Source organism: Lemur catta, chromosome 7 (assembly GCF_020740605.2).
Source record: "Lemur catta isolate mLemCat1 chromosome 7, mLemCat1.pri, whole genome shotgun sequence".
NCBI classification, from domain to species: domain Eukaryota; kingdom Metazoa; phylum Chordata; class Mammalia; order Primates; family Lemuridae; genus Lemur; species Lemur catta.
Window position 1 is genome coordinate 11,397,326 of NC_059134.1, and position 60,948 is coordinate 11,458,273.

Consider the following 60,948-nt stretch of genomic DNA (forward strand, 5'->3'; position numbering starts at 1 on the left):
CAAGTAAAATTTCTAGATGTAAAACTGTTTTACTATATTATTTACATATTCAGGAGGTTTTCTTATTAGTAACAAATTATTTGATGCAATTCAAAATTGACCATCTCCAGAATGGGCCACACAGCATTACTTAACCAAATTCCGAAAATTCTATCAATTAGTATGATTTTGGTTGCAAGTAACATATTCAAATAACTTATCTCACATAAACAAAAATCTGGAAGTCTATGACAGAAGAGTCAATGCACGTGAGCTCTCTATCCTTCTGCTCAGCCATCCTCGGCGGCTCCTTGGTGGTCACATGATGGCTCCATGCATCAGTCCTACCTCACAGTATCTCCAACGGGAAGACAGAGGGCAGGGGCAGTGAGGAATTTCTTCCCCAGAAACCCCTAGAAGGTTTTGCCAGGACAAGGTCACTAGCTCTCCTACCAACCCATAACTGCCAAAGGGTAATATGATTACTAAATTGGATTAGACCAATCAGTTCATCATTTGGAGCTGAGTACATTGCCACCCAACAAAATCATAGTTCTGTTAGCAAGGAAAAAGGGAAGAAATCATTGAAGGGGCAACAATTTTATTGTCATTATAGCCAATTCAATAACACAAGGAAAAGGAGAAGTAAGATAAAAATGTTGAAAAGTAGCATAGAAAGTGGCATAATTTGCAGACAGATTTAAAAGACAACTAACAAACTATTATAGTCCAAGCTATTTGAGGCCCCTAGAAGCAGTGGTTCTCAAACTCAGCTGCAAAATAGAATCACTTGAGGAACTTTAGAAAGTCTCTATGCCCATCAGAATAGCCAAAACAGTTTTGGAAAAGAAGAACAAAGTCAGAGGATTCACATTTCCAATTTCAAACTTCATTGTGAAGCTACAGTAACCAAGACAGTGTGGTGCTGGCCGAAAGACCTATATAAAAATGAATGGAACAGAACTGGGAATCTACAGATAAACACATACATTTATGGTTCATTAATTTTTCACAAGGGTACCAAGACAACACAAAGGCAAGAGAATAGTCATTTCAACAAACAGGGTTAAGATAAATGAGTATCTACTTTCAAAAGAATAAAGTTGGACCTAAAAAGTAACTCAAAATGTATCCTAGATCTATGTGTATAAAAATCTAAAAACTATGAAGCTGTTAGAAGAAGACATAGGAGTAAATTTTTTGTGATCTTAGATTAGGCAATAGCTTATTATATATGATACCAAACACAAGCAATAAAAGAAAAATAATAAACTGGAATTCATAAAAATTTAAAACTTTGGTGCTTCAGGTGGAACTATCAAGAAAGTGAAAAGAAACCCAACAGAATGGAAGGAAATATTTACAAATCACATACTTGATAAGGGACTTGTATCTAAAATATATAAACTCATAACTCAACAATAAAAAAGACAACCCAATTTTTTTTTTTTTTTTGAGACAGAGTCTCACTTTGTTGCCCAGGCTAGAGTACCGTGGCATCAGCCTAGCTCACAGCAACCTCAAATTCCTAGGCTCAAGCAATCCTACTGCCTCAGCCTCCTGAGTAGCTGGGACTACAGGCATGACAACTCAAGTTTTTAAATGAGCAAGTATTTGAAAAGCTATTTCTCCAAAGATTGCAAACAAATGGCCTATTGGCACAGGAAAGACGCTCAACAATATTAGTCATCAGGGAAGTACAAATCAAAACCACAATGAGATACCACTTCACTACCACTAAGTTGGTTAAAATCAAGATGACAGCTAACAGTGTTGGTGAGGCTATGGAGATACTGGATACCTCATATATTCCTGGTGGGATCATAAAATGGTACAGCTAATTTGGAAGGCAGCTTGGCATCTCCTTGATATGTTAAACATAGAGTTACCATATGATCCAGCAATTCTACTCCTAGGTATTTACCCAAGAGCAGTGAAAATATATATCCACACAAAAATTTGCACACAAGTGTTCATAGTAGCATTATTCATAATAGCCAGAAAGTGGAAACAACCCAAATGTCCATCAAGTAATGAAAGGATAAATAAAATGCACTATATCCATGCAATGGAATATTATTCAGCCAAAAACAATGAATGAAATACTGGTACATGCTACAACATGGATGAACCCTTAAAATGTGCCAAGTGAAAGAAACCAGTCATTAAAGACTCCATATTGTATGATTCTATGTATAAGAAAAGTCTGTTGTCTCTGGCGATACCACCCTGAAAGCGCCAGATCTCGTCTGATCTCGGAAGCTAAGCAGGGTGGGTCCTGGTTAGTACTTGGATGGGAGAAAAGTCTGTTAATGAACCTTTGGGGGAGGTTCTCTCTGTTGCTTGCCGCACAGAAAGCCAATTACTGAGACAATGAGGATTGTCAAAGAAGAAAGGATTTATTGTGGAGGTGGGAGGAATGGACAGCTTCAAATCCACCTTCCTGACCAATGGCATCAGAGGTTTTTCTGGAGGTAAACTGAATAATGCATTAAGTGAACATCATTACATCTTTGAGGCAGAGTGCAAGGAATACAAGCACAGTGAGAAATCATGCACGTACATACATCTCATGATCAAAAATGGTGGATAAGTTCCTCCCAGGGTAGGGATTTTAGTAGTATAATGAGCTAGGGGTTAATACTGGTCATTCTTTCAGCCTTGTGTGCAGGTAGGATATGGGGAGTAGGCTGCTCAGCGGGTCGTTGGGCACAATCTGTGCTAGAGTGTCAATTGTCTCATCTTCTCCAAACAGGTGTTGTAAGGCTCTGTAGTTATCTCATGGCTGCAAGGAGGTTCCACATTTCTGGGAAAGAAACTCAAAAAGGAATGCATCAGTGCAACAGAAAGTCACAAAGTTCTGGTCAGCAAATCTACTGGCCTGGAAACTTGAAACATACGAAAAACTATTTTAAACATAGTTTTTAAGAAACTATTTGTTTTGTTTTGTGTATTGTAAGAAAAACTATTTTAAAAAATATTTTCTTGCTTATGGAGCCAGTTACAAGTCCAGAACAGGCAAATCCACAGAGACAGAAAGTAGATTAGTGGTTGCCAGTGGCTGGGGGAGGGGGAAAGAGTGCTAATGTGTCGGAGTTTCTTTCTGGGGTGATGAAAATGGTCTAAGGTTAGGTGGTTGTGATGGTTGCATGACTTTGTGAATATACTAAAAGCCACTGAGTTTTATACCTTAAGAGGATTAATTTTATGTTACATGAATTTTATCTCAATAAGTTGTCATTTAAAAACAGAAAAAAACGAATGAAGTGAGCCTCTCACTTCAAGTATAACAACTGACTATACTTGTTGTCAATGACAAAACTCAAGCTTTCAATTAAAACTTAGTATTTTGGAAAATTTGTGCCCACTATCCAGTAGCTTGACAGCTTCTCAAATATTAAATTCTTTCTCAGTGAGATTGGTGGTGATATTGATGACTGAGTGTTTTCATATTGGATAAAGAAATTTTGAAGATCTGCATAATTCAGTGACCTAATGCATGATGTTACAAAATCATGCTTTAAGTAAAAGATCCATGCAAAATTAGACCAATGAATTTTAATATAACTGTTCAGCATTGTTCTAGGATGTGACTTGAGCAAAGATTGGAAGGACGTGAGAGAGTAAGCCAAGTAGGTAACCCAAGGGAGGAGTGTTTCCATTGTTTTGATTGACATATGTGATGATCTAGCCTCACACAAATATGTAACTGGAAAAAGAAGTATCTTAATAACCTTTCTAGATAATTATGATGGATATTCTTCTTTCATAGTACACTAATATTTTACAAGAAGTTTTTTAAAGGTTAGTTAAAATGTAGAATCTAAATACATATAGATGAGGCTGGGCATGGGGGCTGACACCTATAATCCCAGCGCTTGGGGAGGCTGAGGTGGGAGGATAACTTGAGGCCAGGAGTTTGAGACCAGCCTGGGCAACACAGAAAAATCACGTCTCTACAAAAATTTTTTTTAAAAGGTTGGGTGTAGTGGCATGCACCCGAAGTCCTAGCTACTTGGGAGGCTGAGGTGGGAGGATCACCTGAGCCTAGGAGTTTGAGGTTACAGTGAGCTATCATCGAGCCACTGTACTCCAGCCTGGGTGACAGAGTGAGACCTTGTCTCTAAAACTAAGTAAATAAATAATAAATTTATATAGATGAATGTTCATGCTCCAACTCAGGTAGAGAAACTGCAGCTTCTATACTGTGATCTGGCATTCCACCAAGGCATGAACCTCAGGTTATCAGGGAAAAACCACCACCACCTCCATTATATCCCCCTTAACACTCTCCCAGTGCTCAGATGAGCATACTTGATGGTCCCCCTGAGAGGTCATGAAGAGGAAAAGAGGGCCTGGCAGCAGACGAGCTGTCCCTTTTATAGACAGGACTGCAGCAGCCCCCTTCCCATGCTTGTTTGTTTATATGTATAAAGGAAGAAATATTTGTAAAAGTGCAATGTGATGATTTTCCCTTCAGCCTCCCATGTACATGAACTTTACCCCAATTTACCCAAGGAATCCATTTATCTGTGGGAATATCAGAATTTGTTTCAAAACTGGAACAAAGAGAAATAAAGAAATAGCAAGCTGCTTGTTATTCAGAACTAGGATTGTGCAGAAGAAAAATAGGGTCACAGATCGACTATTGTCTTGAGAGAGGATTTTCCAAATTCCTTCATCTTTGCCCTTTATTTATTAAGGGTTGACCCATGAGGCCCCAACTCCTAGTGCTTTCCTAGACAGTAGGAAAAGTACCATTTCTGACTGCGAGAATCAGGTGTGGTCCACGGAAGTGGTTCTCACCCTGCGGGATTCTGATCCTTAGAGGACACCTGTCAATGCTGGCAGACATTTTTGGTTGTCACAGTTGGGGGTGGGGTGCTGCCGGCCCCTAGAGAGTAGAGACCGAGGAATATTGCTAAACATCCTACAATGCACAGGTCAGCCCCCACCACAAAGAATTATCTGTCCCAAGGGCCAAGAGTGCTGAGGTTGAGATCCTGCTTTATGGAAAAAGTTCTCAAAGTGGGATCCCCACATCAGCAATAGGAGCATCACCTGGGACCTTGCCAAAAATGCAAATCCTCAGGCCCCAGACACACCGAATCAATAATTCCGGGGACAGGGCCCAGCAGTCCATGTTTGAACAAGCCCTCCAGGTGACTGTGCTGCACACTAAGGTTTATGGAAGCACAAGGCTATGATATGGGAATGCTTCTGGGCTCTGGGCAATGGGGGAAAGAGAAGGAAGAGATGGACAAATGGAGCTGAGCTGCTATCTGTACTGCTTCCTCCTCTGTGGGCTTCAGCTGAGGGACAGGGTTGGGGTGGCGCAGCGAAGGAGACACCCGAGCAGACAGCTCTTGCCCTATGACCTGCTTGGACTATGAAGGACCTTGTCCATGTGGGCACTACTGGCCCCTGACATTTACAGGTGCAGCTTGCAAGGGGTGTACTCATGACCTTAACTCTCTGGGCCAACCGGGGTCTGGCGGCCCCTGTGCAATGGCCTCACCCCAGCTCCCATGGGAGCTCACCGAGCCTCTGGGGTCTGGATGGATTCCTTTCGGTCTTGGCTTGGGCTCCCCTGTGCGGCCCCCAATGCAGTGCCAGCTGCCTCTATGATGACGCACTCCTCCAAGCCTCACAGAGAGCCTGTCAGCTAAGCCCGGGCCTGTGTATACCACACTGGAACCTGTAGTGGCTTGAAAGAGTAAAACTCCAGAGGTCTTCCCTCTATCTGCCCGTGCTGTGCCACCAAGTGGATCACCCCAGGGGCTCAAATGACTCTCTCTGCCCTCTGCAATGGTTCAGAAGGCTTGGGGCCTTCGGCAGGAGGATGGCAATAGGACAGGGGACCAACAGGGAGGTGAATCAGGTGCCAGTGATGATAAGGAAAGGCAGAGCCAGCTGTCATGAGTCTCAAAGAAGCAGGGCTTCCCTTGAGTAAGGAAACCCAATGGAATGGAAAGACCACTGAAAAGTAAAAAGAAAATACTTTTTCTAAACACTGAAAACACAAAGTATATATGAGCTTCCTGACATTTCCTGCATTAACTTTTATATTTTATTTGATTTCTTACAAAGATCACTTTTTTCCAGATTTACACTTGTGAAGTCAAATATTCTGAGCATCTTCTCATTTTTTTCAACATGTGATTTGGGGGTCAAACAGCTTTTACCATAGCAATATGACAAAGGTGTGCATTGGGTAGGTTTATCTTGTTGTGAACATCAGAGACGGGTTAGCCAACTGAAGCCACAAGAGGAAGGTATGGGCAGGTTAGGGGTGGATGGCAGATCCTGGCAGGGCTTGGCACAGACAGAGAAGCCAGGGCAGTTCCCATGACCTGGGTGTCAGGACTGATAGCTACTCACGGCACCACTGTTGAAATGACTCAGCTCACCCCATTTCCCATTTCCATGCCATGCGAGACTCAGTATCCTGGAGAAGAAAGTATGACTGGCTTATTATGGATTGCACACCCAACAAGGGAGGGTGGAGAAGTGGCAGCTTAGGCCCACAAAGATTCTACAGGAAGGAGGGAGGGATGGCCACTCTCCAAAAGGATGTCTGAATCCTGCTTGCAACAAAAGGAGCCAGGGCGGCAGGGGCTGCAGGCAACAGGCATCACTAGGAAGGCACAGGAGGTCTGTAGCACTTGGGCCCAGTGTAACTGGTCCATGCATTCTCTGGCTGTGGCCACCCAGGGAGGGTGCTGGGAAAAGTGCTTTGGAGTTATCCAACATGGCAGCAGGAGAAAGGGCAGTAGGAGGCTTGATGTGTTTCAGAAACTGCAAGAAGTGGAGGGTGCTGGAATCAGTATACAGTGAGATAGAGATCCCAAAAATACCGTGGAAATGTCTGGAAGGGAGGTCGAGGGAGTTGGATTTAGGCTGTTAGAGGAACAGGTTAGTCAGGTCAACTTAAAATGGGTGGCCTAAGAGAAAGCTTATCTATCATGCCAGGCAGGGTCCTCGGAGATGGTGCACACCCTGACTTCTTCGCCTCTATCTCAGCTAGAAAGACCCACAAGTATTGTCTGCAATGCTGCCAATGACCCTTCAGAATGCCATACCTAGAAAAGGCATTGTTGTGAACTGGATAGTTAGGCCACCTTTCAACTCCTCAAACACGATGATCTGTCAAGAAGAAGGTGGGGTGGCCGTGAGATTCAAGTTCTGCCTCTGAGGCCGGGCAGACCCATGGAAGTGGACGGGGAGGTGTGGGGTACCACGGGCAGGGTTTACCTCATTTGGCCCAGAATGAAGCCATGGTCCTGGAAGGTAAAGGGTCTTCTGGGGACCTAAATTCCAGTAGTGTCCTAGGTTTTGTCCATTGACGAAGACAACCCCTTTTGTCCAGCCCTAAAAAAAAGTGGAATGGAGGACTAAAGACCTGAGTTCTAGAAGTAAAGAGCCAAGGGGAGAAGACACAACACACATACACATAACCCTCACACACTAGACACACCAAATCACAGGTATGCCCAGACAGGACGGATGACCAACCAAGGCCTGCTGGGAGGCCCTGAGAGTTCTGTGCAGTAGCCGTTGGGCTGGCTCAGTGGGCAGTCAGCAGGGGAGGGCTCTGCTTTCCACCACACCTCCCATGTCTGTTCCCCATCGGCTGTTCATCAAAACCTGCTGGGCCCAAAACATCGCTAGCGTTGTAGAATTTCAGGAGTGGCAGCAGCTGTGTGTTCGCATCCTACCTATAACATCGCACCACAGGCTGGATGGTGGATGATGTCTGGGCACTACTGGGCAATTCTCCCCACAGTCCCCATGCAGTGGCTCCTCCAGCCGGCCCCTCACTCCTCCCACCCCACCCAGGGAGCACGGGATCGGGCAGCCGCCTGGATGGCTGTAGAGTTGCTGAGGGCCCTGGTATTCCCTTACGCAAGGCAGAGCCCACGCACCAAGGAGCCTTTTTTCTACAGGTCCCCTGGGGATGGCAGGTTGCGGGGACATAGACAGGAGAGAAATGGCACTAACCTCCAGTTTTATGAAGGTGTCTTTGGGCTCCCCAACTTTCAGGAAACCGAGGAAGAAGGCAGGGCCCTTAACTCGGTATGAGACTGGTTTCCAGATCCTGGGAATTGTCCGGAGAGAGTCAAAGACCAGGAGGATGGTCACACCTTTCTCTCTAATATGTCATCTGTGACCTCGGAGGTGAGCCTCTTCTGTGGAGCCTGGTACTCCCCCTCCCCTCAGTAACTGAGGGGTTCATCTGGATAGTCTCTGGGTCCCTTCCCTGGCTAAACATTTGCCATTTTTGATCCATCACCTGGAGTCAATGGTCAGGCACCCACCTTTGTATGAATCTCATGTTCATGTCCAGGCTGTAGATTATAAATTTTCTTAGTGGAGAACTGTCCAGATAGATGTCCCCAGTTAAACCTGCAGGAGAGGACAGAAAAGGTGAGTGAAGGGGCAGCAAGGGGCAGCAATGTACAGGGCTGTGGCCAGGGCTCTTCCTGAAGGAGGCAGCTTTTCTGGCCTCATCTGGCTGGAAAGGTTTCTGCAAAATCTTACACAGACGGACCTTTCTGTCTGAGTGCACACTTCTCAGAGAGGGGCCTGTATCCTCCACATTAACAGTGGAGAAGGCACTGCAGTCCCTGCCAGGTCTGGCCAGCACAGGGGCTCAGGCCAGCCTAAGTCTCAGGTGTGTCAAAGGACTTAGGGGAGGAGGAGGAAGGTGTGTGGGACTCTAGCCAGGAGCACTGGGGCTGGGAAGGACAGCACAGGCACTGGCTCCAGGGAAGGAAGGAGCAATGTCACTAGGGAGGGACCCTCACTGTTTTTATTCTCCACCGCCTTCTGAGGGAGCCATTCTCAAACCCCTCCCTGAAAAGGAAGGGCAGTGCACTGGCTCTGACTTGGTAATGAGAAAACATGCTTGGGGAACTGAGGAGAAAGGACACTGTCGTCCTTTCCCAGCAAGGCCAGATGTCATCATAGCCTCCACGTGGGTGTCTCGTGGCTGAGAGACCCTGCTCTGTTTCAGACCGTATGCCTGTCCCTCGCTGCCCTCAGCTTGCGGGAAGAGTGACAGGTCTGCATTCTGGAGCCCACCTTTCCTCTGCATGTTGATGTCCTTCCCATAGGTGAGCCGGCCTTGATTCTCCACCAGGATCTTCAGGGAGTGGTGGTCCTGGTAGCCCTGTCCAAGACAGACCAGCACTCTTCTGCAGACCATCTAGGTCTCCCCTGGAGCCAAGACTGACCTGCAGGCAGGACTCAGGGCCTTCGGACCCCCAGGTCTGGGCCAAGCAACCCCCCAGGCTGCCACTCCTCCTACTCATGCCCCACCCTCCTGGACCAGGCCTTTCAGGAAAAGAAAGAGTCACTTGCACATTTTAGCAGAGACTCTTTTGGGACCGGTGACCAACCCAGAGTTTTTTCAGCAGCAAATATCCAAGGTGGAAAAGCTGCGCTCGCCTAAAGCAGATGTATGTACCTGTACCTTGGCGACACACACAATTCTCTCTCGTCTCTGCTGGGCTCCTCTGCCAGGAGCAATCCCAAGGGCAGGGAGGAGAGAGGGGCTACCATGGGCCCAGCCACGGGCACACCCGAGTGCAGGGCCCAGCAGGTACGAGACTGTCTGTCCATTAACACTGGAGTATATACATTTCTCATAATAGTCAGATGATCAGTGGTGTGATCCAGGACTCCCACATGCTGCTCATTCAGAAACACCTGCCAGAGAAAGACGAGAGCAACATTAGGTCCTCATCAAGAAACGGAGGAGACAGACCTTGGAAAAGCCAGGACAAGGGCACGTTGAGGGGAACAAGGAACTCTTTGTCTCCCCAAATTCCACCAGCTGAGCACACGTTCACAAAAACAGACTGTATTTTAAGTAGCCAGGGATGCGCCACGTGAGCCGAAGTCCGCAGAAGGGTGTCCCGACATGAGACCTGGGCCCCAGCTCCACTGTAGGGCAAGGAGGGGGGAATTAAAAAGGCCTGCAGGGAATGAGGAAAATGGAAAAGTAGACAACGAGTGGGTACCGTGACACCAATGATGGCGGAGGGAAGGCCTGGGGGCGGAGGTACGGCAGCCACGCAGGTGTCTGCCTGCCTTGCCCCCACGGGTTCACCTCTGCAATAGATCCCGTTCTACTGGGGATCCCCAGATTGTCATTTGGAATAAGAATCTGCTGCTGCCACCACCCTGCCTGGTTTTAGGGATGATCTGAACATGAACCTGTTTCTCTTCCCTTGCCTACAGTGCTGCCTCAGCCCTAGGTTAAGCCACCCAGAAGACTCCACGCTAGCCATGCAAGACCAGATAACGATAAATAATTTGCTTCTTAGAGTGTTTAGCTTAGATCACAATTTTTCAAATAAAATACCTTAGAAACTATAACAAGAAAAATCCACAATTATGAAAAACATATAAATGTTATTATTACACAGAATACAGAATTCATAGTGTAAGCTTACCAGAGTGTAATCACAGGCTGATATATTCCATAATCATTTATTGAACACTTGCTGTATGGCTCAATATCTCACTGGGCAGGGGTCACCTGGGTTAAAACACAACCCTGACCACTGAGAAATGCAGATGGAGAGTTGTACAAAGCAACGATCAGAGCACAACACCTCTGCTACCATGGAGCTGGGGACAGCCCACCGGGAAGCACTGAGGAAGGAGTCATGAGTCCTATGCACTGCGGAAGCCAGGCCACCCCATGGACCGGCAGACAGGTGGCTAGGGACATCACTGGCAGGGGCTACAAGAGAAGTGGCATGATGAGGCTTTTACCTGGGGAAGAAACTTCAATGGCACTATGAGGGGGCCCTTCAGCAGGGAAGTGAAGGGGACAGAGGATGACAGTGCATAGTCTGAAACAAGATCAACTGTGAGGGTCTAATAATAGCAGAAGCGACATACCAGGATGAGACTGAAGTGACAACAGCGTGAGTTTTAAAAGAACAACTGAGTGATGCTGCACCACACAGGGACCAGGTAAGATTAGGAGTGAAGAAAGGGGCGGGGTGCACGGGAGCAGCATTTCTAGCTTGGGAGGCTGTGAGGCACCAACCACTCCCAGGTTTCCTTAGGAAGCTCAGGACAGCAGGAGCTGGAGGAGCTGTGGAACAAACACCACATAAAGAGGAATGTCCAGACACAGCAAAAAAATATGGGTCTGCAGCTGAGAGGAGGGAGGGCTGGAGTCATGAGAAAAGGAGTCCTTGAAGCCCTGGAGGAAGATGATATAGAGTATGAAGAGCAAGAAGATTCCACCAGCAGCTGGAGAAAACAGCTCTTGCCGTGGGTGGGATGGGGAAGCCGTTAGCTGGCTCTGCCACGCTCCAGCTGAACAGTATTTGAAAGTCATTTAACTCCTGTGAGGTTTCCTCATTTGTAAGACATATCTCAGGTGTTTTAAGAGTTAAATGAGGCCGAGCGCTGTGGCTCACACCTATGCTCTTAGCACTCTGGGAGGCTGAGGTGGGAGGATCGCTTGAGCTCAGGAGTTCCAGACCAGCCTGAGCAACAGTGATACCCCATCTCTACTAAAAATAGAAAAAATTAGCTAGGCGTCATGGTGCGCCCCTATGATCCCAGCTACTTGAGAGACTGAGGCAGGAGGATTGTTGAGCCCAGGAGTTTGAGGTCGGCTGTGAGCTAGGCTGACGCCACGGCACTCACCCAGGCAACAGAGACTCTACCTCAAAAAAAAAAAAAAAAATGAGAAGAGCCAACCGTAATACTCCATATAAATGTTAGGGACTGATATACAATAAGTATAGGGACTATTTCTGCTCTTCCAGGTCTCCTTATAAAGCACCCTCAGCTCCCCTAGAGTTTCACATACCTTAGGCAAAGTGTAACAGTAGCACATGTACAAAAGATTTCACCAAAGGGGCAGATATTAAGAGACAGTGATAATTTTTTGAAGGTCACAAGGTTTTGACTGTCATTTAGACAGTCCCCTCAACAGCACAGTTGGGCTATGACCACAGACAAATGCCACTGAGACATGCTCGTTGCCTCCTACCTGAGCGCGATCCTGAACGTGACCCCTTGAGGAGAGGATGCCTCCTTTGGAGATGTAGGTCTCATAAAGTGTGTACCCATAGGACTGACCATTCCCCTGGTTCACAGACAGCACCTCCATGGAGACTGGCTTGGCAGACTTGACTGGCTATGGCAGAGACAGGAGCAAAAACCAGGCTGAAGGTTGAGGCTGGACAGAAGAACCCCAGAAACCCCCACCCAAAGCCCACCTCTCAAAAGGAGTGGCCCCAACAGCCTTGCATACAGGCGTATAAAAAAGGAATACGCAATGATGATCATCCTTAAGCATGGTATGCAAATTGCCCTTTTTGTTTTCCAAACCAATCTCATATTTCTGTGTGTGTGCTAGTCAGTGAGGTATTTCTATTTTTCAGATGGAAAAGCTGAGGTCAAGAGAAGGGTGTGATTTGTGGGCCTGGCTCATCAATTCATAGTGGAGCCTGGACTGGACTCCCGAGCACAGGAATCCCAGCCCAAGGTGCCAGGTTCTGCCCATCCACGGTCTTTTCTTTTCCTTTGTTATAATACCTAAGAGAAATCACCCCAGCCTATGGTCTAACTGGCTGTGATTATTCATACATCTGCCTATCTAGCATGACCCTAAAGCACCCCATGTCTGTTTACCCTCATGTCTACTGGGCCTCACCCTCTGGAGGTCCACAGAGGTTTCCAATGCAGCATCACCCAAACCGCACTGACCACAACAATTCCCATCCCACTCTTTCCTTCAAGAAGAGCAACAGCATCCATCCAGGCAAAAAGGTAGAAAGCTCAGGCAATGTCCTCTCCCTCCTTTTCTCCCTCCCCCTCAATATCCTGCGCCAACCAGTCATCACTTCCTGTAGAGTCCAGCTCTAAATATGTGTTTCATGAATCCTCCTTCTTCATTCCTACTCCTAGTTCAAGTTCAGGAGACTGCTATTTGGTTTCAGTGCTCTAGCAAGTCCCCACTCAAATCTGTCCCCCACAGCACTACCCAAGAAATCCTTCTGAAACACACAGCTGCCCCTCTGACTCCTGGCCCTGCTTTAAAATGACTTCCCATAACTTTCAGGGAAGCATCAACACTTCTTAGCATAAAAACATGACCCTACAGAAGCCCTTGGAGAAACAGATGAATCCAGGTCTGTGAAGCCCCAGCCTGAAACATCCTGGAGGACCAAAAAGCCAAGAAGATGCCAAAGTCTGTGGGGGTCATGTCAAAAGGACACAGGAGCCATCTTGAAGGGGCTTCTGCTGGCCTCAGTGGGGACAATTTGAGCATCAAAACAAGATTGCAGTGGGGTAGAAACACTTTAATGTGCAAACCAAATTCATTATTCTGATGAAAGAAAATACTTGAATTTTTGTCCTGACTTTTCCATACAAACTATCCTTACTTGAGGGTAATAAGAAAATTGATGAAGGAAAGTTCTATACAGAAGAATTCAAGTGAATGAGCGCAGAAGGAATTATAGAATTAGAATGATACCATTTCCAGAGCCTTTAATGAAATACTGTGTATAGGTGATAATTGCCAATGGCTGCTGAAACCATGAGGTAAAAGGCTGAGGAGAAGGTTGAAAATGAATAGAACTCATAACCCACTGATCAATTATGAGAACAGAAACAACCAGCCATCACGTGCCTGGGATATGAGGCACAGAAAGTACACCACCAACACCTGTGAAGTACACTTGCACACAAATGAATAAAAACCTACCTTTAATCCCATCAAACATCTAGATCTAACTATTGATTTACAGAAAATACACAGAATATAGAGACATGTCACCTGACATATATGCAAAACCAAACCCACAATGCAGAGAATTCCAGAGTATAAATAATATAGGTTTGTCAACAAATAAATGGAATAGAAAGAAGGAAAAAAATCTTTAGGTTGAAAGAAACTTAAGAGACATATCAATTAAATGCAATGAGTGATGGATCTCATTTGGATCCTGATATTAACAAATCAATGATACCAAAAAAGGTATATGATAATTAAGAAACTTCAACACTGGCTATTTTATGATTTTAAGCAGGGATGCACTAGAGCCACCTTGCACCTAGTGCATGAGAACCAGCCATGGATACAGCTTCCCAACTCTGTGTGCAGTGTCATCACGTTAGCAGCTTGAAAGTACCCATGACAGGAGGATTTACACCACAGAAATTGGCAAACACTAGTAATCAGAGATTTTCCTTCCAGAGAGCCAGTTGCTAAACATTTCCTAGCAAATCTCTGATTTTAAGGAAATATTATTATATTACCATTATTATTAAGGATGATAACGATTTTACAGTGATGTGCTTTTTAAAAATCCCTTATCTTTTGAGAGCATATTGAACTATTTACCAGTAAAATTATATGATGTCTGAGGTCTGCTTAAAAATAATCGTGTAAAAGGTAGGGAGGGCAGAGTAGGCTAGAGATGGAACAGGGTTAGCCTTGTATTGATAAAGCTGAAGCGGGGTGTGGAGCCCCTAGGGGCTGACTACTATTCTCTCCACTTTTTAAAATTCTCTAGGAAAAAGTTAAAGACACAACCACAAAGGCCCTCCAGTGGGTGACTGGCTTCCTCCCCACCACTCTCCCAGGAAGACCTTCCACTGTGATCCTAGCTGCAGCGCCCCAGACGCAGTTCCCTCCCTGCCTTACCCCTGGGTACTGGGTCTGCTGTGTCCCTCCCTCGGTTCCCTCCCCTCTCCTCCCTGCTGCCTTCCCTCAGCTCCCATTAAGCCTCCAGGTCTCACAATCACTTCAACTGAAATGTCACCTCAGATCCTGTGATGTCCAGCATTCTACTGTATATTAATGGTTTAATCCATATACGATCCTATGAGGCACCTACAATTATTAGCCTCATTTTGCAGATGAGCAAACTTGGATGGAGTGAGGTTAAATGACTCACAGCTGGTAATACTGGTGCACAGATTCAAACCCGGGCAGTCTGCCCCCAGAGACTCTGCTTACCGCACAGTGCTGTTCCCTCAACTGCGCTGTGCCACCTTCACTCTGCTGCCATGAGACCTGCACCCCCTCCTCTTTACTTGCTTTTCTTACTCATTAGACAGGAAGGTGCCTAAAACGATGTCTTGATAATACAGTTCCCCAAACAGTAATATTCAGTAAGTGCTATATGAATAAGTATGCAGTCTTTTCCCTTGGTCAGCGATTTTCAAACTGTTTTCCTCTGAACCCTAGGGTCAAATTAGAAGTGGCACACGGACTGTCCTAGGGAAGGGATGGCTGACCCTTAGGGAGGAGGAAGCACAGAGCTACAGAACTACCACCGCTGACTTAATTTATATTTTATATAGTGAGCTTTGCATTAAGTTTGGAGAAAGAATCCTGCGACTAAAACAAAAATTTGACTATCATTGCCCTACATCCAATGTACCTTCATTCTAACCGTCTTTGGAAGGCAAAGGGTCTCTTCCCAGCTACGTTATGAAAGGAAATCTTCCTAGTATCCTGCAATGTTTATACTATTTCTTCAAATTCAAATTTCTAAATTCTTTCTCTGAATTGTAAAATTAGAGAAATGAGAACTACTAAGGGTTGTTTCTGTTCCCCAATAACTTACTCTCTGTTCTTTGAGCTAAGCCTTTCTCTTCTCTCTCTTTTCTCCAAAGACTATCTCATATGTCTATGCCCAGGAAATGCTCACCGGGTCCAGGTAGGGCAGGATTTCCCACAGCGACATGAAGTGTTGCAGCGTCACTGACTTAAATACAGTCTTCTGTGTATGGTCTGGTTGGATGGACATGGGAAGTTCTGCAATGAAAAACAGGTGGTTGGGCCATTCCAGGATCCTCTCCCAACCCCATTCAAGGGCACCCTGCTATCTCAAAGCCAGGAAGAGTGAAGGGCCCAGTCACAGGGCACCACTCCCCAATTCCAGGAAGAGTCATAAGGCAGGGAGTGATTGAGATTCCTTTCATATCCCTAAGCTCTGAGGCAGGTGCCCTGCCACCCTGGAAAAAAGGCACATCAGTCCCACCTGTGGGCCCAGGAGTTCTCAACTTTGGCTCCTCAGCAGAATCTCCTAAAGCCCAATGGGAAAATATATATGCACAGATTCTACCCCACCTTTCCCATTCCAACCAGGACATACTCATCTAAGAGCTCTGGGAAGGGCCTGGAACCTCTGGTTTCTAGAAGTTCCACAGAAAATTCTGATGTACACCTAACACAAAGCAACACGGCCCTAGTGTTGTGTACTAGAGAGCAGCCCCTGTATCTTGTGCATGTTTGAATCCCCAGTGCCTAATGATAAAATAAACTGGAGCAAACTGGTTATCTCCCAAAAGAATCTCTACCCATCTCCTCACGCTCCTCTTCACAGGACAGAGACCACTTGAGAAGGCTGAGTTATCATTTGGATTGAAGTTGTTGCTGGGTACCTAAAACAGAGCTAAAATACTCCTGGAATGTGACATACTCAGGTGTGTATTCTCCATCTTCTGTCAGCAGTGCCCCATAGTCTGAAAAATACAGAGAAATGTGTCATTTTCCTAGGAAAGCCTCAGCTTCAGCTTCTTTCCCCACAAAGAGATGAGAGCTTGGTACTTAGCAAAAGGATCCTTAATACAGAAGGTTTGGGAGAAACAACTTGGCATTAGAAAAAAAAATGCCACTTCACAGTTAATTCAAACTAGGAGACTAGAAAGCTTTCCAGGGCTTTCAACAGGAGGTAAACACCACCAGTCCATGGGTGTCTGGCAAGTTCTGGCTGAGAGCCCAAGGCGCTCCAATCCAGTGGTTTCTCCTTCCCATTCAATTTCCAGCTGAACTCCTTTCTTTCTTTCACACTTGACTTCCCACTTGGTCTCTTAATAAGACTTGTAGACTGGGAAGAGACATCAGTTGATACCCTGGAGCTACCAGGAGATCCAAAGTAACTGTTTCTGCAGAAAACTTCTAAGAACAAGGGTCTGTGCAGGGGATAGACAAGATTAAGCTACCAACTTCTTTGCTTGCAAAGTCCCAGAAAACCTAGATTCCAGTGGTGAATAAATTCTAGTATTTTCAAGAGGAACAAATATCAAATCCTCAATCCCTAGCATATGTTAAGGGCAAAACAGATGAACAGTTTCAGAGATTATCCTCAGAGGCCTACCCTAGGATGCTCCAGTCTCAAATGGTGGGGTAACCTTGGTTGGAGACTATTCTGGGGGACATGTACTTGCCATAGCTGGTGACCATAGGGAGATAAGTGTTCAAAGATGCAGCTCCACCCATGAAGCCAAAGTTTGTGCCACCATGGAACATATAGAAGTTGAGGGAGAACCTAAGCTTGAACATTTCATGCACGTCCTTCATTAGCACTGCATATAGGTAGGAAGAAAGCGGGAAAAGGAAGAGTGTGTGAGAATGTATAGCCCTTCGTGGATTTTCAAATCATCTAGACCTAAAATATTCACAATCAACCAATATCTCATGCCCAGAAAATGCGTGGGATTAGCCAGAATTGACTGAGAAGGATTGGTGAAGTTATTTCCAGTAACATTTTCATAACCCAGAGTCATTTATTATGTTCTCCTCTAGGTTCCACATTTTTGGGAGATATTTTTTCCAGCACAAAAATGGCATGTATCACACATTTACTTGTGCCTCTTTGTCTTAAGTAAATATACGTCCAGCTTAGTGTTTCTTCTGAAGCACTTAGGACTTTTAACAGTGACTGATCTGAAATTGTGGCACCAGGAACATTCCCCTTCATACTCCATTTTAAAGATCACTACAATTCACCAGGGAGGACTGCAGAACTGGGGTCAGATAATCTGGGACCAGATAACATTCTCCTTCTACCCAACACAGTTTCATTGAATTTCCCTGCCTGTCAGAACAAATCATTCTGTTTACTTTAATAGCCTTCACAAAATATAATTAGAGGGAAAACTGCTAAAATTTAAGCTTCAGTGATAATGGCCTCGGTGCTCATTTTACGCTGTCACTTTACCTGCACAGATGTCTGTGAGGCATCTACCTAATCGCACTGATACGTGCAGAGCTATAAGATGTAGGAGCCTTGTATCCTATATCTCAAGTATATAGGATATATACAAGCCAGTGCCATCTGTGGCCTGTGTTCTCCTGAGAAAGGAATTAAGGAATACCCACCATGTGGATCCAGACTGTTGCGAAGAGCACCCCACGTGTCAAAAGACCTTGCAGTATATACCATCATCATTATGGGGCTGTGACTCTGAGAAAAATCAAGTGTCAATTGAGAAAAGTTTATTACAATTTAGAAGCTTGAACTGTTTGGAAGGGAACTGTAAAGTCTGGTTCTCACAGCCCCACCCCTGGCAACTCAGAGCATCCCCTCACCGCTCACCAATTCTGAGTTCCACTCTGCCATTCTCACAGTATTTTCCTGGTCTCATTGTTCCTCTTGTGGCTTCTCTGGTCTTCTTGCCCAAGCTTTGGTAAAATCAACTGCCATTTCAACATTGCCCTTTCTAGAATTTCTAGAAATAGAATCTTTTCATACCCTTGAATGACCAGCATAGAGGTCTAGTAAGGAAGCGCCTAATACAGAGGAAGCACTAAAACTGTTTAGCAAATGAATACCAAAAAGGTTGAAAACCACAAATGAGAATTCTCCAAGCCCAGAATTGCCACACATGCTCCAGCTCCCACTCTTGACTTGGCCATCACTGTGTCACCTCTCGTTCCTTCATCACTGGGACCTGCTAGCCTGTCTGTTCAGGCTGGACTCTCTCATTGGCCCTTTCAATTTTGCTCCATCTCGAACTATATTCAGTCCTTTGAATTTCTGCTCTCATTACTGCCACAACCTCCAACTCGGGGGCCCTTCCAACGAACCCCCTGCAGCTGCCATGTTCATGCCGAAGCTTCCAAACGCTTCAGAGAAAGTCCTAAACACTGCCAACTTGATCGACCACAAACTCATGTGATCTGACCTTATGTTTATCTATAGTTCTTCCTGGGAATCTTTATGTTAATATTTGAATTTTTTAAAACTCTATTGAATTCCAAAAATAATGTTCTGAATCCTTTAAGGCTAATTAAGCTGAGACCATATGGCTCAAGCTCCTCTCAATCTCATAGAGTCTCCAAACCATAGAACTATGGTCTGAATGTCTGTGTCCTTCCAAATTTTATATGTTGAAATGGTGATATTAGGAGGTGGAGGCTTTGGGAGGTGATTAGGTCACGCACGTGGAGCACTCATGAGTGAGATTAGTACCTTTGTAAAAAGAGACCCAGGAGAGCTGCCTGGCCCCTTCCACCATGTGAGGAAGCAGCTATTAATAGAAGGCACCATCTATGAACCAGAAAGTGGGCCCTAACCAGACACTGAATCTGCCAGCACCTTGATCTTAGATTTCCCAGACTCCAGAACTGTGAGAAATAAATTTCTGTTACTAATAAACCACTCAGTTTATGGTATTTTATTATAGCAGCCCAAATAGACTAAGACTCATAGATTCATACATTAGGAATGATTTTTCATTTGAGCTTTTCTAGTGTATCACTTCTCACTTCATATAGGCATTGTCATCTATAAATACTGGAACACCTATAGGCACTTTGTAGCCACCACCCTTCATCTTTGTGTGATAAGGAATTCATTGCTACCCAAGGCAGTCAAAAATTATAATCCTTATAATGAGACAACATATGTTTTCTCATTAATTTTTACCCATTGACACTAATTATGCTCTCTAGTACTACAAAGAATTTCCCTTTCACGAGGAAGTACTTGAAAATTTTGAAGATGCTCACCAAATGAGTCTTATTTCTAATGTGAGACTCCCAGTTCCTTCGGTTATCTTTACATAAGCCCTAAACCATATTTCCTGGAAGTATTTCACTTTGTTAAAATACCTTGTAAGAAGTGATGCCCTGAGCAGAAAAAAAAAACAAAAAACAAATGCTTCAAATTTGCTCTTGCTACCACAAAGAAATGTGATAATGTCATTTCTGTCAACGAAACTCAAGTTTTCAAAGCTATTGGCAGTTGATGTCACAGACTTTGTTTAGGTGGAGCATGCAGTCAACTAACTTCCAAAACCTCTTTGATGTAAAGTGCCATCAGGATAGCCCTTTCCCTTTCTGCATTTTGGCCCTTTAACTTTGCTGCTGTCATTTGGTTTTTAATTTTAATGCAGGGGCTGTACAATTACTCCATGTTGATTTCAGCCTACTAAGATACAGAGGACCCCACTCCTTTCAGCATTCTCTCGTCTGGACCCTTGATAAACACAACTTCTCTACCTTCTCTCTCTTTGCTCAGGAGAACATCGATCAGGACAAAGGCAGCAACAGAGCTCCCATGCCCAGTGAGCAAACCTAGATGCAGCCTCTGCAAGGGCAAGAAGTATGTCTGTCTGATCACCAGTATATATGAGGACACAAAAATAGTCCTCACTCTGATCTAAATTTGAAACCTCTAACTTTTCATCCAGTTCAAGTGTCAGCTCCCCCTTCACTATGTGAGATCTACTTTGTCCAGTTTGGAGAGGATTCTCTGACAGAAAACACAAAAAACAAAATGGGGAGTCAGAAGCTCTGATTCCCACCCTCAAAATAGAGTTAATATCACAACATCTGCCCTAAGAATTGTGCTTCTCTCAAGTTGTTCTCTTTCTTAGTCAAATCTAAGAAACTCACTGGATACAAATTACACTGGACTTTATTTAATGCTGAGGGCTATGGGCAAGATATTGTGGGCAGGCGAATTTGATTTAATGAAACCTAAAGCCACTTAGAAGCAGTATTTCAAGGGCATGATAGATCCAAATTTTAACTGAACTAATCACTGCTGAGAAATTCCCCAGCAAATGAGTGAAGAGGTCCTAGCATGGATAAGAATCAAAATGTCTCCCAGCCCTAAAGGGTCCTTACCTGAATTGAAGAAAGCTCCTGATAAGTTTCTTGTGTGATATCCTTCATGTGGACAGTGGCAAGCACTGGGGAGGGAAAGGAGAAACTCTGCACGTGCCCTGCTATGACCACTACAGGGCAGGGCAGAGGACCCCCTCCCCTCAGGGCCAGGAGGGACAGTAGGCTCCACACCTCCTGTACACGCCCCTCACAGGCATTGCCCATGGACACCGTTGTGGCCAGCTATGACGATATGACCCTACACTTGGATCCAAACATGCAACATACAAAGGGCTTTCAAATACATCCTTTCATTTAGTATTTGCAATGAATGACCCAGAGAAGTAAGACTGGCAGTTAAAAGAAACCACATCACTCTGATGAATAATGCAGGTCACATGAGGAAATTGAGCCCAGCGAGGTGAGCAACCTAAGACCTAAAACTTGGCTACAGGTCTCCTGACTTCCAAATCAGAACACCATTCTGAGGAAGGGTCACCAAAAAGTCTGGGGGAGGAAACGGCAGAGGACAAGGCACCTGACAAAATCGCTTGGGTTCAAGAATTCTAAAAGGCATTGTTCTCTGGCTCCATTTGTCTGCATGTTACCTTTTCCCATTTTTCTATCAACCCATGTTGCTCTCTGTAATCCTATTCTATGTTTCTCCACTGCTTTTATTTCCTGGGCTTATTTATCCCATGAGCTCCTGGGGCTGGGCCCACGACAGGACAATTTCTCTGACACGGCATCCACTTCCGTGTCAATGACAGAGTTGCCTTTACTCAAGTCCCAGCCAGGCCGCACCCTGGGCAGCCAGGGGCTGAGGGGGTGGAGCGAGTGTTCTTCGTGGTGCAGCTGGTGTGGCAGCAAGGCCTGACCGGCTCCTTAACTCTGCTCTGCTTTCACCTAAGGACAACCGGGCCTCATCCACGGAGACGGGAAGGATGGCACAGCACAGGGACTCCCGTTCTGTTTCGGACTTGACTAATGGCGGAACTAGGGCAAAACCAAAACTGTACCATCTTTTAAGTGGCCTCTTCTCAATTCTCGTCCACTATCAGCCGTCATGAGCAGCACCTGGATCCCTCTCGTCACCAGGGCCTACAGAGAAATTCACAGTGAGGTAAATGAGCTGTCTCCCGCCCCTCGGGATTGCTCCTCTCTGGAAAAAATTATGGGAATAAAAATACTATTAGGAGAGTGAAGCTGGGGAGTGGAAAAGAAGGTCTAATTCCCCATCCAGCTACTTATAAGTTAGGAAATTAGGACAAAAAACTCATCCCTGCTTCAGCCACATTCAGCAAGGCCAAAGTGACAATTGAAATTTCAAACCTAATACAAGAGGCAGTGGGATTGTTTGCATTTGCCTTGATATGGTGCTTTCCCCTAAGGACCTGAATTCTGGATTTTTTCCAGTGTATCAGAGAGCTTAAGGTGAACAGCGTTCTCCACATTTTCACCCAAATTAGCCACATCCCGTGGGCCCAATAGACAAGAGGCATTTGTGGACACATGCACAACTGTGGGTTTTCCTTTGGTCAATGGCAAAGGCAGGCAAGTTTTGGCTAAGTCCAGCCACAGTCACACTTTTTGCTGCATGAACCTTTAATGTTCCTACTTTAACTAAAAAAAAAAATCTAGATAGATTCTAAATCCAAGACAGAGAGAAGAGGCTATGAGACTTATCTATTTCGTGGTAGAATCCTGGGACTATGACCATGGGTACTGAGATAAGCCAAAGGTACACCTTCCTGATCTTTCAGATCAGAATATCCTGAAAATGAAAATATTCCTGCAATTAACCCTAGAGCCCTTTGTTAGGTATGAGGAAGTAGTTTGTTTCTACTAAACTTTTTTGAAAAAGACGGGAGGCAGAGAAGTGACTCTGAGAAGAGCCAGCATGTCATATACCAATCAGTGTCACCCCACTCCTCTACCATGGGTCTTGTTCGAATGCCATGAGTCAAGTCTCCAGCCCCAGTGAGCAGCACAGCTCAATGGCAGGTGATCATATCACTTATCCTACTAGATACCTGAGAAAGAAAGAGGGTGGTAACAATTATTCCAGCATCCTGGACAAACCAGGACACATGGTTCATAATTTATAGGGATAGTAACAGGTTCTACTAGGGATGATGAGCTATTTTTGTTTCCAACTGCTATTATTTGCATGTGCTCCCAGAAGTTTGAGTGTTGGTAACTTGGTTGCCATTTTGGTAGAGTTAAGAGGTGGGGCTTTTGGGAGGCAACTGGGTCATGAGAGCTCTGCCCTCATGAATGGATTAATGCCATTACTGCAGAGTGAGTTCATTATCACAGGAATTTGTCCCTCTTTTCCTGTCTCGTGTGCTTGTTTGCCTCATGATGCCTTCCACCACATGGTGCCCCTCACCAGAGGCAGCACCATGCTCTTGGACTTCCCACCTTCCAGAACCATGATCCAAATAAACTTTTCTTTATAAATCACCCTTATAAAATTCTTCATAAATTATTGTGTTGTAGCAGCAGAAAATGGACTAAGACACCAACTAAACTTCTTTCTAATCACAATTATACAAGCTGGACAAAATACTTTCTGAAAACTTCTTTGAAGATACCAGATATATAAGGTAGAATTTGAGAAGCCAAGACCCCAGAGAGAAAGGGAGGTTAAAATTTGGCACTGCTTTTGCCTTCAGACAGTGGCTGATTCCTAAAGCTTCAGTCAGGAAGAGTCTAAGAAGTTGAGCAGAGACGCCAGCAGTTTTATAAGACTCGGGGAAAAAAACTACAGTTTGAGAACTGCCACAGTTTAGAGACCATGGCTTTCAGCTAGAATCTATAGGGTTATCTCCTGGGAATAAGGATGAACAAGAATTAGATTAGCTCACATAGGACTGAAGCTCAGCTTCAAATCATTGCAAATACCTGCCAGAAGCAAAAATGAATCCATCTGGAAGATGATCAAGAGCCTCAAATGATCACAATGTTTTCATAAATAAATGTTTGACATTAAATTAAAAACTTATTAGGCATACCAGAAGATAATACTGTACTGAAACCATGAGAAAAAAATACAACAGAAACAGATCAATAGGCACTCAAATATTAGGTTTATTAGATGCAGATGTTGAAATAATCATAATTAATGTGTTTAAAAAATTAAATAAAAAATCAAAAATTTTGCAAAACAATGAAAACTATAAAAATCAAATAAAAATTCTAGACCTAAAAATTAAAATATTTGAAATTAAGAACTTAATAGGATGAGTTTAACATCAAATTAGACAAACCTAAATAGAAAATTAATGAATTAGAAGATAATTTAGAAAAAATCATCCAGAAAATAGCATAATATATATACGGAATATAATGAAAACACCTAAATTTGTGTAATTGAAATGCCAGAGGAGAGGGGAAAGAAAACAGAGCATAATTGCTAACAATTTTCCAAAACAGATTAAAGATTTCAAGCCAAAAATTGAAGAATGCAAAAAATGTAAGCAGAATAAGTAGAAAGAAAACCACACCTAGGCATATCTTAATAAAATTGCTGAAAACCAAAGAAAAAAATATTGCAAGCAGCCAGAAGCAAAGAGATACTTTACCTTCAAAGGAACAATAATTTTATTGATAACTCACTTCTTAACAGAAACAATGGATGCCAGAAGAATCCCCAAAGAAAATAAGTGCCAACCTAGAATTCTACTTAGAGCAAAAATGTACTTCAAAACTGACTGTGAACTAGACATATTTTCAGACAAACAAAAGGTGTAAGAATTTGGTACCAGAATACATGCAACAAAGAAAATACTAAAGACAGAGAAAAATAAGACAAATGAAAGCTCAGAGATGCAGAGGGTAAAAAGCAACAAAAAGTAAATTATATGGGTAAATCTAAATGACTATTAATTCTACTCATTAATAAAAATGACAATAATGTTGTGAGTATAAAATATATATATAACATTAAATGAAATGTTAAAAATGGTACCTAAGGTGGAGAAAGGAAAATGCAATTAACTGTGGTAAGGTTCTTGCTTTGCCCTGGAACTGCCAAACATTTCAACTTATATGTTAACAATTCAAGGATAGAAACTGTGATCTGTACAGCAAACATTAAAAGAATAATGAAGACGTATAAAAAGCTAGTAGAGGAGAAAATGGGATAATAAAAATATAGTCAATCCAACAGGACACAAGAAAGAAGAGATAAGGCACCATAGAACAGGTAGGACATACAGAAATAAAATAAGATGGTAGATTTAAATGCAAACATATCAGCAATTACATTAAATGTAAACAAACAAAATACCTCATTTAAGAGACAATAATTTTCATCACGAATTAATAAAAACAAATTCTAATTGTATACTACTTTAAAGACATGTACCTTAAATACCTGGATACAAAAAATTTGAAAGAACATAAAAATATATATTATGCAAACATTAACCAAAATAGAGCTATGATACCAACAGAAAGGAAAGATATCTTAACATCACTTCTTTGCCTTACACTAGAGTTATGCAGGTAGTTTCCAGTCCCTTCTCTAGAAGATAAATGCATGGAGACATTAAACTGGACCTTATTCACCTTCATATCCCATGGTTCCATGAAACCTACAGGTACTCAGGATATGTTTGCTCCACAAACTAACAGGGAGAAAAGAAGTGTGTAAATATGGAAAAAAATTAAAGGAGCACTTACTTTTTTAACGTATGGCATGTACTTTTTATCCAGATAATATGAACCATATTCATTTTCGACCTGCACAGCAATGATGGGACCTCCCTGGTTATACTGAGGGTCAAGCAGATGAGAGTTTCAGAGTGAGGTAAGGGTGGGAAAAGACTGGATTTGCTGAGTTTACTAAGCACACACAAATCTGGAGTGCCATAAAAATAACACACTCCTAAAGTCAACCTGAAGTTGCAATACAGTTCTGGCAATTTCTCTCACATGAAGGTAGCAGTCACTTTGGGGAAGAAGTCATATACTCAGAATCCTACTTTTCCTAATATTGCTTAAATAATTAATTCCCCTTATTTTTTCCCTAATTCAATGCATTAAGCATGGAGCCTCAAACTTTCACAACCATCTTTCCACCTAAGCACCAGTGACAGCATCAATGACTAAGGAAGGGGTCTGTCATCCTTTCTAAGGGTTATCTCATCTCCTATATGCTGGATCTCATCTCCTTCCCACTTCTCAGGAATGTTGCTCTTTGGTGCATCCCTTCTGTCTTCTGTATCTTCATCTCCTTCCTTACTGAACCTTCCTCATCGTCATTTAAATTGACTTAAGACACTATGTTTTAAATAACTTTCCTGGACCACTCCCCCTCCAGTTAGCATCCTCTTGCCCTCTTTACCTTCATGGCCAAACTTTGTGAATCATTTCTATACTCACTCTTGACCCATCCTCCTGTCTACTCCTCTACTCACTGTAGCCTCACTTTCATTCTTTCCATTCCATCTAAATTATTAACACTGACCTTTTTGCTAAATTCAATCACAAAATTTTAGTCCTAATGTAATTGTTCTCTTAGCAACATTTGATACTCTTGGCCATTTCCTTGTTCATGAAACCCTCTCTTCTGCTGTCTTCTGTAACCCATTCTCTCCTAGCTCTGGTTACTCTTCCTGAGACTCCTTTGTGGGCTCCTTTTGTCCTACCCACCTCTTAATGCTGGTGTTCCTCATGGTTCTCTGTTAATCCCAACTCTGTGCAGATCACAGCCCTTTCTGCCCTGGCGATCATGTCCTTTGGCAAATATCTTTAAATCCTCCCTCCTTATTGTCCCTCTCAGTCAATGTTAACATGCTCAGTTATCCCCTATCTTAATAGCTCTCTCAACTCAAAATTCCGGTCAGCTAATGTATCTTCTCTCCATATTTTACACCTTTCACATCCTAGGCTAATTTAACTGTGCCCACTTTGCACTTCTTCAATCTACTCTTGGAACTCATTAGACAACAAGAGGTACCCCTCCCAGATAAGAAAAATATTGTTGACACTTAAGAATTAAACTCATGCCAACAATGCAAGTAGCAATCTGGGCAAGACCTGGGACTATGTATAAGTGCGACTGAAGTATTTGCACAACAAAAACCGATCACCATGACCTAGAAGAAACTTTAGATGCAGAGAATTGAAATGGGAGGATATTTAGCAAGGAATAACTGACTATATTGTAAACGCTGATAAGGAAGAAAAAAAGACACAAAGCCTAAAACAGTGTTTCTCAAACCTTTAAATTGCATATCCCCTACTGACAAACATCGAGCAACTTTTTCAAAACCTGCTCCTCCTTTCCCCCTTCCTATCCAACCAATGAGGAATCCAACAGACTAGAAAACAGAAAAGAGGAAAGATCCAGAAGTTGACAGTACCTGGAATTATCTGAAGCAAGAGACCCTGAATCTGAAAAACACAACTGAAAGTTCTAAAAGAAAGGTATTCAGTTATAAGGAAGTGCTGATTCATAAGGCCTATAGAATGTTCTCAAGACCTCCTAACCTCCTCAGGGCCTGGTTTCATGCACACTAAGCAACTTTCTGATTACTAATTTAGTTTTTCAGTCAAGATTTTCAAGACTAAGAAGTCCTAAATTAGGGATGGGGTGAGCATTCTAGTCTTGCGTTGTTCAGTAGAATTTTGTGCAAAGATGAAAATGTTCTATATTTGCACTGTCTAATATGGTAGCAACCAGCCACGTGTGGCCATTGAGCACTTGAGATGTGGCCAGTACAAATGAGAAACTACATTTTTTATTTTATTTAATTGTAATGAATTTAAATTTAAGTAGGCACATGTGGCAATGGCTATCATATTAGACAGTGTCACCCTAGTCTCAGTAAAGGCCAATCTCTACTACACCCCATATGGCACACTAATTTATGTTCTTAAGTCACTTAGGAGTTTCAATGGCTTCCTTGAGTCTAATTAACTCTGAGACACTCATAATGTTTGGAACCAACTCTGTTCCTAGTACATTCACACCATGTGGAGCCTCCTCCTGGCCATATGCAAGCCTTGTCATTGCCTCCATTCTATCTACAAGGTCTCCTTCAAATGATCCCTGTGAGAATAAAATATGCTAAGTAAATGTTAATTACCTAGAGCAAAGCTTAACACCTAATAGATGCTATGTACTTATTACACCTCTCCACTCATTTTCTATCAAGTATATAGTCCATTTTATGTTTTTCAGCCATTTTAGAAATATAGTGGCATATTATTTCCACTTAAATAATATATGCAATGGTTTTATTACAGAGAGATATATTAAAAGCTAAGTAAATTCCAACTTTTATAAAATCATTGACCTAAGGTCGTCTGTATAAGCTACTGTTTGTGAAGGACTGACACATGTAGCTATCTTTAGGAGATAAATGAAGACATTTTGAGGATAATCACTAATTTCCAATTATGGCAATAGAGAAAGCAAATAAATAATGGGCAAGATAAAATAAAAATATACAGAGTGTAGTTCCAAGTGTCCTTCCAGGAAAAAGGTAGATCTAAGTATGTGAGTGTTCAGTTGGGCAGCAGGTGCAGGAAAGGCATAAAAGAAGAGCAATTAAAACCTGTCATTTTACAATACGGAATTGGAATTAGCTGTTGCATATGCTTTCTGTTCCTAAGCGTACAGAAAGTAAGTTAGCCCTATCCAGGAAACCAATCCAGGCAATCACTTCCCTTGGTCTTAGAGATGGGGGATTGGGTTTTACCTGGAGTGGTACTATCCTGGAAATCAGCTTGTCAAAATAGTGATTCACTGCATTAGTGAAGCCCTTGTACGTTGTTCTCAGCTTCATTTTCGGGTCCTTGAGTAGCCAGCTAAGATTGGAAAGGCAAGACATGGACTTGGGATGGGAAACAGCAATAAGAATGTTCAAGCATAGGAGGCTGGAAATTGCAGACAGCCCAAATTTGCACAGCCACACCAGAACAGCATATTGTGAGGGGTTAATCCAACTTTAAGAAAAAGCAGTTGGTGCCAGTTACAAATAGCTCAGCACCTGGGCCATCATCTCTTTCCTCAAAATGTAAATGGAGGCTGTATAAAATGACATGATCTAGAGCAGAGCTCATCAAACCACAGCCCACAGGCCAAATCAGATCTGCAGTCTGTTTCTGCAAATAAAGTTTTATTGGCACACAGCCACACCCATTTGTTTACATATTGTCATGGCTGCATTCTGGCTATACCAGCAAGATGGAGTAGTTGCAGGATAGACTGTACGTGGTCCACAAAGCCTAAAATATTTACTATCTGGTTTTTTTATAGGAAAAGTTTGCCAATCCCTAGTCTAGAATGAGATTTTTTTTTTTTTTTCAAAACATTTAGGGGTATAAGTGCTTTTGTTACATGGATGAATTGTGTCATGCTGAAGTCAGGGCTTTCAGTGTATCTGTCACTAGAATAATGTACATTGTACCTGAGAGGTAGATTTTTATCTCTTACCCTGCTTCTTCCCTCCCTCTTCTTAGTTTACAATTTCCATCATACCACTTTATGACAATATATACCCCTCATTTAGCTCCTACTTATAAGTGAGAACATGAGGTATTTGTTTTTCCATTTCCGAGATAATTCACTTAGGATCATGGTTTCCAGTTTTATCCAAGTTGCTGCAAATGACATTATTTCATTCCTTTTTATGGCTGAGTAGTACTTCACGGTATATATATAAAATCTCGCATTTTGTTAATCCACTCATGAATTGATGGGCACTTAAGTTGGTTCCATATCTTTGCAATTGTGAATTGTGCTGCGATAAATATTCAGGTACAGATGTCTTTTTTACAAAATGACTTCATTTCCTTTGGATAGATACCCAGTAGGGGGATTGCTGGATCAAAGATAGGTCAACTCCTAGTTCTTTGAGGAATCTCCATAGTGGTTGTACTAATTTACATTCCCACCAACAGTGCGTAAGCGTTCCATTTTTACCACATCTGTGCCAACATCTATTTTTTTTTGACTTTTTAATAATGGCTACTCTGATGGGATAAGGTGGTATATCATTGTGGTTTTAATTTTCATTTCCCCAGTAATTAGTAATGCTGAGCATTTTTTCATATGTTTGTAAGATACCAAAAGTAAATACAGCAATAGCAAAAATAAGTAAATGGGACTTAGTTAAACCAAAAAGTTTCTGCACAACAAAGGAAGTAATCAAAAGAGTAAATAGACAACCTATAGAGTGGGGGAAAATATTTGCAAACTATACATCTGACAAAGGGCTAATATCCAGAATCTACAAAGAATTCAAACAAATCAGCAAGAAAAAAAACCAACCCCATCAAAAAGCAGGCAAATACATGAACAGATTTTTCTCAAAAGAAATATAATAAGATTTTTATAAAGCTATTTAGAAGTTAAAAAGAAACTCTTTAATGACTATTATGCAGCCATAAAAAAGGAATGAAGTGCTAATACATGCTACAACACAGATGAACTTTGGAAATATCATGCTAAGTGGAAGAAGACAGACACAAAAGGTCACATATTGTATGATTTGATTTTTATGAAATATCTAGAATAGATAAATCTGTAGAGACAAAAAGTAGAATAGGAGGTGCCAAGGGCAGGGAGGAAGGAAGAAAGAGGAGTGCCTCGGTGTCCTTCTTGGGTGATAAAAGGTTCTGGAACTAAATAGTGGTGATGGTTGCTCAGCATTTTGAATGTAGTTAATGCTACAGCATTGCATGCTGTTGGGAAATAGGCTAAGAGACATGAAGGAATCTGTAGACATTTTAGTTCACAGAATAGAAGATGCTTCCCAAAAAGGAGGCATTGTCAAAGGACATTTGCAAAGCAACGTTTCTTCTTTGCTGCCAGCCATTTCCTGGAGCTTTTTTTGCAAGGCAGAAGCTCGGTTTGGGTCCTTGGCAGAGAAGCTGATTTAAATGCCTGCCCAGCAGATAACATGTAGCTGGAACTATCCTAGACTTCAAGGCTATTCCTGCTTCACTCCTGACTACATGTTTCTGTGTTTAGAAGAAGTAGATTAGAGTAGCACACAGACTCAGTGTTCTTATTTTATACATTTCATCTTTAATTTGTATGCTCAGCTAGGTCTGTTTCTAACTTAGGGCTTAACATGCTTATCTTAGAAAAATTTTGTAACCATCTATTCTTGTAGACAGAATTAGGTAAGGTTCCCCTGGAAACCTCAGAAAATGAGCTGTACTTATAATTCTCTAACAAAAGACAACTATTTGCTGTAACAATAAATACTGATGTGGGATTTCAGTCGGGGCCTCACAGCTCATGGGAATGCTGGAGGTCCCCTGACTCCCCCATCACTTAAACTGCACTTTGTCTCTGTCTCAATCATTTCTCTGTCTACATTATTTCTTTAATAGCTATTATTTCCAAATCCCTTGCTACGATCCTGCCTTGGGGTCTGTTTTTCTGGGAGAGTAGCTAACTCCCGGCAGCACACTTTTAAATGGTTAAAAAGGTAACTTTTACATTATGTATATTTTCCCATAATAAAAAAAATCTAATCCAAAGCAAAAAATAAACAAACAAAAAAACCCTCTTTAAAAAGAGATAATCAACCAATTTCTTGCTATTTGTACTGCCACCACAAAAACTAGGACTTATAAAGATATTGCTTAAGTGGTAGCCATTAGTTTTTATTTAAAATATAAATATGAAGTTCACACCTAATGGGTACAAAGCATACTATCTGGGTGATAGGCACATCACATTGACTCAAACTGTACAAAAGCAAGACATGTAACCAAAACGTTTATACCCCTATAATATTCTGAAATTTTTTTAAAAAAAGGAATTTAGAAAAGTATATTGCTAGGCTCAAAAATATGCACACTCAGTAATTTAACTTTTGCAAGTCTTTCCCAAAAAATTACCAGAAATGCCAAAAAGGACTTAAGGACAAAGATGATCATTTAAGCATTATATTACAAGGATCAAGTGAAATATCCAAATACTCAAGTAAAAGGGAAAATAAGTAAATCTTGAAATAACTGCATGATAGAATTATATGTCTTTTAAAGATCATTTTTACAAAAGTTTTAATTTTATAACAGTTCTTTATGATACAATGTTAAGTGTAAAAATCAGGATGTAAACTTGTTAATGCAGTATCATCTGAAAAACAACACAAAAAATGTTAATATTAAATAGCCTCTATTTTTGGATATTTATTTATTAAAAATAAATAAATAAAATATAAATACAAAATCTATCCCATTTGCACTGCAGAGATGGAGGTTTATTTAAAAACAAATACTGGCCAGGCACAGTGGCTCATGCCTGTAATCCCAGAACTTTGGGAGACTGAGGCAGGAGAATTGCTTGAGGCCAGGAGTTTGAGATCGGCATGGGCAACTTATCATCTCCACAAAAAAAAATTAAATTAAATTAAAAAATCAGCCAGGTGTGGTAGTGTGTACCTGTAGTTCTAGCTACTCAGGAGGCTGGGGCAGGAGGATAGCTTTAACCCAGGAGTTGGAAGTTACAATGAGCTGTGATTGCACCACTTCATTCCTGCCTGGGCAACACAGCAAGACCCTATCTCAAAACAAAACAAAATAGAAGGGGAAAACAAAACCAAATACTATATAAACCCTAATACTTTAACGTTCATTTTCTATGTCATTAAATGAACAAAATAGTGCACATAAAAAATGTACATAGCAAACAAAGCAAAACACTTTGCCTAACTTGCATTTGAATGTGTTTGTGGCCCACATGCAGTCATGGCCAGGAACCCTCAAAGCACAACTTACCTGGGCAAGCCTCCAAGGTCTAGGTCACTACCGATGTAGGAGCCTGGACACAGAATGACCCAGAGCCCCACGTGTGAAGCTATGGTTGTAAAAGCCCTGGGAAGAAAAGCAACAACAATAACTTCACAGCAAAAGCTGAGTTCTAGAATCACAACTATGTCTCTCTCCTTGTATTCTTTTGAGGTTGGAACAGGTGAAACTCCCAGCCTGGCCCACAAAAATCCATGTAGGAGATGTGACCCAGGCGGATGGGGACACAACACTCATCAAGAAAGGGGTTCTGTCAAGGCCAAGACAGAAAGGCATTAAAGTGAAAGTCTAGAAATCCTAAACCCAACTCCAACCTTCCCACCCAAATCTACTCCTCCCTTGCATTTCCTCTGTGAGCGACACCACCATCCAAGAAGCCACCTAAGGAAGAAATCTACAAATCATCTTTGCTTCTCTGTCTTCCTCAGCTCCTGCTGTTAGGCATGTTTGTTCTTCCTATTTAATTTTTTCAAACTTCAAATTCCTCTGCATTCCTACTGCTATTACATTGGCTCAAGAATTCATCATTTCATACCTTAGTTATTAGAATGGTTGTCTGGTTTCCTTTCTTCATTTTACCTTCTTCCAATGTTTTTCCAATTGCTATCAATGCTCTTATCATCAACAACAATAGGACCTAATCTGTATTTTGTATCAGAAGCAGGCACTACAGCTGAATTCTTATTTTAAGTTTATTATTTTATTTGACAATTCTATGAGAAAGGTATCAATATTTTCTCCACTTTGCAGGTAAGAAAATAAAAACTTAGAACTTCATCAAAGTCACATTTTTAATAAATGGAAGAATTAAAATTAGAACTCAGGCAGAGAGCCTCCAGAAATGAAATCTTAACTACTAGGTTATGCTGCCTCTTAAAAATACTGTCAGAATGATCTTTTTAAATGCTAGTATGAACTTGCCAAATTAAAATTCTTCAAATGTTTCCCCAACACTCTCAGAATAGATTCCAAATTTTGTTGCATGATATATAAGGCCAGGATCTGGACGTTGGCTATCTCTCCAACTTTATTTTTTGACAGTTCTTCCACTAAAAACTAGTAGGTAAGCCAGACAGCATTTCTTGCACTTCCCAGAAAATACAATGTGTGGCAGAATGTTAATCATCAAGCCCATTCCCTTTTCTTCCTGGGCGCACAGCTCAACTACATTTCTCAGCCTCCCATGTGTTTAAAAGGGGCCATGTAATTGACCTAGAGCCAATAAAATGTGAACAGAAGCAATGTGTTCCAACTCCCAAAAAAGATTCTGCAGGCGTTTTCTTCCACTTGCTGGCTGGATGCTGATAAGCACAGCGGCTTGGAAGTTATGTGTTGAAGATGGTGAAAGCGCAAGACAGAAAGACCCTGAATCCCTTTAATTATTTTTTGGAAGAGAGACATATGCTCACCAGAAATACCTATTTTAGATTCTGAGTGGAAATAAACCTTTATCATTAAAAGATTTTGAGGCTTACCTGTTGCAGCAACCAATATCACCTTAATTAATTTATAATGTTTTCTCACATCTCTGACTTTGCCCCTGCTACACCCTTTGCCTGAAATACCACTCAGCCCCGTCTGGTTAACTCCTGTGCAGCCTTGAAATTGACCTCAGCTGTAGTAGCTTCACTGTTGTCTCCCTGGTCTGACCCCCCGGTTTGGGCTGCATATCCTTAGTGTGTTGTATTGGCCTTCTTCTCTTCAGAGCATCCCTATTCTTGAAAGCACAAAGTGTCTTATCTGTCTCCAGCACCAAAGCCAATGTCTAAACACATATATTTGAATAAGCAGTTATTCTACTTCTGTCATGTCTTAGAAACCCTGTAAACTATAGCCCAGAAATCTCCTCTTACAACTGACAGAGCAGGTTCTTTTTTTTGTTTTGTTTGTTTTTGAGACAGAGTCTCACTCTGTTGCCCGGGCTAGAGTGCCGTGGCATCAGCCTAGCTCACAGCAACCTCAAACTCCTGGGCTCAAGCGATCCTTCTGCCTCAGCCTCCTGAATGGCTGGGACTACAGGCATGCACCACCATGCCCGGCTAATTTTTTCTACATATATTTTTAGTTGTCCAGATAATTTATTTCCATTTTTAGTAGAGATGGTGGGTCTCACTCTTGCTCAGGCTGGTCTCGAACTCCTGACTTCGAGCAATCCTCCGGCCTCAGCCTCCCAGAGTGCTAGGATTACAGGCGTGAGCCACCACGCCCAGCCTAAGAGCAGGTTCTTCATCATAAACTAAACCTGGAGCACTTCTGAACCACACTGTGAGCAATAATGCACCAGAGCACTAAGGTCTGTGCTCCACTGTAAATAACAGATTCACTGCTCAAGAAGAAACAAAACTACCTGAGCTCCCTGAAGGCTCCCAAAGCAGAAAGTAAGGAGCCCCCTACTGCTTCATCTGATCCCCACAAGTCAAATCCCTGTCTCTGGGCAATTTAAGCATTAACACGTACATCAAATCCAGGTTTCCAGTGAAAACAAACTGGTCTACTCTTGGCTCATGGAGGTTCCAGGGAACATGCCTGCAATGGGAAAGAGAGAGAAATATAAGAACCTCACCCTTGACTTGACTTGATTCCATGTTGCATCCTCCAGTTTTAATACAGTACCTAGGTTACCTCTACCATGAAGGAGGTTAAAGGTTTCAGTAGCCAAATCTCTGTGTGTGCACTATGTATTATCTACAAAATTTTCTCCCTCTAATGCCCAGCAAAGACCCAAGTAGCCAATATTTTTCCATAATTCTGGACTTCAGGTAAGATAGGAATGTATGTAATTTGGGGAGGATGCACCCACAGATTTCTTCTTTTAAATGTTCATAAAAACATGTAAGAAATTTAAATCTACATCTATAACAGCAAAAAAAATCTATTATCCATAAAACAGAAAACAGAAAGATCTGAAAGTTTTATAGGACTGGATGATACAATACTATTTAAATGAATAAGATGAAATCCAACAACTAACAACATAAGATTCATAATGCCCAATATCAATTTAAAAATTACTAGACAGGCAAAGAAATAGGAAAATATGACTTGTAACTAGGGGGAAAATCAATCAATAGAAACAAACCCAGAAATAACACATATAATGAAACTAGCAGAAAGAAATATTACAAAAGTATGCAAATATACAGCATATCTTTAATAAGTAAAGGAAAATATGACCATAATGAGAGGGAAAAAATTAAAGATATAAAAAAGAACTAAATGGAATTTTTAGATTTTAAAAAATATAATACATAAAATGAAAAAATATATACAATGAAAAGCACTCTGGATACTATTAACAGCAGAAAATGAAAATCAGTTAGAACTAACAGCAGAGTAGACAGCAGAACAAAAGGTCACTGAACTTTAAGATACAACAAAAGAAGAAAGCTATCCAAAATGGTAAAGAGAAGAAAAATAAGATGACAAAAAATTGAACAAAGCATCAGTCATGTGTGAAATCTTATCAAGAAGTTTAACATTTATGTAATTGAAGTCCCTGTAAAAAAGAGAGAAGCAAAAAAATCTTTGAAGAGATTTTTTCCAAATTTTACAAAAACTATAAACCAACAGATTGAAGAATCTCAACAAACACAAGTAGAATTAAAAAAAAACTATATCCATGTATATGATAATCAAATAGCTGAAAACTGGCAAAACAGAGAAAATCTTAAAAGTAGTAAGGGAGGGAAATGACAAATCATGTACAGAAGAAAAAAAGATAAGAAGTACAGCAGATTTGCCATCAGATAATATGCGAGTCAGAAGACAATGAAGAAATATCTTTGAAGTACTAAAATTAAAAACAAAAATAAAAAACAGTTGACCTAAAATTCTACACCCAGTGAAAATATCTCTCAAAATTGAAGATGAAAAAAATATTTCAAAAAAACCAAAGCACAGGCCCCATTAGCTGACCAGAATGAAATAAAATTTTATGATTATTTTATAGAAAATAATGAGTTATAAATATATCAAATGTATTTTCTAAACTTTCTTAATAATTCTTAAGTCAAGAGAAATTCAAAAATTTCATTTTGTAAATGTTTCTTTAGCCCAATAAGTCTTTCTCTATAAGTTTTCCTAAGGAAATAAGCCAATAAGTAACTTTGTACCTAACCATGTAAATACAAAGTTATTTACTGCAGCATTGCTTATAATAACAAAAACTGGAAATACTCTATCTTTTGGCCAATATCATATTTTTTAAGTATATTATTGTTTAGATAGAGAAGCATAATAGTTAAGATTATGGGCATGAAAGTCCAATAAACCTGAATGAATCTCAGCTCTGCCACTTCAAAGTTTATGCAAGTTACTTAATCTCTCCAAATGTCAGTTTCCTCACTTATAAATGGGAAGAAAATAATGTATGCAAAGTTTATTATATTGCCTGACATGTGACGAGGGTTTTATCGCTAAAATGATGATGATGATGATGATGACCATGAACAGTGAGAACAATGGCAACAAAAATTAGGACCAATGTATAAAACATAATTATTTAGCAATAATTAAAATGATGGTGTGTTATCTATATGTGTAAAACATGTAAAGACAGTAATACATTGTTATATGAAAAGTATATTATAAAACAACATGTAGAGTGTAAGCCCATTTTTGTCAAAAATACAATAAGCATGTATTACTTTTATAAGCATAAAAATGGAATATTCATTAAAAATATAGTTTTAACTTATCCTGTAAGTTAAAAAAATTTTAATCTCATTTTCTCTTTGTCACTATTAAAAATATTACAGTTATAAATTAAACTATGTAATATTTTTACTAGTGACAAAAGAATGTATTGATATACCAAGAATTCATAGCCTCAAAAGTGTATTAATAAATAATAGAAAATAAAAATGCTTTAAGCAGTCATCAACATACTAGAAAAAAGAAAGTGAAAAAAATGCAATAGAAAAATTGTTTAAACTAAAGCAAAAAATATTTAGAGGAGTAAAATTTATTTCTAAAGAGCCTGCTTTTAAAAAACTAATAAAAATATACAAAGTTGTAGAAAAACTAATCAAGGGGAAAGGGTGTTAGAAAAGAAAAATTAAACATTCTGTGTATAACCTGTATTTTAGAGTAAGCACGTGATTCTGATAGATGAAGGAACATTTATTACAGAAGAATTCCAGTTTATTAACATCAAAAGAATGACAGAATTACAAATTGCCATTTTGCAACACCCCCCCCACCCAAGGAAACAATTGTTTTGGGAAGTGATAAACAATGAATGAAACCACTAGATTAAAGACTGATGGAGAAATTTAAATGAAAAAGTAGGCTACTGCCATCTGAACCCACTGATCAATCTAAGCATCATTAAAAGTGAGACAACTAAACATTACTTGTCAACAGTGATGCGTTTTTTTTTCCCCAAACATGTTGACTATATACCTAAGAAAAGCTCTACAGCTAACTTCTAGTCAAGAAAATGCAGAGAACAGAAGAACATGTTAAATGACACCACAAAGTAACAGACACAATGTGGGATACTCTACAGGAGAAAAGTTCCAGATTCTGCACAAGTCAATGCCAGCAGGGAGACAGAAAGAAAACAGCAGTGGTCAGAACTAAGAGAGACACAAGAGAAAAACCAAAGGTGATGTGCAGAGCTGGTTTAAATGCAAATTTTAACAAATCAACTCTAAAGAAACACTTTTAGATAGATGAGGAAATCTGATTGTCAAAGTTTTATCTAATACCAATAAAAAAATTGTTAATTATGTTAGAATCATATGGTATTGTGCTTTTGTAAGAAGATGCCCATAATTTTGATATTTGTGTGAAATAAGGGTAAAAATGACACATATTTTAGAATTTGCTATAAAATACTTTATCAAAAAAAAGATAAAAATGGCACATTCTTAATAAATGTTGAATCTGCTTTCTGTGTGCAATTTTTGTAACAGTTTTTTAATGATATAAGACAAGGTAGAAAAGCTGAAAAGACCAATAATTTAAAGAAACTGGTGATTTTATCAAAGAACTACTCTTCAAAAGAACCTAGATATTCAAGTATAGTAGGGAAAGGACAGTCTTTTCAACAAATTGTGCTGGGTCAGTTGGATATCCATTAAAAAAAAAACACCCTTTACTCCTAACTCACACCATCTACAAAACTGAATTCCAGATATATAGATATATATGCATGTGTGTATACATACAACACACAAATATGTGTACACACACATATATATGAAAGGTGAAACAATAAAGCTCTCAGAAGAAAATATAGGAGAATATCTCCATGACCATGGAAAAAACAAAGATTTCCTAAACAGGACACAAAAATACTAATCATAAGAAGAAAACATTATAAATTGATTCCATTAAAATTAAGAGCTTCTTTTAACCAAAAGGTACCATTAGAACATTAAATTGAAGTCCACAGAGTGGAAGATGACATTTATAAGAAATATTTCTAACCAATTGTATGTATCAAAAGGATATAAGGTCTTTTCAACAAATGGTGCTGGGAAAACCAGATATCAACATGCAGTAGAATGAAGTTGGACCCTTAGCTAACAACACCACATACAATTACTAACTCAAAATGGATCAAATACTTAAACATAAGAGATAAAAATATAAAACTTTTGGAAGAAAATATACAGGAAAAGCTTTATGACATTGGATTTGGAAGTAATTTCTTAGATATGACACCAAAGATACAGGCAACAAAAGGAAAAATAGAAAAATTGGACTTCATCAAAATTTATAAATTTTGTACATCAAAGAATACTATCAACAGAGAAAAAAGGCAACTCAGAATGTGAGAAAATATTTGGAAACTGTGTATCTGATAACAGATTAATATTCAGAATATATAAAGAACTCCTATACCCCAACAACAAAAAACAACTACTCAATTCAAAAATGAGCAAAGAAATTAAATATACATTTTTTCCAAAAAAAGAAATGCAAATGGCCAGTGAGCACATGAAAAGATGTTCAACATCACTAGTCATTAGGGAAATGCAAATCAAAACCACAATGAGCTACCACTTCACATCCATTAGGATGACTATTATGTAAACAAAACGACAGAAAAGTATTGGCATGGATGTAAGAAACTACAGCACTTGTGCATTGCTGGTGGGAATATAAAGTGATATAACTGCTGTGGAAAATAGTATGGTGATTCTTTAAAAAATTAAACACAGAATTACAATTTGATTCAACAATTCCACTTTTGGATATATACACAAAAGAACTGAAAGTAGGGACTCAGATATTTGTATACCAATGTTCACAATAGGCAAAAGATGGAAACAACCCACATGTCCATCAATGAATTAAAAACGTACTATACACATATCCTAAAATATTATTCAAATTTAAAAAGGAATAAAAATTCTGATATATGTTACAACGTGCATGATCCTAGAAGACATTACGCTAAGTAAAATAAGCCAGACATAAAAGGACAGATATTATATGATACCATTTATATGAAGTATATAGAATAGGCAAGTTCATAGAAACAGAAAGTAGAACAGTGGCTACTAGGGACTGGAAGGAGAAGATAATGGGGAGTTATAGTTTAATGGGTACAGAAATTCAGTACAGGATGATGAAAAAGTTCTGGATATGGGTAGTGAGGATGGTTGCACAACAGTGTCAATGTATTTAATGCCACTGACTTAGGAAACTCTTTGGAAACTTTTGAAAACTGATTGACATTATTTACTAAAGCTGAACATATACCTATCCATAAAGTCCATTACTAGACATATAACCAACATAAATGTTTACATATATAGTCACCTACTATATTCATGGGTTCTGCATCTGTGGATTCAACCAACTGCAGATTGAAAATATTTGGGAAAAAAAACTTCACAAAGTTCCAAAAAACAAAACTTAAATTTGCCACATGTGGAGTACTACATTGAATCCACATGAATGAGGTAATATGTAGGCATTGTATTAGGCATTATGAGTAATCTAGAGATTATTTAAAGTATACAGGAGGATAGGGGTAGGTTATTTGCAAATACTACACCATTTTACATTGGGGACTTGAGTTTCCAAAGAGTTTGGTATCCACAGAAGTCCTGGAACCAATCCCCCATGAATACAAGGGACAACTGTACTCACAAAAAGACAAGATTGTACATGGCAGCACTATTTATAATAGCTATAAAGTAAAAATAACCCTAATGTCTATCCATAAGACAAATACATTTTGGTATGATTATCAATCGAATTCCTTTCCTACAGTTACAAGAATGAAAAAACTACAATATGGCAATATGAATGAACCTCACAAAAGATACCACACACAAAAGAGTACATATTATTTGATTCCATTTACATAAAGTTCAAAAATAGACCAAAGTCATATATGTATGAAAAAAACTGAGTACTAGTTATCTTTTGGAAAGGGATCATGAGTGGGAGGGAGCAAGAGAGAACATCTAAGATATTGGCAAATGACAGTGCTTTCAGTGTTCGATACAGGAATATGTGTACTTTATAAAAATTCGTTGAGCTACACATTTACATTTTGTATACACGTTAAATCTAAAAATATTACTTTAAAAATAAAATTAGAATAAGGAATAATGGGGGAAAAATGAATTGAGAACATTCACTACCAGTAAGGATGTACTACTAGGCAACTTGGACCAAACCCCCTAACGAGGAAAACCAGGGGAAATGAATGTTTTTCTTTAATTGCAAGAAGGCGTCAAAGACTTACAGTGTCTAGTCCAACAAGTAAAGAGCCTGCAAGTTTTCATTCCCATCTTTACAACAAGAAAAAGCTGAACAAATTGAAAATAAATAACTCTTATCCATCAGAAAAGTGAGGTCTCAGAGCAAAATGCTGCCCCTAAAACTGGAGAGACAGACAGTTTGATGTTAATTTTATGGGTCAACTTGACTGGCCCATAGGGTACCTAGACATTTGGTCAAAGATTATTCTGGATGTGTCTGTGAGGGTGTTTCTGCATGTGGTTAACATATGAGTCAATAGACTGAGTAAGCAGACTGAGCTCCCTAACGTGGGTGGGCCTCACCCAATCAATAGAAGACCTGACTAGAACAAAAAGGCTAAGTAAAAGAGAACTTCTCAGGCCAACTGCTTGAGATGGGTGTTGTAACATAGATGCAATGAGAATACCAGAAGGAGAATAAAGAGAGAAAAAAAGACAAATGTGGGAAGTAATAATAACTTTGCATTTTCTAAAATTCATGACAGACAACAAACTACAGATCTAGCAAATGTAGAGAATACCAAATAGAATAAGTATTTAAAAATCTTTACCTAAGTATATCATATTCAAACTGTAGAAAACCAAAGACAAGGAGAAGCCAGAGGAAAAAATATCTTACCTACAGAGAAAAAAGTCATAATTACATCACACTTCTTTTCAGAAACCATGCAAGCAAGAAGAGTGAAATATTTACAGTTGTTAAAGAAAAAAGTCCCACCAAAGTAGAATTCTGTATCTAGTGAAATTATCCTTCAAACGTAAAGAAGAAATAAAGACTTTCTTAGGAAAAAAGTTGAGGAAATTAGCGGCCAGTAGACCTGCCTTCCAAGAAGTACTTTTATAAAAAGTTCTCCAGAGAGCTGGAAAATGATATAGGTGAGAAACTTGGATCTACAAAGAGAAAGGAAGAGTGGTAAGAGAAGGAATAAATGAAAGTAAGATAAAATCTTTCATTTTCTTATTTCTAATTAATCTAAAAGATAAGTCTGTTCAAAATAATAATAGCAATAATGAATTTAGTTATTACAGCTTATAAATAAGTGAAATAAATGAGAAGATTGTTATAAGAGGACAGGAAGGGATAATGCGGATGCTCTAAGGTACTTGTACTACCCATAAAATGAAATAGTGCTATTTGAAAATAGATTTAGATTGGTTGTAAATTGCCAATTCTAGGGCAAACACAAAATTTTTTAAACATGTATAATTGACATGGTAAGAGAGAGAGAAAAAGGAATCATATAAAATGTTCAATTAAAACAAGAGAAGGGAGAAAAGGGTAGAAGATAGAAAAAGAAAAAACAAACAGAAAAAGTTACAAATATGATAGTTATTATTCAATTATATCAATAGTTACTTTAAATGTAAATGGTCTAGACGTGCCAGTTGTAATAAAAAACAGAGATTATCAGAGTAGATTTTGTTTAAAAGGTCCAACCATATGTTATTTACAAGAAACTCACTTTAAATATAATATAAAGACACAAATGAAAAGTCAAGGGATGAAGAAAGATATTCCATGCTAACACTAATCAAAAGAAAGCTGGAGTAACTATATTAATTTCAGAAAAAGCAGAGTTCAGTACAAGGAAAATTATCACGGAAAAGAGGGGCACTACATAATGATAAAGGTGTTAATTCTCCCAGCAAACTTAGTCCTTAATGTGTATTGCATCTACAGAATATAAAAATATATGAGACAAAACAGAACTTCAAATATAAATAGACTGATTCAATATTACATTTGGAGATTTCAACATCCTCTATTGATAATATACACATCCAGCAGACAGAAAGTCAGTAAAGGTATAGTTGCACTAAACAGCACTCTCAATCAAATGGATTGAATTGACACATGTATTAATAGAATATCTTATCCCACAACAGCAGAATATATATACATTCTTCTCAATTTTACATGGAACTTTCACCAAAACACACTACATTCTGAGCCATAAAACATACCTTAACAAATTTAAAAGAATAGATATCATACAAAGTATGCTCTTAGGGCACAATGGAATTAAATAAGTCAATTATGGGAAGACAGTTAGCACACTCCAAAATATTTGGAGACTGAACGACACATTTCTAAATAACACATGGGTTAAAGAAGAAGTGTCAAGAGAAATTTAAAACTATTTTGAAGTAAATAAAATGAAAACACAACCTATCCAAATTAGTGAGAGAACAGCAAAAGAAGTACTAAAGAGGGGATTTATAGCATTGAGTGCATATATTAGAAAGATCTAAAACTCAATAATCTAAGCCTACACCTTCAAAAACTAGAAAAAGAAGAGCAAATTAAATCCAAAGTAAGCAAAAAAATAATAATAAAAATCAGAGAATAAATGAAATTGAAAACAGGAAATTAACAAACTTAGGCATACTTTTACCTTATAATCCTTGATATTTACCCAAATGAGTTGAAAACCTATGTCCACACAAAAACCTAAACACAGATTTGTATAGCACCTTTATTCGATGTAACTGCCAAAACTTGGAAGCAACCAAAATGTCCTTCAGTGGGTGAATGGCTAAATAAACTATGGTATATCTAGACAATGGAATTTATTCAGCAGTAGAAAGAAATAAGCTATCAAGTCATGAAAAAACATATAAGAAATTCAAATGCATACTACTAAGTGAGAGAAGCCAACCTGAAAAGGCTATATACTGTATGATTCCAGCTACATAACATTCTGAAAAGGCAAAGCCATGGAGACATTAAAAAGATCAGTGGTTGCCATGGGTTAAGGGGGGGAGGGATGAATAAGCAGGACACAGAGGATTTTTAGGGCAGTTAAATTATTCTGGATCATACTATAATGCTGGATACCTGCCATTATACATTTGTTAAAATCCATAGAATGTATACCACCTAAAGTGAACCCTAATGTAAACTATGGGTGATAATTATGTGTCAATGTAGGTTCATGGATTATAACAAATGTACCATTCTGGTGGCAGATATATAGGAACTCTGTACTTTCTGCTCAATTTTTCAGTAAATCCAAAACTACTCTAAAAAATAATGTCTATTAAAAAAAACAGAATCCTTCAATCCCTCAAGGAATTAAGTAAAAAGATATATTATTCTCCAAGAAGCACCAATTAGTCTGATAGCTGACTTCACAACAGAAACAATGAAAACCCAAAGGCAGCAGCTGAAAAAACAACACCTATCAATCTAGAATTTTATACCAATGAAAATATTTCTCAGAAATAATAGGGTAACAAAGACATTTTCATATTAAAAAAAGAAAAGCTGAGAAGAACTCTGTCACCAGCAGATCTACAATAAAAAAAAGTAAAACACGTATTCTTTATGTGGAAGGAAAATGGTCCCAGAACAACAATAATGATGTCTTGTTATTTAGAATTAAAATATATAGCAACAATAGCTTATCCCCCAGAATGGAAGTTAACAGTAGATAAAGTTTGGTAAGGTTTTAGCATTAAAAGGTGGGTAAAAGTACAAGGGAGTATTAGTTGTTGATAAATAAAGGATGCATATTCTAAACTCTCCAGTATGCAGTAAAAGAATATATATCTCTCAAGCTAATTGAGGACAGGAAATGGAACAATTAGAAAAATTAACCTATCATTCCAAAAGAAGGCAATACTGCCTAGAAATATAGCAAAGAAAATTATTTAAGGCCATAAAAGGCTAAGAAAGGAAACCAGCCTATCAGATATCACAAGAGTATAAAACCAGAAGCCCAATATTATATTCAAAAAAAGGAGAGAACAAACACAAATAAAATATAAAGGTACAATAATTAAAGTTTTGATGGTATAAAAATTAATATATAATATAATACAACCAATAATAGCCTGGAAATAAAAGCCATCATTGTATTCTCAAACACTGGTCAAGATCCGCTGGCCCTGAGGCAAAGTTTTTGTGGAGCCGTAGTGAAAAGTTTTAATAATTAAAAATCTATCCAAGACTGAAAGAATGAAAATCAACTGAGAATGAGAAAGAAAAACGAGCCGTGCCATTTTCAGGCTGGGAGGCAGACACAAAGTTAACAGGCAACACGGTTTCTCCCAAGGTCGTGTAGCAGCTGTGAAACACCACAGCCCCTCTGTGAGTGACCATCACTTTCTCACCCTCTTTGCTACACCCATCTATTTCCAGGGAGACTCAATTACTAAACTGCCTTTACTTCATGCCAGAACCCAAACCCTAGTTAATCCCCATTTCTTCTAATCCTACGTCAGAAACAGCCACCAACCCAAAATTTATCTCTGCTTTTCCTAGACTTCCCTCAGAACCCTTTAGCTAGAACCTAACTTTCCAAAAGTCCTCCCTGCCTTTGTTGAGACTCACTGCCTCCCTGCAAGTAAGCAAATCTGATTTTGTCAAATTCTAGGCTTGTGCCTCTGAGCCTTTGGATGATTAGCTGTAAATAATATTTTTTAAATAAAGGTAATGCAGTTTTTTTAATAATGTTAAATTTCTTCAATGCATAAACTGTCTTTATTCTGTGATAATGCTCTCCTACCTCTTTGGGTAACAGAATCTCTTCTAGTTTATGAAATAACAGTGGTACTTCATTTTTCTAAGCAAGGATACTAAAAATAAATAAAAACTTGGCAGTCCTAGTAATAGACTGCGGTTGATTTTGAAATTTTAATAGTTCCTGAGATTTCCATGTCTGTGAACACTGTTATACAAAACAATGAGAAAAAAATAGGAAACATGATTTTTAAAAGGTATTATGACAATTCAGGGGGGAAAATGCTTTAAAACACCATCCCCCATCACTTACCAAATGACATTCCAGATATTTTTTTTCTAAGCCCATATTTAAAAAATCAAAACATTGAAAAAGACATAACTAAAAATGACTATCGAAACAATAATTGATAAACAATTTCCAAGCTTAGAAGGATAGAGAGAAATCATTTATTTTCTTTAATTTCAGCTTCTGAAATGAGAATGATTCTATGACTTGCCAGGCCTTGTTCTCAATGAAACCCACATTCAAAGACAAGATTTTCTGAAATAGTGTCACATCTTGGGACTCCTCGGTGCTGCTATGACTCCTATGGCAAGTGAGGACATACAAGGAGGTGTGAGGCTGGCTGTCCCAAGCCTTTTTAGTAGTTGACCACCTGGACTATAGTCGCCTGTACTTGCTGCTGCCTCTGAAGTTTGGAATCTTGCATCAAGGCTATAGTGATTCTTTCTGGACAGAGGCCTTTCAGAGGAAATGGAGCAGGTTCTTCCTACAAAGGATTCTCAGCATATCAAGTGGAGACCCAGGAATCCTAAGAAAACAAAGTCACTAAAAGGGTCAGTCTCTAGACTGATCTAATAAAGTTAGTTTCAGAGCTAGGAATTCAGACTACAAATTCTTAATTACTAGGGGCCCAGCACTCACGTGGTGAGGGTGTTGAAGCCACAGGCCTTTAACTTCAGCAAGTTGACCCTCCAGTAACTCCTGGGCATCCGGAAATAGTGCATAGTGCCTGCTATGATCTGGAATGGAAAGCCTTCTAGCGTGAAGTTTGAGCCCTTAACTTTCAAACCCACTTGGCGGGTCTTTAGCTGAGAGGGGGTCAGGTGAGTTTGGTTAATCCTGCAAGGACAAAGGAGGTACATGAAGGCCTAGAGATGTTACCCATGAGACATAGGATGAACAGATAAGAAAAGCCTTTCCTCCAGGGGCCCCAGGCATACCTCCAGCAGAAAGAAAAACCTCCCCAGTCCTTCCTTCTCCAACATACCTCGGTGGGAGGTCACCATAGAGCTGAGCCATCACTGAAAAGGCTGAAGAGAGGCAGAGGATGTACTCAAGTCTCACCAGGAAGGCCCACATGCTAAACAGACAGGACAAACTAGAGGTCAGAGAGACGCTCAAGAGGGAGAGAAGAAGGCAGCTGGGAGCTGAGAGAGGCCTTGGCTTTGGGGGATGGTGGGGAGGATGGAGGTGGCCTCATTTAGAAGGCAGAATTTGTCCCTTAATCTTGTATCACCTGGAATCATGACAGACAACACCCCAAGGCCATGTCTGCTGACTGGAGGGAGAAGAGCTGCACAGAAGAGGCTCCTGCTAAATAACTGGGTCTTCACATACCAGGTACATTTCAGAGGAGATGAAGCCTAAAAGAACCGTTTTGCAACATAACAGAGAATAATTTCTGGGAAATTTGACACAGACATTCAACTGCTAAGGAATGAACTCCAATGATCTGCTGCTTAGCAGAGAACACTGACTGTTAGGATGCACGATTTCCTCCACAGCGGGGGTCCCAAGTCTCGTCTCCAACCGAGTTTTCACTTCTCTGCGACCGAAGGGTGCCGTGCCATGAATTTCCAGAACACAGCTTATCGTTTGTGTGGCCCGTGATGGTCTTTATGCCGCTCGCCATGGGCAAAGACTCTTTCCTTCATGTTTCAAAAATGGTCCCAGCCCAGGGTGGCCTGAATGGCCAAGTCAGGAGGGTTGCAGTCACCGAGGCAGAGAGCAGCACCCTGCGCGGGGCGTGGCTGCATCCCAGCACCCGAAGCCCGAACATACTAGGGCTCAATAATGGTTTTTTGTTTGTTTGTTTTTTGAGACAGAGTCTCACTGTGTTGCCCAGGCTAGAGTGAGTGCCTTTTTGAACAAATGCTTGAGTTACCAGAATCACTAAAACATCTATGTCGCCTCCGTTATCTTCAGCTTCACCATCTGCTTAAACAGTATTACCCTAGGACGAGTTGGGACGGGTAAAAGTTCGGAAAATCACAGGAAAAATAGAATGCGGGACTGAGGACCCAACAAAAGACAGACTGGGAAAGAAGTGCGTGCACGAGCCTCCGGGCAGGCTTTGGGGCAGGGGCCCCAAGGGTCGGGGAGGCCGAGTTCGGAGGCGCTCCAGCAGAGATGCCCAGGGGGAAGACAGAGGGACGAAGCGGAAGCTCAAGGGAATGTGAAGGAAGGACTGGGCGAGAAAGGTCCTGGACGTGAGGCGACTCCACTGCAAACCCGAGGGGGCTGTCTCGGTCGGGCAGGCCTGGGGCAGGGAGGGAGCCCACAGCGCGGCAGGTGCCGAGGAGTCCCGGGACCGCTGTGGGGGTGTCGGGCCCAGGGGCTGCTGGGCCAGCGCCCGCCTTACCCTGCGCTGAGACTCCGCCGCAGACTCCGCAGCTCGGGCTCCGGGCTGCAACCTCAAGGGAGGCCGCAGGGGGAACCGCAGGCGCCGCGCTCCGCCCGCACCCCCGCAGCCCCGCCCCTCGCCTCCTCCCCAGATTCACCCCCGCCCCTCCCGCGGGCAGGCGGACCCCCCGCCCCCGCCCCTCCCCCGGGCAGGCGGCCCCCGCCCCCGCGACTCCCCCGGGCAGGCGGACCCCCGCCCCCGCGACTGCCCCCCGCCCCTCAGCAGACCCTCCCCTTCTTCCGCACCGCGGGCTGAGCGAGCCTGGCGCTCCGGGACAGCCCCCCCCACCGGCCCACCCGGCCGGGCCCGGGCGCCGCGGAGGGGAGCACGCGCGCTGCAGTGCGCTCCCGGGCAGGGTGGTCGCCGACCCCGCCGCTGCCGGTCCGACCCCGGCGGCCGTGGCCTTCGGGATTCCCGCAGTCCCCCGGCGCCGAGAGCCTCGGTGCGCCCCACCGACCCGCGCGGGCTCGGTCGGCTGGCCTCGGCACCTCCCTCGGCCGGGCCGGGGTCAGCCAGCCGGTGCCACAGAGAGGGCCCCTTCCCTGAAGGCGGGGCACCGGCCGGGTCCTCCCCGCACCCGCGCGGGGTTGGTTCGCGGGCCGCGAGGAACTCTGCCGCGCTAGGTGCTGAGGTCACAGATAAGGCCAGGACTTGCCCTCCCCTCGGAGACTTGAGAGTCTGGAGGGAAAGCTCAGCAAGTCCAGCTGACCTCCCCGAGGAGAGGGCTGGTTCCTTTCACTGGCCCTGCCCTAAAGCCAGCCACTTGATTAAGCCCAGGGTGGGGGTTCTCACAGTGTGGTTCCTGCGGCGCAGGTGACCCTTAGCGCACATGGGGCAGAAATCCCCTGGCCCCTGCAGGCTGACTGCAGCTGCAACTCCCGGGGTGGGAACACGCACTCCTGGCGATTCTGTTGCATGCCAAAGTTTGGGAACTAAAGTCTACAGCGTCCCTTTCCCCAGTCCCTAGCCCTGAGGGGGGGAAAGGAGGAGTGGAAGTGGCGGGACATCTAATCTAGACGTCTAATTTAGAAGAGAATTTAACCTCTCTAGCCCGGACACACGTGCGGTTGGGGGGTCCCTTTCAGCTTGCCAGGTGGGCAGCACCGCCGCAGGCTCCTTCTTGAGTGGGAGGGCGAGCTCCGTTTAAAATTCTCACAGCCGGATTTATACGTAAACCAGATCCAGACTCCAAGGAAAATTAAACTCTCCTCTTTACAGCAAACTAACCTGAAAGTGAAAAGAGAACCCAAGTTACCTTCCAGCTCCATCCGCCAACAGGCTAACCTCCAGAGGCAGCAGTGCCTGTGTTCTCTCCAGTTTGGATGAGGCTGTATTCCCGAAGAATCAATTCTTGACTGTATCCTGATGGTGGATCTTCCACTCCTCTGCCTGTACCACGAAACAGCTGAAAGTTTGATTGATGTTTAGGAAGTTTTGCAACCAATTATTTCTCTCTTTCATATAGCTTTTTACAATTCAATATTTGCACTTTTTTATTATCTCTCTCTTCTCCTTGCTTTTTAAACCTCCTTTCTACTCTTGGTGCTGCTCCTGAAATATTTCAAAGGGAGGAATCTTTTAAAACTCTGATCCACTAATGGAATTTGACCTTTACTGTAATTTTCTGAATTTACAACTATCATATTACTTCAGGCTATTTCCCAGCAAGTTCTTTCCTACCTGCTGTTATCCATAACTTGCAGGCACTGTGTTTTCACTGGTAATCTCTTCCTTTTGCCCATTTAATTGAAAGTCACAATAAATGACCCCATGCACTACTATCAAAGTCAGGAAACCTCTAGAATACTCTCTCAACAGACCATTTCAGCAGCAGATTCAATCTTCTCTTTTCATTCCCTGACATTATCTTGAGTGACATCTACATCCAGGACAATGCCCCTTTCAAATATTAATACCAGGCATCTTCCTCAGACTGCTTCATCTGCCAAATTATAGAACCACATACCAACCTCACTGGCAGTCAAACATATTCCATCTCCAAGATATACAATTCTAAAATTCACCTTTCTGGCCACCGCTATTTTCCCCACCCTCTCTCCCAACCTGCTCTGCACCAGCCTTTATGTTTCCAGGCTTCTAATCGCCCTCCTTGTCCCCAGTTTATCACCCTCATTCTGGCTTCACACTGTGTTCTGCTGTTTCAAAAATATACCTCCTCCCTTGTCAGAAATTATTTCCTTAACCTCATACAACCCTACTTTGCTAAGACTCAAATTTTAGTAAGAAACCAGTCTGCTTTCTCCTTCCTCTGCCCCTGTGAGCCAGAATGGGTAAGGTCCTAAAGCCATAGTTGCTTAACCCCAAGCAGTCGGGTTTCCAGTCTTGGGCAATGCTTTAAATGTCCCCATGTCTCTCTCCTTCTCTCTCTCTCTCTCTCTCTCTCGCTCGCTCGCTCGCTTGCTAGCTTTCTCACAAACACACACACACAGATAAATTTATTAAGGAGTATACGGATGCTTTGTCACTCAATATTCAGTGCTCAGTGCTGGTAAACAGAACCCATAAACCCTAAACCCTAAATAGCCACACTCTTGGCTAATATCTTTCATGATCCATAGAAATCTGTCAATATCTTTTGCCATCAAAACAAAAGATGACTGTATCTGAATGTCCTGAAGGGCTGTGAATAGGTGCCATGAGTATTTAGCGTACACTGAGTCCTTCCAACTCCATGTTCATACACATATGCTCTACACTACTTTATCCAACATGGCTCACAGGTGACTAATTTCTCTATGCTTAACACATCTTATAAGTCTTACCCGACCTATTTGTTTTGTCTTCTATATCTGAATATTCTTAAACTATGTAACAAATGCAGATTACATAGCTAAAAATCCATATCTTTGTTGTTCTATTTCAAGAATCTCCCTGATTATTCATTTATTAATCCAGGTCAATTTTAGAATCATTTCACCAAGTTCATCAAGTTATATTGGATCATACCACTTAAGCACAAGATATTTAAATGTTCAATATCCCTACTCTAGGACCTCAAAAACATGAGAGACTTTTTCTGTCTAGGAAAAGCCATACTTTAAGTTTTATTCATTCATTAAGTTAATGCATATTTACTGAGAACCTACTATATTCCAAGCACTGTTCCAGGTGCTGGTAATACAACAATGGGGAAAAAATAGCCAGTAAAAAACCTGCTGCTGTGGACCTTACCATTCTAGTGTGGTAAATAAATAACAGAAAATACATAAAACTTACACTGTGTTATCTGGTGATACATTCTGTGGGGAAAGATTTAAAACAGTAAAAAAAAGAAGGTAGGGAATGTGTATGTAAAACACATTCTATTAGGTAGGGTGGCCAAGGAGAGCATCAAAAGAAGATGACATGGGAGTAGGCGCCCTTAATTAGTGAGGGAGTGAGCCTTTTGTATGGTACACAGGCAAGCTTCTGGGCAGAGGGAACGGCCAGCACAAAGGCCCTGAGGCGGGATTGCTCCTGAGGCAGGAGTGAGTTTGAGAAAGGCACAGACCATCAGGAGAGATGAGGCTCCAGTACAGACCAGGAGGCAGAGAAGAGCAGAGAGGCTAATGAGCCAGTGAGCTCAGGATGGCCTTGGAAAGAAGAGAGAAGTTGTCAGCTTTTGCTCTGAGTGAGCTGGGAAGCCATTGGAGCGTTTTGAGCCAAGGAGTGACACAATAGGACTTGCACTGGATCTCTCGGTTTATGGGTGCAATGTGTTAAAATCTCCAACTATTACTGTGGATATGTCAATTTCTACTTAAGATGTTGTTAATTTTTGCTTTATATTTTTGAATCTTTATTATTTTCCTAGTGAATTTTTTTTATCATTTCATGGTAACACCCTCTATCACTAATAATGGTTTTTTTCTAATGAAGCTTTAATTATAAGATAATTATACAAAAGTCCCAAAAATCTCCATACAAGGAAAAATTTTGTAAAATTTTGTAATGAATATTTTGTAAATAAAGGTACATTTAGCTATAATTTCCTATTTTCTGTATGTATGGTGAGTTTTGGAGCACCGTGTAGATTCACATGCAGTTGTAAGAAAGAATACAAAGAGATCTTTGTACCCTTTAGGATTCCCCAATGGCAACATCTTGCAAAACTATATGGTACTATGTCACAACCAAAATATTGACGCTGATACAGTCAAGACACAGAACATTTCCATACCACAAGGATCTTGCATATTGTATTAATATTTTTACAGCCACATCTACTTCCCTCTTCCCCTGGCCTCTCTCTAACCTCAGGCAACCACTGATCTGTTCTCCAATTCTATAATTTTGTCATTTGAAAATGTTATATAAATTGAACCACACAGTATGGTAACTCTTTGGGGTTGGCTTTTCATTCAGCATAGTTCTCTGAAGATTCACCCAGGCTGTTCAGAATATCCATAGTTTGTTCCTTTTTCTGCTGAGTGATATTCCATAGTATGGTTGCCCAAGTTTAACCATTCACTCATTAAAGGATATCTGTGTTGTTTTCAGTTTTGGAGTATCATAAACAAAACACTCAAGTACAGGCATTTGTGTGACCGTAAGTCTTCATTTCCCTGGGATAAATGCCCAAGAAAGAAACTGCTGGATCATATTGTAGTTCATTTTTAGCTTTACTACGAACTGCCAAAATGTTTTCCATTGACATTCTTACCAGCAGTGTATGAGTAATACAGTTTCTCTACATCCTTGTCAGCATTTGGTATTGTCACTCTATTTTTTTATTTTAGTCATTTTTATAAGTGTGTAGTGATATCTCACTGTGGGTTTAATGTGCATTTCCCTAATGACTATGATGTTGAACATCTTTTGATGTGTGTGTTTACCATATGTATGTCCTCTACTGAGAAATGTCTTTTTATGTCCCTTGCCCATTTTCTAACTGGATTGTTTCTTATTTTGAGTTTGAGAGTTCACTGTATATTATAGATACTGGCTGTTGGTTGGATATGTGGTTTGCAAATACCTTCGCTCCTACTCTATAGTTCATCATTCCATCCTTGTAATGGGGTCTTCTGCAGAGCAAAATCCAGCCCACTAGATAACCTAGGGATTCCATTTTGCAACATCCCTCTCCTAATATTTATTTTTAATATTAGTATTAATTAGTATTATTAAGAATAATTAATATTATCACTACTAATTATTATTATGTTAGTATTTGCATTGGCATTATTAATTGTATTTTATATAATATTGTAAGCATTATTTTAGAAAGACCCCAAATAAATAACCTAATGTTATACATCAAGGAACTAGAAAAACAAGAACTAAACCAAAAATTAGTAAAAGGAAAGAAATAACAAAGATCAGAGTAAAAAAAAACAAAATAGAGGATTTTTTTCAAACTTCAACACATAGATCTCTGGAGACAACTAAAATCAACAAAGACAACTATGGCCAAAAATACACAAATTATGAACCCGGCCCTGGGCAGCACATGCAAGGATGGTCTACAAACAAATCCACTAATCAGCCAAACATGTCTGCAGATGATCAGTTGAGTATTAGCTTGACAATGCTAAAAGTTCTTCCAGACCAGGTCCCAATGGTATAATCAACTGGAATGACAGTGCTGGATAACTGTCTCCTTACGCAAAACACAGGCAAGGCTCCAACCACGCATTACACACATGAAGGAAAGACAGAGAATACCAACGTATACACAGCGACTTCAGGAAGAAAAATTCCTTCAACTCAAAATACTCAAGACAATAAACCAACTAAAGAAGTTCCAGTGTATATGGGAGTCCAACCTGGTCAAGTTTGGATGGACAGAGACATTTATCTTTAGAGCCCTACTTGGGCTGAAATTCCTGATACAGGTGCACATTTTCAGCCTCATCCAAACATGGGAGGGTTTGGTTGTAAGCATCCACCCCCTGTGATCTTTCTAAAAAATATTCCAGTACCCACAGAACCACCTGCTAGCTTTACAGAGTCTCCTATTAAGTCTTTTATCAGCCAGTACTCTACAGGCCAGGTCACTGTTGAAACTGATTGGGAGTTGAAGTCTGAACATAGCAAGAGATGTAATCCAGAAATTCAGTTTACTAATAATAATACCACTACTGATTATACTGAATTTACCCCTAATGAGCAGGGTGACTATAATTATCTCCCTCACTTCATTGGAACCTGCTATTTGACCAAAAAAATATGTAAAAACGTTCAATAAAGTTATATCAGTGTTTAAATATACTTGCTGTTAGTCTTTCTTTTGCTGTTTCCTTCTCTCTGGTTCCTTCCTTGGAGGTCACTTCTCGCTAGGTCTCCTGTTTCCCTCTCTCTGGTTTCTTCATTCGAGGGCACATCGAGAGGAGGGGTTGGGGAGGCAGCTTGTGTAACCAGAAGGGGAGATTGCATCAGCTGGAAGTGACTAAGCAAACCTGAAGCAGAAACACATTGTCAAAGGCACAATGGGGCAGGGGAAAGGGTTGGGGTTAACCTCACCTATGAGATGTGCCAGGGTTGCCACTGCCAATATCCCTAATGAGCACAAATACAAAAATCCTTAATAAAATACTAGCAAATCAAATTCAATAATACATTAAAAAGAGTACTCACCATGACCAAGTGGGATTAATCCCAGGCATGCAAGGATGGTTCAACATACACAAATCAATAATCATAATACAGCACATAAACAAAATCATGGACAGGCTGGACATGGTGGCTCACACTTGTAATCCTAGCACTCTGGGAGGCCAAGGCAGGAGGATTGCTTGAGCTTAGGAGCTGGAGACCAGCCTGAGCAAGAGCAAGACCCCTACTAAAAATAGAAAAAATTAGCCAGGTGTGGTGGTACATGCCTGTAATCCCAGCTACTCTGGAGGCTGAGGCAGGAGCATCACTTGAGCCCAGGAGTTGGAGGTTGTTGTGAGCTATGATGACATCACTGCTCTCTAGCTTGGGCAATAGAGTGAGACTCTGTCTCAAAAAAAAAAAAAAAATCTAAAACAAATACAATGTGGTCATTTCAATAGATGCAGAAGAAACATTTGATAAAATTCAACATCTTTCATAATAAAAACTCAATAAATTAGGTATGGAAGGAATATACCTCAACACAGTAAAAGCCAGGTATGACAAAGCCACAGCTAACATATTACTGAAGAGAAAGAGAAAGCTGAAAGCTTTTTGGCTAAGATCTGGAACAAAATAAAGATGTCCACTTGCACCACTTTTATTCAACATAGTACTGGAAGTCCTAGCCAGAACAGTTAGGCAAGAGAAAGAAATAAAAGGCATCCGGATTGGAAAGGTAGAAGTCAAATTATTCCTGTTTTCAGATGACATGATTATATACATAGAAAACCCTAAAGACTTCACTAAAAAACTATTAGAACTAATAAATGAATTCAGTAAAGTTGCAAAATACAAAATCAACATAGAAAAATCAGTGACATTTCTATACAACAATGGTGAACTATCTGAAAAAGAAATATAGAAAGAAATCCCATTTACAACTACTATAAAAATAAAATAAAATACCCAGGAATAAATTTAACCAAGGAGGTGAAAAATCTTCACAATGAAAACTATAAAACATTGATGAAACAAATCGAAGAATGCACAAATAAATGAAAAGAAATCCTGGGTTTTTGGACTGGAAGAATTAATATCATTAAAATGTCCATACCGCCCAAAGCAATCTACAGATTCAATGCAATCTCTATCAAAATACCAATGACAGTCTCCACAGAAATAGAAAAAACAATCCTAAAATTTTTATGGAACCACAAAAGATTTCAAATAGCAAAAACAATCTTGAGCAAAAAGAACAAAGCTAGATACATCACACTACCTGACTTTAAAATATACTATTAGTAATAATATAAATCTAGATCGGGTGCAGTGGCTCACAGCTGTAATTTAGGCACTTTGAGAGGCTCAGGCAGGAGTATCTTTTGAGGCCAGAATTCAAGACCAGCCTGGGCAACATAGTGAGAGCCTATCTCTACCAAAAAAAAAAAAAAAAAATTATCCAGGCATAGTGTTGCATTTCTGTAGTCCCAGCTACTCAGGAGGCTGAGGCAGAAGGACTCTTTGAGCCCAGGGATTCCAGGCCTACAGTGAGCTATGATCACAACACTGCACTCCAGCCTAGGCAAGAGAGTGAGACTCTGTCTCTAAAAAAGTAAATAAATAAAAATAAATAAATCTATAGTAACCATAACGGCATGGTACTGGCATAAAAACAGACACATAGACCAATGGAACAGATTGAGAGCCAAGAAACAAATCCACACATTTATAGCCAACTGATTTTCAACAAAGTTGCCAAGAATACACATTGGGGAAAGGACAGTATCTTTAATAAACGTTGCTGAGAAAACTGGATATCTACATGCAAAAGAAGGAAACTAGACCCCATCTCTCACCTTATATAAAAATCAACTCAAAATGGATAAAAGCCTAAATGTAAGACCTGAAACTATGCTACTGCTAGAAGAAAACATCAGGGAAACACTTCATGACATTGGACTAAGCAAGGATTTTTTGGAAAAGACTTCAAAACACAGACAACAAAAGCAAAAATAGACAAATGAGATTACATCAAACTAAAAAGTTTCTGCACAGCAAAGGAAACAATCAACGGAGTGAAGAGACAACCTAAAGAATAGAAGAAAGGATTTACAAACTTTGCATCTGACAAGGGGATAATATGCAGAATATATAAGCAAAAATTAAAAAATTATTTTAAAAAGCATGTTTACAGTGACCTTTTATATCTGTATATGCAAAATCCTCACAATATGCAGAAATAACGTGGTAGTATCATGTTCTCAAAAAAAAAGAATATATAAGGAATTCAAAGAATTCAATAGCAAAAATCCAAATAATCCAATTTAAAAATGGGCAAAAGACTTAAACAAACATTTTTCAGAAGAAGACAAACAAATAGCCAGCAAGTATGTGACAAAATGTTCAACATCACTAAAATCATCAGGGAAATACAAATCAAAAACACAATGAGATATCACCTCACTCCAGTTAGACTGGCTATTATCAAAAAGACAAAAAATAACAAATGCTGGTGAGGATGTGGAGAAGGGGAACACATACACTGTTGGTAGAAATGTAAATTAGTACAGCCACTATGCAGAACAGCATGGAAGTTTTTCAAAAAACTAAAAATAGAACTACCATATGATCCAGCAATCCCACTTCTGGGTATATATGCAAAGGAAAGGAAATCAGTACATCAAAGAGACATCTGCATTCCTATGTTTACCGCAGCACTTTTCACAATAACCAAGAAATAGAATCAACCTGAATGTCCCTTAACAAATGAATGGATAATGAAAATGTGGTATATACACACAACGAAAAACTATTCAGTTATGAAAAAGAAGGAAATTCTGTCATTTATGGCAATGTGAATGAACCAGGAGGATGTTCTGTTAAGTGAAATAAGCCAGGCACAGAAAGACAAAAGCTGCATTATCTCACCCGTATGTGGAATCCAAAAAAGTTGGTATCATAGCAGTAGAGAGTAGAATAATGGCTACCAGAGGCTGGGGAGGGGAGGGAAGAAGGGGCTGGAGAGTGAGAGAGGTCGGTTAATGGGTACAAATTTACAATTAGATAAGAAGAATAAATTCTGGTGTTCTATTACAGGGAGGGTGACTATAGCTAATACTACTGTATTGTATATTACAAGATAGCTAGAAAAGAGGATCCTGACTGTTATCACCACAAAGAAATGATAAATGTTTGAGATTATGGATATGCTAACTACCTTGATTTGATCATTACACAATGTATATATGGATTGAAATATCACATTGTAGCCCATCAAATTATACAATTATTATGTCTCAATTATAAACAAAATTTTTAAAATAATAATCAGCATTATCAGTACTATTATGTTAGTATTTGCAATGGTATCAAATTATTTATATTTTATATAATATTATTAGCACTATTTTAATATTAGCATTACAGGTGCATTGTGGGGTGAAAATATATTATTTCAAAGTCTGGAATATGGACAAATATTTATCAATTCTGACTTCACTGGTACCCCAATTGTCTAATGGGAGAATATTCAAGATTTTTAAAAATAAAATTTTGTACAAGAAAGGACATCATACAGCCCTATGAGGCTCAGCTATAAACAATATGTATATTAATGTAAACACTGAACATTGATTTAACCAAAAATCGTGATATAACTGTACCAGAAGGGTAGGCAGAGAGAAGACTGGTGGGTGAACAGAAGAGGTGGAGGAGCCATAAATTCTAATTTTCCATATCAAGTGATTAATAAATTTACCTAAAAAAAAAATTGAAAATCAACCAATAGGAGTTTAAGTACATTATTTTGAAATGTGGAGATAGTTCCTACAAGAAAAAGATGAATGCTTTGAAAATGAGTCTGCAGAACAGGATTCAAGCATGGAGCAAGATGGGAAAGAGGGTTACAGCTTGTCACTGAAGGCCTTATGAAACTATTTGACTTAAAATTATCTACATATATGACTTTAATATAATAAAAGTTATTTTTAAAAAAAAAAAAAGGAAACAAGATGCCAAAGGCAGTTCTGAGCTGTTTCATGCAGTCCTTCGTCATCAGAACACTGATTGAACAATTGCTGCTGGGGATTGTTCTGAGGAGAAATGGACTGGGAAATAAAAGTGGCCACCAGACCAAGGAAGACTGTGCTCTCCCACGCTTGGGTCAGTGCACCTGCGGGTAAGGTGTGCACAGAAGGAAATAGCAGCCTCTCTTCTGGTACATTCTGGATGTCAGACCTGTTAGTTAGATCCACATGCCCAGTTATGTATGGAATGTGATACCTACTGCCCCCCCATGCAAATGGGGTGAGGTCAGGTTTATATGTAGTATCCAGGGACCCATCAAAGAATTAATGGCATTGGAAAAGCACTGACTACGGGTTCGATTTGTCTGTAGATAAATTACAAAGCAACCTTAAAATGGCTTGCATGCATTTGACAGGGAGAAAGGCCCAATCATCTCCAACACTGACAATGCCAATAGATGGACACTCCTCATGTAAGGAAATAGGAGTCCTGTTCAAGGGCACAGGAGGGGTTCTGAGAGCCTGTGGCAAGAGAGCTTGCTCTGGTTGTGATGTTAGCTCTAATTCAGATGGGGCAGGAGCCCCTGACAGGTTAGAGAGGGTGGTGAGAGCACAGGGATGGCTCAGCTCTGGGAGGCTTCCTACTGGAACCCAGGGTCTTCTGCCCTGCAAGCACCCCCACAGGGGTATCCCGCCAGAGTGATCCTGTGTGGACGGTAGAGGTGTGGGGCCCATGGGTAGAGCTTGTGCACCCAGAGGCAGAGGAAGGCCCATCCTGGGACCCTGAGGGCTGGACCCAAGCCCAGCCTGAGAAGGTCATCCTTAGTGATAGCAAGTGGAAGAAATACATTCTTTGATGGCAGGAACCATATTTGAAGCATCTTTGTGTCCCTAACACAGCCATTCTCCCCACGCCATGACAAGTGCATGCATTTCCTTTAGACAGCTTGCATTCAACAAGTATTAGTTGCAGCAGAAAATGCAAGTGTTGGTCTCTCAGAACACCAGTCTGTATGTAACAGAAAATACTGTATTACTTAGCCTTGCCTTCTCTGGGTCTTAAAAAAAGAAAAGAAAATACTATATTTCCTACCAATCCCCATCCCTACCCCACCCTGGGAAAATATGTGCTTGTAATGAAGGAATTCTTAGATCAGAAAAATTCTCTATAAAAAGCCTTATCTTTTAATTAAAACTACAAATTGAGTTCTAATAAATTTCCAAGTTACTAAATTTGCCAAATTCTTAATAATAAGGAGGCTTATTTTAGAGTGACATTGTTAGCGGAAGAATTTGCAAATTGTTGTTTCCAGGAATTAGTCAAGTCTATTGGAAAAACAAACACAAATATACAAAGATTATGTTTTTTAAAAGTTAAAAACCAATTTATAGAACCAGATCAATGGCCTAGATTAGCGGCCTGGGTGAATTTTATTCAATGATGTAGTAGTTTCAAATATCTGAAAAGATTCCACAAGTTAAAAAAAAAAAAAAGAAATCTCAGGCCAGGCGCGGTGGCTCACACCTGTAATCCTAGCACTCTGGGAGGCCAAGGCGGGTGGATCGCTCGAGGTCAGGAGTTTGAGACCAGCCTGAGCAAGAGCGAGACCCCATCTCTACTAAAAATAGAAAGAAATTATCTGGTCAACTAAAATATATATAGAAAAAATTAGCTGGGCATGGTGGCACATGCCTGTAGTCCCAGCTACTTGGAGGCTGAGGCAGGAGGATTGCTTAAGCCCAGGAGTTTGAGGTTGCTGTGAGCTAAGCTGATGCCACGGCACTCACTCTAGCCCAGGCAACAAAGTGACACTCTGTCTCAAAAAAAAAAAAAAAAAAGAAAGAAATC

At 40.4% G+C, this 60,948-nt stretch overlaps 1 protein-coding gene across 1 annotated transcript; it reads right to left on the reverse strand.

Moving 5' to 3' along the window:
- Window positions 1-8,297: 8,297 nt before the first annotated feature.
- LOC123641141 (beta-galactosidase-1-like protein 2) lies at window positions 8,298-48,814 on the reverse strand. The gene is made up of 17 exons (XM_045555645.1): window positions 48,783-48,814; window positions 47,122-47,214; window positions 46,776-46,973; window positions 35,111-35,179; window positions 32,624-32,719; window positions 28,585-28,693; window positions 25,559-25,651; window positions 21,889-21,970; window positions 20,891-20,955; window positions 18,137-18,221; window positions 17,203-17,340; window positions 16,417-16,497; window positions 15,681-15,787; window positions 12,005-12,151; window positions 9,449-9,690; window positions 9,064-9,151; window positions 8,298-8,385 (listed from the first exon to the last, which is right to left on the reverse strand). Exons 2-16 carry the CDS (start codon window positions 47,211-47,213, stop codon window positions 9,127-9,129), a joined length of 1,629 nt encoding a protein of 542 aa, XP_045411601.1. The 5' UTR covers window position 47,214; window positions 48,783-48,814; the 3' UTR covers window positions 8,298-8,385; window positions 9,064-9,126.
- Between the last annotated feature and the right edge of the window lie 12,134 nt (window positions 48,815-60,948).

Coding starts and splice junctions, on each gene's coding strand:
- LOC123641141 (XM_045555645.1), bottom strand. CDS start 47,213: ATGTGGGCCTTCCTGGTGAGACTTGAGTACATCCTCTGCCTCTCTTCA. Junction 16,498..17,202: donor CCCTATGGTCACCAGCTATG/GCAAGTACATGT, acceptor TGTATTTTTCAG/ACTATGGGGCACTGCTGACA. Junction 9,691..12,004: donor ACGTTCAGGATCGCGCTCAG/GTAGGAGGCAAC, acceptor TTTCTCTGGCAG/GTGTTTCTGAATGAGCAGCA.